This window comes from Mchenga conophoros, linkage group LG7 (assembly GCF_057382185.1).
Source record: "Mchenga conophoros isolate Kocher_MC1m ecotype Shallow Benthic linkage group LG7, M_conophoros_male_GT1.1, whole genome shotgun sequence".
Taxonomy (NCBI): domain Eukaryota; kingdom Metazoa; phylum Chordata; class Actinopteri; order Cichliformes; family Cichlidae; genus Mchenga; species Mchenga conophoros.
The window spans coordinates 2,754,286-2,806,678 of record NC_140532.1 but is presented as its reverse complement, the minus strand read 5'-3'; the positions used below and the strand labels follow the sequence as shown (position 1 = coordinate 2,806,678).

The window sequence follows — 52,393 nt, the reverse complement described above, 5'->3', positions numbered from 1 at the left end:
GACAACAACAGGCTGTGAGGTCAGTTTCTTGATCATTATTGTCATGACTATTGATCAGCGACCACTGTTCGATGACTATTGATCAATGGCCATGAGCACCATTCACAGAGAGCTGGGGAGTGGCTGCAGTCAAAGCATTGTAAGATGGTGAAAGATGAACCCTTTGCAGCTCTAATCACTGCATCCAAAACACTTTGGATTTGTTGATAAGGTGAGAGATGTCATTATGGAGGCAGATGAAACAATGGTCTTGTATGATGTTACATCTCTCTTCACTTGTGTTCCAGTCACTGTGCTATAAATAACTTGTTGCTCTAAAACAGTGGCTCCCAAACTTTTTTTGCTGGGCCCCCCTTTGTTTTACAAGAAAAATATTGCCCCCCCCCCCCCCCCCCCCCCAGTGCGCGCACGCACACGGACACGCACAAACACATCCTCCAGCCACACTTTTGCTCCATTGCGGTTTATTTCACACCTCAAACATTTAGTAAACAATTAAACAAATACAAGTAACCTGCAATAAATTACAGGTAGTAAGAGATTAAACTGCTAACTCTCTTACGCTACGTCCGCACGTACACCGGTGTTTTTGAAAACGCAGCTAGGTCCAAGGTTCAAGGTTCTTTATTTGTCACATGCATATACAAGTATAACATACAGTGAAATGTAGCCTGACACGCTCCTCGACATGTGCAAAAAAAATTTTTTTTTTGGGGGGGGGGGGGGGTAGAGGAAGAACATTATATATATATATATATATATAGTATATACATTGGGTGAATGTGCAGTAGTAGCAGCAAGCAGGTGAATTCTGTACATTAATATGAATAGACATCTGACTATTTTACAGGATAGACAATATAAACATATTTAAAATTAGAGGAATTTGAAATGTACATTGTGCCTTGGTTTAGTGTCTGGAAGAGTCCTGTCTCAGTCAATTATAGATGATGTGAGAGGGCGGGTGTGTGTGTTTAGGGCACGGGTGGCTTGGGGATAGAAGCTCCTCTTGAGTCTCTCTGTCCTTGCCCGGAAGATGCTGAACCTTCTACCAGATTGCAGAAGTTGGAACAGTTTGTTGCCTGGATGGGACGGGTCCTTCAGCTACACGTAAACGACGTTTAGAATCACTGAAAATGGAGATCTTTTAAAACTCCTTTTTTGTGTTTACGTGTGGACGAGGAATACAGAGTTCATCAGGCAAGTCAAAGGTATGTGCCTTTTTTCACGTCACGCTGTGCGCACGTTATTGTTTACATGAGATGAATTGCAAATAGAGACAAAATACTGTTACTGTTAATCTGACTATCTTCAGGTTTTACACGCTTACATACACACAGTTACTCTCCCTCCATTAGAAAGGCAGAGGCGTCACGGTGTGATTATTGTACGTGTAGTTGTTTTTTTTCCTGTGTAATAATATTCAACATTGCTGTCAATACATTTTTCAAAAAATGTCTCTCTGTGCAAAATGGGTTTAAAAACAAAAACAGCTGTGGGATCCTGTTTGTCCGTGATTTGAACCGAGGGAACAAATCATGGCAGGATCAGCCTGATGTTATTTGTATCTCACTGTAACTTTACTGTATAAAGAGCTAATATCTCCACCCCCTAGGGGGCGGGCCCCACACTTTGGGAAGCTCTGCTCTAAAATATGTGAAACATATGTCAGATGTATCCCTCATGATATCAAGTCATCTTGAGTCACAAACAACATTCCTGTAAGAAGGTACAAGCCGCAATCAGTTTTTGGTAGTGACTTTTATATAGCCTTTATTTACGCAGTTAAAAAAAAAATCTCGTTGACATTAAAAATGTCTTTTTAAAGAATAATCTGGGCAAGAGGACAGCAGACATTGCAACAAATATAATAATAGTTCTGTAAACATATTTAAAGTGGACAAAAAGGACCGGATTGGTTATAATGTAAGTACAATAACATAGAGTTACAAAGGTACTTGAAAAACAGGTAATTTATATATTTTATATATAACCCATTTGTAAACCCTGATTACCGAAGTCCACCGAATACCAACATAAGTAAAGATATTACACATATAACAAACACACGGAAACATATGACATCAGTTTTTGGCAGGCGTCACTATAGGCAGAACTTTGTGCCATCAGAAACTGAACTTCTGTCCATAGGATCACTTTTTGGCACAACACCGGGTTAGTGCGTTTTATTTGTTGTACTGTCTCTTTAAGAGACCCGGAAATGATTTCCTGTGTGTGGTAACTGGTCGTGGGTTCCAGACAGCTTAACCTCCCCCCGGTAATGACATCCCATCCCGTGATTTTGGCTTTCCGGAGCAGTGTAAGGTGCTGGCGACACCGGGCTCTTCTCAGAGTGGCTCTGGAGGCCTCAGACGTCCGCTGCAGGCGCCGGTACTCTACACATAGTCGCGGCGGTGTCTCCGGTATGGAGGAGATACTATCGAGGGTCGTTGCACCTTTACCTTCCTACGAAACGAGGGACAAATCCCCGCCCCCACCCGAAACTAACAGCCTGGAGTTCATGTACTTCTACAAAAGTCTCGATAAGGAAGATAAACTTTGTTTCCTAACGAAGCTATCACAAGACTTCGGGGTGGACCACAAAAGTGTTTCGGAGCTCGCACTGAAGCTACTGGACACTCAATTACGGGACTTGGCGACCATTTTGCTAGCTGAAGACAGACTCCGGTACACCTTGACTCCCCGTTATAAACAGCTGTTCAGTCATATAAGCAGAGTCGAGGGGGGAGTGAAGTTTCTTGTGGATCTGCGAGCGGATGTGCTCGAAATAATCTCGTCCAAAGCTAGCGACAGCCCGCACATCAGGGTAATATTCGTTCACATTTCTACGGGTGCTCGCTTGACTCGAGCTCAAGAAATACCTTTCGCGTTTATGTGTTTGACATTGCCAATATAGAGACACTGCATGTGACATAACCTGACAGCATCCAACGGTAGCTACAGTATAGCCGCCTGCACACTGCAGCCTGTGCGCTGCCCCCCCGGTTCATATTTCATCACGGGTTCAGTGCACCTTTGCCCCAGTTAACTCCCCCTTACTAACCATGTGATTAACGAGTCCTTTTTGATTCCTTCTTAGTGTATGATTGTTTAACATATTGATTAGACGGGGGCTTGTTTGGGACAAAAACACTGTCAAGCTCAATTTCAGAGCTTTCTTCAGACTTCCTGCGTGTTCTGGATGGACAGCTCAGCTGATCAGAGCTGTCTTCCACTGTTGTTGGAAATCTCTCGTGTTTAAAAAAGACTTTCAAATGTTTAATTCTATAGCTGAATAAGAACTTCTCTGCCGTAGCTACAAAGGGAAAGAACTGAATATTAATCAGGCATGTAATGAATATTTTGAATGCATCCTTTGAAGACAGTTAAAACGGACTTTAAAGAAAAGGCGGCGGAAAGAAACCCTTAAAGATCCCATTACACCGATCCCATGTTCTTTGCCCACTTATAATGGTACATTTCTGGCAGCACATTTAACCATAAAGGCAGTCTCACAGGCCTCATCATTCAGGCGTCAATATAATCACACCTTTCAGTTCACACTAGGGTGTAACAGTGCTTATGCAAGTGGTAACAGTGGAATATTTTTAAGTGGGTTTGTCAGCGTGTAGTTCGTGCACTTAGTTTGAGAGTACAGATATAAACACTGTAGAGGTATTCACATCTAAAGCCCCATATTTGATACTAATAGCAATAATAAAATTACCACAAGTGGTTTGATTCTGATATCTGTTCTGTCATTCAGTGTAATGTGCTAGAAAGTCTATCAACTGAACCTTAGTGCCATGTAAACAAATAAAGCAGTTGTGATTTTTTTAACTTACATTTTTTAGAATATTTACATTGTCAGAGTAACATATTCTTCATGATTTTTCCACAGTTACAACATCGGCTTTATCTTTTTCTTATTGTCTGGTCAGGTGTGGAAAAAGTAAAGATGGAAATTCTGATTACCAAGAAACTGAAACTAGAGAATGTTTGACATTTGTGATGACATTTTTATTTCAAACTACAACAATAATCGTATTTAAACATAGAAAATATCAACTTGATCAAAGAGCTTACACATGCTGCTGAACTAAACATAACAGAAACATAAAAAATGATTTTGTTAGTTACAAGTACTGGTAATTGCATACATGCATTGTTTATGTGGCAGTTCCTGCAACTGCAGTATGTTTACAGGATGACTTTTCTGTTGGTTTCATGTCAGCCTCTGACTTGCGTTCCCTTATGCCTGCTGGATCTCAATGTTGGACCCAGACTGATTAGATGTGAAAGTGGAGTTATAAATAACCCACTGGTGTTGTGTAAGCATGCTATCATGCTCAAACTGCGTAAACCATGGATTTCATTTACAGGATTCCAAAGACAGAATGTCACATAAGTTTGTGCTCATTTTAAACTTGATGCCAGCAGCAGATTCCAAAACGTTGGGTCAGGCATACGTCTTCAATGAAGAAAGATATTGTCTTGAAGTAAACCTGCATATATCATTCAGCAGTAATGGTATAGATGTAGACCAGTGCCTGCCTATACAATCAGATAAAATTTCAGACCACAGGCATGCATTTAACTTTAGTCTGTGTTAAACAAGCTCAGGCACAGCGTTTTTCTTTCCTGAGTTTGAACTGGTTTTTGTAGTCAGCCATCACAATTAATTGATAGTTTGCAACCCTATTTTTATTTGTTATATTCAGGTTTTGTACCAAACATGATGAAATCCGCAAATTCTTTGCAATTTTATGTTGAGAAAGGTTATTCTAAAATAGCTGAATTGTTTGCCTGTGCAGTCATTCGCAAAGTGGTAAACCTCTCCACATTTTCACTTATGAAATCTCCGGGACGCCTTTTTAATCCAATCATGTTCCAACAGGTGCTTTTCTTCCTTTAAGATACAGCGTAGCAGTGCTCTCAACTCCAAGTCTTTGAAGGCGCACAAGGTGCTATTTTAAAGAAATCTAGATGGGAATGAAAGTACTGGCACTTTGTGAGTGTACTTCACTATATTTATTAAAGGGCTAAAAGACGGATGCCTTTCAGTAATAAGCCATCACGCTGAGGTACTTTCTTTCACTTCTACTTTTTCTTTATTGAGCATTGCACGTCTTTCCAGCCTTTATATAAATTCCACTTTTTCTTTTATAAGTTTGGCTTGCTGGCATCAAGCTCAGAATGAGCAAATCTTTCTCAGTCTCAACATTTGATAAAACCTCATTAACATCTCTGTTTAGTTTTGTGTTAAAAACCCACATTTTTCTTTATGTAGCTCATGAAAATGATTTCCCCCCCGATTCTCCAACATACTACATAAAAAGGAAGCTGCTGATCTGTAAAATTCTTGTGCTCAAATATGTGAATCAAAATTAGAAAACCACAATCAAAAGCTATTATAGTTCAACTAAAATGTCTTTTTCTGGTATCATAAGCAGCTATTTTATGAAAGCCTACTTTAGTCATCTTCAGCTTCTACGTTTTGCTTTGGAAAGCACTGAAAGTGCATATGCCTTTGACCTTGCAATCATGTGTTTTCATGTGTTAAGTGCTACTGGCTGATATGTTTTTTAAAGACCCCGATTGCACCGTTCCTGCTCTAACGTGGTTCAGATGTGCTTAATCTCAATAACCCAGGACCACTGAGAGCCTGTGTAGCTTAAAAAGGTCTAAGTTGCCAACAGAGTACCGACTTCTTCTCAGCACTGTATCTGGTCTTGTTGGTGCCTCGTAATCTTTGCTTGTTGTTACCGCCTGCATTGATTGAGCTAAAAAATGAGAAAAGGTCACAGCCTACGTGAAGCTTTTTGTACCTGCGTTGAAGGTATGTGCATACCAAGGGAGACCTTGCAATCAGAATATGGTAATGACTGTAGAACTACAGTACAGCATACAAGGCTTGGGTACATTCACTTTTTAAATGTACCCAAGACCGAGTCGCTGTGTTTCTCTTTCATTTAGATTAGTTGGATTTGCATATTGATTTTTGATGTTCCCTCTCACCTTTTTGCTTCAGGCCCTTTCATTTGTGTTGCCCCAAACTGCAACTGGAAGATGTTAGGACCAGTCATGGGAACAACGGCGTTACAAGTAATGGCGTTACTTTTTGCAGTAACGAGTAATCTAACTAATTACTGTTCCTATCGTTACAACGCCATTACCGTTACTAACGAGAAAATGCGGTCGTGTTACTATTTTTCAACAAGCAGACGGGTGAAGCTGTGTTCAGCTTACTGCATCTTATATCAGCTGCAGGAAGTAGCTGTAAGTAATCTGGGCGCTGCAGCTTTAAGCAGCTTCGCGCTCCCGCGGACGGTCATCACTTTCTGCCCGACGATCACTTTTTGGCACAACACCTGGAGCTCAGGGGGCAAAACAATTGCATGAGTGCTGCTGTTTGACTGAGGAAGAATAAAGTAGTCGTGGTAAGCCAATCACATGGCCACTTAAAGACAAGGCAACAAGGTGCCTCTCGAGACCTCTCTGCTTATGAGCAACAAATAAAAAAACAAAACAAAAAACAGCCCTTTGGTGTTGGTGGAAAAATGCACCATGTCGACCAATCAAGAAATGATATGGAAACATGACGTTTGGTTGTTTAGGAAGAGGCGGAAGTTTTAGGAGTGACAGTGAGAGAGAGAGAGAGAGAGAGAGTTTTGAGATGTGAGAGATTTGTGACGTTTAGCGTGTTTGGAGTGTGTAGTTCATGTGTTGTCTTGTGTAGTTAGTGTGTAGTGTTGTGGATAGTTTTGTGTTGTGTGTCAGAACAATGAGGCGACTGCTGTCTCCAGGAAGAAACAGGAGTGACACACCTGCTGCTGTCAGACCTGCAGGTATCAGGCTGTGATGTTTCCTTTATAGTGGACAGAAATTATGTTTTTGGAGTGGCACAAACAATTTGTGGCATCTTATTGAAAAAGGAATAAAAGGTAAATGGCTGCAAATAACATTGTTATTTGCAAAACTTGTACATAGGTTGTACATAGATTTTAAAATTGACAATTTATATTTGCATTTAAAGTTATGAAATATGATTCATTAAACATGTTTGTGGTTGTTACAGTAAAAAATCCACCTTTTCTACTCGGATTTTATGTTTTTTGTCTGATTTTTAGATCAATACAGTCTGTCAAAATGAAAACATGACTGTAAATTCAGACACGTGAGGTTGTGCTGAAAACAATGATAAACAAGGCAAAGGAAATAGTTTTTAAAGGTGAAATGTGGAGGGAAAATCAAACGTAGTGAAAAATGGCCAATTATACCCTGGAGCCCAGGGGGTTAAACGTTTTTTTTAAAGTAACGTAATAGTTAATTTTCAAGTAATTAATGACTTTTTCAAAGTAACTTGCCCAACACTGGTTAGGACATGTCAAGGATATCGTGTTAGTTGGCTCCCTGGGGGTGCACGTGTCAGCGGGACTATTTTTTCCCCTTCAACGCACAAGCTTACAAATGGCACGCGCCCTGCTGGAGCAAAGGTACTGGCAGGCTCTGACTGACCTTTGAAACACTTGGACAGTCAGTGGTCATCTGGCCTTGTGCAGGCAGCTCATGCTGGCTCACTGTATAGTCACAAAATAACTCCAGCTCGAGGTAGAGAGGCTGCTTGTAGCAGAGGCTGTATCACCTTACAGCATCCGCGCTCGGCTGCACTGATACGGCTCCGGTGTCAAAAGTGTCGCTTCATTTTCTTTTTAATGGGTTGCAGGATTTTCTTTTTTACCCCTTCCCTTTCTTTCTGCCATCCCTCTCTCCTAACTCGAGGCCTTGAGTGATGCACTCTTCCATTTCTAAAGACTCCATCTTCTGCTGGGTCAATGGAATACACATCCCAGTTTGACCTCTCTTTTGTGTGGGTGAAAATTGGCCGCCCAAGCCAGCGGCTGCTATTCCCTCACGGTGTTGTTGATGTGCGTATCAGCTATCATAGATTATTTCCCTTCTGGCAGCTTGTGAAGTCTGAGGAACACATATATACTATGAAATAAGTCGAAATTGAAGTTTTGCTAAAATTGTATTTCAGGGTTACTTTTGATTTGCTCTTTGCTCAACAGAATCTTCTAGTCTGAAACTTCTCAACCGTACAGCTGAATAATGCGGGGCATGATGCTTATATGTGGGGATGAATTTCAAATGCTGTTAGCTTTGGATTCGATCGCTGCTCGTGGAGAATTTCAGCCACTGGCTTTTACACCGTGACTGTAGTTGTGCTTGTTTGTATTAGCTTTTATTATGATTGACAAGCTGGCATTAAAGTAAGCCTGAAGAGAAGCCATCCTATGAAACAGCCAATATAAGCTCTATTTATGTGCCTGAGTGTGTGCACCTTGTGAGCTTGTTTGTGTGTTTGCAAGAGATTTGCTTTAAATGAAGTCTGACCTTTGTTGGAGGACAGGCCTGCTTTCAAATGGCAAGTTGCTTATTGAAGTGCCCCTTCTACGCTTATTGCAAGCTCGAACAAATCACTATTCATAATGTGAAAACATTCAAACTGTATACCGACGCCCAAAGGAGCACACATCCAGGCACAGTGTCCAAGATGTGGCCATGAATTGTTCATCGCCACAGACAAACTTCAGCTGCTGCGCTGCTCTACTTTGTGAGTTTCTAATAAAACAGGTCACAGGGTTGTATTTATCCAGTTCTTAATAGGACTAGAAAAGACAGTATTTTATTTTCCACTTCCAGCTTTTCACTGCAACAGTGAAATGACATTTAGTTAGTGCTTGCATTACTCAATATTGTGGATGACCTTCTTTTTCTTGTACTATATTTACTTGACAGAGCAGCTGCTGAGCTGCTCTCTGAAACAGAAAGAATGTGGCGAATGTTTCAATTATCAGCTGGATGTGGCTGTTACAGCTAAACGCTCCCCTTTTTCTCCCACAGGACCTGAATGGTGCGCTGAAGAGCTTGCTGTCTGAGTGGTTCTCTGTAGGTCTGCTGCGACTCGAGAGAATCACCTGGCAGTCCCCCTGCGAGATCCTGCAGAAGATCAGCCAGTAAGGGCATCACTGCGACCCAGTGTTGTTCCTCATCTTTAACTGTAGAATCGCATCGCAGGCTGTTTTTTCTTCTTCCCTGAAGCACATTAGACAGCACAGTTTTAAAAATGACTGTTTACTTAACCCCTCCTCTGTAACCATAGGGACAGCGGGCTTGTCCACGTGTTTAAATGAACTTCATGAGCATTTAAACACGTGGACAGGGCTGCTGTAGCATGACAGAGGGAGGTAAAAACACACACATGCACCTGCTTGCACACACAAGTTTGAAGTACTTGTTGGGAGAAGGTGCTACAGCTGATTAATGTATTTAAAGCAGCCCAACTAGCTGTGCATTTCTCTCTTTTATCTTTACCTAAAGATTCAGCTACAGGTTTTGGAAATGATTAGTATTAGAATATAACTGTAGCTTTACTCCAGGCTCTAGGGGGAGTCATTTCACTTCCTATTCCCACTGTACAGAAATCAGGTGCACTTTAGAAGGCGGGTAAACAAGGTAGCAGGTGAGACAGTCCTCAAAATATTGCAGTGAAATTAGCTAAATGGTAAATGGCCTGTATTTATATAGCGCTTTACTAGTCCCTAAGGACCCCAAAGCGCTTTACACAACCAGTCATCCACCCATTCACACACTGGTGATGGCAGCTACATTGTAGCCACAGCCACACTGGGGCGCACTGACAGAGGCGAGGCTGCCTGACACTGGCGCCACCGGGCCCTCTGACCACCACCAGGCAACAGGTGAAGTGTCTTGCCCAAGGACACAACGACCGAGACTGTCCAAGCCGGGGCTCGAACCAGCAACCTTCTGACTACAAGGCGAACTCCCAACTCTTGAGCCACGATCGCAACATAGTTTATATAGAATAGAATAGAATAGAATAGAATAGAATAGAATTCAACTTTATTGTCATTGCACATGCACAGGTACAGGGCAACGAAATGCAGTTTGCATCCATCCAGAAGTGCTTAGTGATATAGATATATTACAATATATATTAGCAATAATATAGATATGTGAGTATATTACAGAAATGGGTCTATTATGTTATAATGTACACGGTATGAGGTATGTTGTGAATATTCTATAACTATAAGTTATAGAATATAACTTATAGTTATATTCTATGTGGGCTGTAGTGAGTACAAGCTATGTACAGGATATGAACAGGATATAAATATGAAAAACTATACAGAATATGAAATAAATAACTTTACAGAATCTGAGATATACAGTTATACAGAAATGGGAACTATGCAAGTTGTAAACAGTTGTAGGGTTAAAAATTATCGAATGTACAGAATGATTATTTACACAGAGCTATACAGTAGTGCAGTTAAGATAAGTGAGGGTGTAGATAGTTTCTACAGAGGCTATATAAAGTGCTAGTGGTTGTGAGTGGTGGTTCAGTCCATGTTATTATTGTGTGTTTGAGGGTACAGTTGTCCATTGTGTGTGGGTGTGTGTATGTTCAGTCCATGAGTTTAACGTGGGTCAGATGTCAGGAGGCAGAGTTCAGGAGTCTGACAGCTGTGGGGAAGAAGCTGTTCCGGTACCTGGTGGTCTTAGTCCGGAGGCTCCTGTGGCGCCTCCCAGAGGGCAGGAGGGTGAAGAGTCCATGTGATGGGTGACTGGGGTCTTTGATGATTTTCCCAGCCCTTTTCAGACACCGCTTCCTGTAGATGTCTTTTATGGCAGGAAGTGGTGCTCCGGTGATGCGCTGGGCAGTTTTCACGACCCTCTGCAACGCCTTCCGGTCCGAGGCAGAGCAGTTCCCGTACCAGACTGTTATACAGTTGGTCAGGATGCTCTCGATGGTGCAACGATGGAAGTTCGATATAATCAACGATATACTCTAATATAATATAAATAGGAGCCCTATTAAGCGCCCCATGTGAAGCTATTGCTATAAAGATCTTTCACAGCAGCCAGTTTGATGTAAAAGTTTGCAAACACAAATGTTAGTAATCACTTTAATTAAAACTTTGTAACGCCTGTATTTAGCTTTATATTAATTTGGCTATTTTATGTTAGAATAGCAGAAAAAGAAGGTCTTTTGCAAACCGTTGCAATTAAAAACGTAATATTTGAAATTGAGTAACACAACACTTTTATCTTTGAATGAAAAATGAGGAAAATGTCATTCAAAGCTAACTGGCTCGACGCAGCTAATCAGACCCACTTGTGGTGGTTCTTTGAGCCGCCCGAATGAGACGCCGCTTTTGTCGACCTCCGTCTGAGCTGAAGGATCCTGTGCTGCAAAAAGGACACTGAGTTTTTTTTAAGCTGCTGTGATTATTTAAGCTGGAGGCGTGTAACTAATAACATTTCATATCGGTAACCAAGGACTTTGGAGCTAACCATGAGCCTGCCTTCTCCCAGGTATGAGGCAGTGCACCCTGTAAGAAACTGGACCGACCTGAAGCGCAGAGTGGGACCGTACCGACGCTGCTATGCCTTCACCCATGCTGCCATGCCGGGAGAGCCCTTGGTTGTACTCCACGTGGCTCTGACTGAAGACATCTCTGATAACATACAGGTTAGACTCAGTAGCCGGAGGCTGCTGTAACGGTTTGTGTCCCTTTATTAAAGCGTAGAAGACAGTTACACGTCTGGGATTTACTGTGTCGGTCCTCCTGTCACGTGACCAGTATGAAGAAACATCACGGCCAAGGCCTTGTAACTGCACATTCCTGTTTAAACAAAGCTTTATGCTCAGCAATCGCTTCTTTTTGTTTTTGTGCGAGCTAAAGGCGGTTTTCACAACACTGAAATCCAAGAATATTTCACAGTGTAAAATTGTGCAATGATTTCCACAGTTCTGCCCCAGCGGCTCTCAAATAGTTGTAGTGAAACTTGCCCTGACAGCAGCTCAGCAGCTAAGAACACTGAAAATGGGTTTACAGCTGCATGAGTAGTGCAGGATTTGTCTTCCTTACTCCAGCCTAAAGAAAAAATGATCTTCTCTCTTTCTTTTTTCTCAGAGTATTGTTCGTGAGTTTGCCACCCTGGACTCAGACGAAGACGTGAATAAGATCAATTCAGCTATCTTCTACTCGATCTCTTCAACACAAGCTGGCCTGCAAGGGGTGGAACTGGGCAATGTCCTCATCAAGAGGGTGGTGCGTGAATTGCAGGTAAGCGAATGTGGGCTGCAGGTGCTTATTAGGGGTGCAACGATACTCGTATCGATATTGAACCGTTCGATACAGTGCTTTCGGTTCGGTACCCATAAGTATCGAACAATACAACATTTGTAATTTATTTTTATCAACTTTCCTTCTGACGATGCTGTCTGTGTGGAGCGCTCAGTGGATCTGCGCTCGACAGTGCAGCCTAGGCAGAGTAGTCGAACGCAGATTCACTGAGCGCAGCGCAAGCTAGCGAGACAGAAGCTAAGCTCGTTGCAACATAGCAAACTGAACCTCCCCCACCCTCATTCAGATCTGGCCTTTGGAACTATTTTGGTTTTCATGTGACGTATGACCCTGAAGGTAAGCGCGTCATGGACTAAAGTAAAACAGTATGTTGGATGTGCCACGCAATGCTCAATTACATGGGTGGGAGCTAGTGTGTTAGCGCAGTTAGCTCGTTAACGTGTTGGCCGTCCAGCCCCACGCGCGGGGTGATCCGCGGTAGCTCGTTAACGGAGATTTTCCGTGTTGTGGCGTTAACGTCATTTCAGATTAACGCTGACAGCACTAGTGGGAACACAACAAATATGACTGCACGTTTACTCCGACATCATCCTAGTGCAAAGACAAGTGGAAGCAGACAAAAACAACAAGCAGCATGCTACAAACTTTACCCGAGTCATTTAGACAGCTGTTAGCACAGGATTCTCCTTATGGGGACCTGATATGTTTAATATGCTGCTGAGAATATAGCCCAGAAGAAGCGTATAGTATAGCTTTTATTTTGGAAAGAGACGTTTCTCTGTAATAAACTCTCTTTTCCAAAGATGAGGGATTTCTCCATCAGATTAATTTTTTTATTACTTTGTTGTTTCAGCAACATTAAATTTAAAAACTGTACTTTTGAGTTAAAATATATATTTATAATTTTAATAAATGACAAATTAAAAAGGCATGAACATTTTTTTTGTATCGAAAAAAATATCGAACCGTGACACCAAAGTATCGAACCGAACCGTGAATTTTGTGTATCGTTGCACCCCTAGTGCTTATATACAACAAACAATCACATTTTCACATTTTTAGCCTGACAGAGTTTACCTTGGCTCAGTTGCAGCTACTAGAACTTGAATTGTCTTTGAGGATATGATCGAATTATTTGGAAATGCCTCAGTGTTCCTGTTGATGGGATGAGAGCAAAACATTTTTGGTTAATTCTGCTAATTAAATTGCCGGTACCTGTTTAAAATACCGATGACATTCCAGATAAGTGTCAATGAAAGAGATGCAGCAAGGTTAAGTAAACATGTGTTATCTAAATATAACCAGGATGTAGCGAGGCACATCAGTGACGCTTCTCAACCTTTCCATTACAGCTAGATAATAACGCCTTATCGTGAACGCACACATGGCACAGAGCTCCTCCCTTTCTTCAGGTGTTGTCCAGCTGACCTACTTTCTTACATTTAGCATCCTTTTTTTTATTCTTAAATCTCCCACTTGCAATAGCGCCTGAATGCATGTATACATAAAGAGAGAAGTACTCAGCTGACAGGCAGTACTAACATCTCATCCATCCCTCTCAATAAGCACAGAAGAGCTCTTTGTGTTGGACCACTCTAGCTCGCACTTGTTAAACGATTGGAACACTGAATGGAAGATCAAAAGCTTCTCTCATCAACAGCTGGGAAATAGCTTTTCATAGCGTATCCTCATAAAAAAAGAAAATCAGGTTTAAAGTGTTTTCATTTTATTTATCCATACAAAGTGACTGTTTTGATGTCTGTAAGTGGTTTGCTTATTGTCATTGTTATTAATGGAAGCATACGGTTGAGTGAGCAGCGCAGATATGGTTTTGTGTTTTCTGCGTCGGCAGTAAGGCTTTGGGTGTCGCACGTCACTGATGTTATATTGCATTGTTTTGTAGAAGCCTTAAAGATGCGGATTCTGCATTCGTGAAGGCGTGTAAGAGAAATGAGACTTTAATAAAGTAAAGAAACAAAAGAAACGAAAGAAACAGGAACTGGAACAAAATAAATAACGGTACATCACAGACTCTTTCACTTCCTCTGACTTGTGCTGTTATAGCTCTTCCAGCCTCCTAATGCAGATTTCTGTCTCCTTTCTATCTGCAAAGAGAAAGTAGCTTAACAGTTGTGAGACACCTGTCTCTGTCCTTTCATCTCCTCTTGACCACTTTTCCTGCTGCTATTAGTTATAAATGTCTACCTGGAAGTGCTGGTCTGACTATTTGCACGCATGCATACGAGCAGATATGCAGGCCTTCAGGTCAGGAGGTGGTTTTTTGGTCTTCACAGGGTTGTGCACACGAAAGTTGATTAGCAAAATGATACTGCTTATTGACCTTCTACTGTAAATACGGGAGCTGAGATGGTGGCTGTGTGGTCTGTGTGGGGGCTTTTTTGACTCAGCACCCACCCTGGCAGTCGGATACAGTCCCTCCTCCTGGAGGAAAAATCTAAACTTGACACGCTGAAGGATGTCCAGCCACTGTGGCAGAAGTGTAAGTGAAAGTGGTCTGAACGGGACTCACACTAAGCAATCTTAAAGATCTTGAGCTTTGGAATCGTTCCAGAGCAACGAAGCAACGTTGAAGAAGAGAGCTGGCAGTTTAAATGAGGAAATAACTGCTTGTATGTTTATAGCAGTGAACTACTATAGATGTATACATCTTTGCCTGCCTGTATACTCTATTAAACATACTGAACAATAACAGATCAAGCATTATTAGAAAGAACAGGTGGAAGTTAGCAGGTGGGTGTGAACTGTAACAGACAACAGATCAGACAGAGCGAAAAAAGTTCCAAATTATTTCTAAATCCATTTTCATGCAGACAGATAGGGGTTACAGTGACACTAGTTACAGTGTCACTGTAACTAGTTATCTCATAACTGTTCGATATAACGATATATATAAAAACGTCTATCGTTTGTTTCGTGGTGTCACAAAATAAACTGTTTATGGTAATATTTTTCATGGTTTTGATGGTGACTGTAGTGGCTATATTCATTTATTAAAGTTCTCTCTTTCTCTTATATTTAATAGAACCACATTGCGGACAGACAAGCGCCTGATTTTATGCGTTGTCGTTAGCAACAACGACGGTAACACCATCGCGTATCCACTTGTTTATTTTCCACATAAACCTTTCACAATAAAGCTCAAGATCCTGTTGAGACTTTTCAAAATAAACTGAATCCCATGAACGAGTATGCAGAGTGTTTACGGATGAGAAGCAAAAAAAGGGCCTCAGGTGCTAAAAAATAAACCTTAGACTCAAACGTTAGAACAGGCTTTTCCCCCAGCAGGCCGTGTAATAAATACTCACAAAGAAAACGGCGGCTGTTACAACTTATGTCTAAAAATATATCGTTTCATCCATCCATCCTTCCGCTTATCCTTGTCAGGGTCGTGGGTGGCACAATTGGCTAATTATGCTATTTATCTTGCTGTTTAATAATGTATACAGCAAGAATTATAATTAACTAAGTAAAATTTAATATCAGTACATACATACTGCCCTCCTGAGCTAATTTAAGCTTTTAGCTCTAGCTGTCTTTAGCTTTAGGGATTTTATTTATCATCATGATAATATCAACTGCTTCATATACCAAATACTTTATAAACTAAGTCTCTACAAAATGTATTTAAAAGTGATTTAAAAGAAGGCACAGATTCAGCACTCCTTATCTCCTCAGGCAGGTCATGAAAAAGCTGAGTAGCCCTGGTGGCAAAAGCACGGTTGGATTTAAGCCGCTGCCTTAAAACAGCCAGAAAAGCTCTAACTGAGGAGTTGAAAGCTGCAGACGGGCTCTTATGGGGTTAATATTTCTGCCACGTAGCTCGGGGCCAGACCTAGATGTGTTTTAGAAGTGCAAAGCAAAATCTCAAAATGAATTCTGAAAACTTACGGAGGGCCGGCGGAGAGAAGCCCGAGTGAGGGTTTGTCAGGTCGTCTCTGGTGTATTGAAATTTTTGCTTCATGGCAGAAAAGAGGGAGAAAAACCACAAACGTGTGTTTGCCTGTTCAGGGCAGAGCGTGAAAGCACTGGTTTCATCTGCACGTGGTTCCTCGACCAGAGTCGGTGTTTCCAACATGCTATAAAAGGCTTTAACATAGAATGATATTTCAGGGAGGCAGAATGTATTCTTCTGTTTGGTTCAAGAAGTCTTCTGGACAGTTTTCCATGAATGGGAATCGTACCCGTGACCCTGACGAGTGACTGCAGTGCTTTACTTCAAAGCCAGCTGTGGCAGAGGTTTCTCAGCTTGGCTTCTTTAGCGTTTGTAAAGGTGAAGAGAGGAGCGGCGTAGCACAGAGGGAGCACTCTGATGACTGATAGATGACAGAGGGGAAAAGAAAAGGTCACCGTGGTGATTTAAGGTAAAGAGGACGCCCTGCTTGTCTTTGTAGATTGGACCCTGGAGCGTAGTTCTGGCACCGCTCCATCCTTTCTTCTATATTCTATCCTCCCAGTTTCTTTTTCCTCCTTTCTTACTGTTTCTGTCCTGATTCGGGTACCTTCCTGTTCTGTAAACACTGCCCACTCCTAACAGGCAGTAGTTAAAAGTAGAGGTTAGAATAAGGAAGTGCAAAGAAGTACAAAGGCAGCAGGACGCTGAGAGTGAGAAGGTTGGCTTTTAGTGTAAAAGGGGCCGAGGGGGTCGAGATCAAGGGAGGAATAGAAACAATGTTGCAGAACAAGGCACACAGACAGCGACGTGTCCCTCCAGGGTTTGTCTGACACTTTCATCGGCAGCCTTTCACTTCTCTGCCTGCCACATTTGCTCCGTCACTTATCAACCTAGACGCCGAAGCGCGAAGATGGGCCGGGGAGGGGAGGGGGAGCGTTTTTGTGAAAGTAGAGAGGTAGTGGGGTGGAAGAGGACTTGTGAGATGGGTGAGTGGGTGGGTGACTGGTTCGTGTGTGGGCAGACAACAGGAGGCAGAGACACGCGGGGGCGGCTGTTGAAAGAAAAGGACAGGTATTAAAGGTGCAAGGGACAGAGGATAAGAGGGAGGTAAGGACAGAGAGGGTCATCCATCTCCATCAGGAGGGCAGGATCATGAAGCAGAGGAGCTGATTTGCAGTGCTGTCCCTCTCTGAGGAGCTAAAGGCCCGAGCAGCTGCCTGGGAACAAACATTTCTTTTGGTGGGTGTTTTGATGCTGAGGTGAGTGTTCATCACTCCTTTTTCCACTGCTGTAAAACTGGTGACCTTTACATTGTAGTAAAGATAAGATCTGTGCTGCCTCGTACGTGGTCTCTCTGTTTCCTCTTTGCATCCCCAGTTTGGATTTTCAAATGATCTTTTTTCTTCTTTCCGCCTGTTTGGAAAAGTTGAGGCTATTTTACGGCTTTTACTGCATTAATGCACATGATTGTACATACTGTAAAAACAGTGCTGCAGCCTGAAATGCACAGGCCTTTTTGAATGAATGAAATTCGACTGGATGTAAATAGGTCATGGGTATAACTCTGTGCCTCTCTTCTGCCTTCCAGAGCGAGTTCCCTGTCATGGCCCAGTTCTCCAGCCTGTCACCCATTCCAGGCTTCTCCGCTTGGCTTCAAGGCCTGCTCAGCCAGTGCAGGAAGGAGGGCCGTGCATTTGATCTGCTCTCTGAGGAAGAGTGGAAGGAGATACAACATGCCACCGATTCGACCCCGGGGACCCCGACCGTGGATTCCCTTCGCAAGCTCCTCAGCTCTAACGAGTGGATGCGTTCAGAGAGACTGTGCGGCGTCCTGGAGCCTGTTCTGATGCGTCTGTGCGCCTGGTACCTGTACGGGGAGAAGCGGCGCGGCTATGCTCTCAATCCAGTGGCTAACTTCCACCTGCAAAATGGCGCTACAATGTGGCGGCTCAACTGGCGTGCCGACACCAGCCCCAGGGGTGTGGCCAACTCCTGCGGCATCATGGTGAACTATCGTTACTTCCTGAACGAGACGTCTAAAAACAGCGCGCGTTACCTTCAGAATAAGGTCATCGCAGCGTCAGATCAGGTGCTCGGCTTCGTGTCCCAGTTTCAGAAGGCCAGCAAACTGTGATTAAGCGATGGGGACACGCCCACCCGTTCTGTTGTTCTGCTGTTTCGGTCGATTATATATTTGTGAGAATTTCATTTAAATCCGTCCTTGATACTTGGCGTGTTTAATAAATGTTCAAAGACCAGCAGCTCCAGAAGAACCGCTGAGCGGATGTTAGTCGATATTATGTTTTGAATTGAAATGAGAGCATTTCTCACGTGACGTAACTCTCGCCATCTGCTGTTTGCCTCATTAGATTTCTGGCCTGTTTGATATTGTGTAAGTGATTCCCAGGACAGACTGCAGCTAATGAAGCACGAGGCATCCATCACTGCTGTAACATGTTCTTGGATAAGACTCTGTGTAAAGTGCGAGCAACGAGGGAGCGCAGCTACTGGAATAAATGATGTTTGGATTCTTTCATTTGGCTGAACTGTCGTGTTGCAAATATGTCAAAGGATGGGGTAGAAATAGATTTTGTCTCTTATTCTTCTTGCGCTTGGGTTTATCTACACCTGCTGCTTATTCCCACTAAAGCTCAACACACAACGACATGAAATCACAGACTGGAAATATTATTTCACATTAAATAACACTAAAAAAAATTAGATTTGTTTTGCGCGTTTGTTACAACTGCTTATATTTTCCAGTTGACTGTGCTCGCTTTAACCCAGTGGGCTGGACCCTCCTGGTAGCTCCATTCAGGTGATTTTTGGGGATAATTTAGCCCACGCCTACACACACACACACACAATTACATATAACCAGCGTCTCCGGAGAACCATCGCTGATGTTCTAAGTGCTCTGTACAGGTGCCAAGCAGGGCTCATATCAGCCCACACCCCATTGTTGTGAAATAATATATCACAGTAAGTTGACTGTGAAATTACATTTTATCTCTCCAAGGAGCCAAACTTTCTTTTCATTTTTTTCACACTCTTCCTCCTCCAGCCCCCACCCCACCCTATTCTCTCTTTGTGCCGCTCTGTGTCCTAGAAACTAATGGAGTGAGAAATAAAGTTAAAGTAAATGGCTAGATTGATGGTGTTCGGTTGTGGGGGGGGGCTGGGGGGGATAAGGAAGCATAAAAAGGACAGTTGTTTAAGGGATGCCCTTGAGACACAGTGTCTCTGGAGGTATTTGTGGCAGTAGCAGACGCATACGTCTCTGTGTACAGATGTGCGTGGGGACCATCCCTCTGTCTCCCAATAGAGGAAATAGTGGTTGTTGCCACGGAAACAACAGCAACATACTCCACACCTGACACTGGAAGCTAAGGGGTTTTTTGAGTCACCTTTGCCCAGGAGTGGCCAATGGCACTGTGCACGCAGCAGTCCAAGTCCACTAGCTTTTAATTACGAACTTTATAAATGATGTCTTACAGTAATGACTTTTTAAAAGTAGTCAGTCAGGTATTTCCCCTTGGAGTAAGAGGACAAATTGCTCATGTGGCGAGCAGCTACAGCTCTGAAACCTGATTTGCGCACACGCCGGGTTGCCTCTAAATGAAATGATACAAACCTCGTCAGTGGAGGATGTTTCGAGGACGAGTCGGTTCACGCTGCGAGTCTATCTGAAGGCTTCTAATTGTTTGAAGAGGAGACGAGACGGTGGGGTTAAAACAACAGCTAATAGATATCACAGTAAAGCCCTAAAAGCGTATTACTTGCATTAAGATAATTATTTTTGTTTGACACATTTTCTGACAGCGTATGTTTAATTATTACAACTGTAAGTGTGGACTAATCTGCATGCATGCTTTACCCCAACAGATCCTGGGAGAGAACTGCATCAAAATGAATGAAAACTCTGGTTTCAGATTGTTGATATTAGAGTTTTACACAAAGGATTCTGGGTAGACTTTCTTTTAAGGTTAACGGGTTGTGCTTGCACTGGGATTATGAGGCTTTCACCATACTTTTCAACCACTCAAAGCGCATTTACCCATTCCCACAGACGTCTTTTGGTGTCTTTACGTGCAGGCTGGAGGATCCCAGGATCAAACGAGTGACCTTCTGATAAGCGGAGACTCTTGCTCCTGGGTAAAGCTACAGCCTTACTCCAAAAACCCCAAACTGCAGGTAACAACCAGCCAAAAAAATCAATGTTTTGCAAAAGTGCCAGGTTCTTGGGAATAAAATGTTCTATGAATGAAGCTATGAACAACATAAGCACACTCAGTCTGTAAAAACAGAATAAAACATTTTAAAAATTGGTTGATGTAACTCCACTGAAGTGAAGATTCCTGGCTCAAACAAAGCGTCTGTTTAGACAAAGTGCTGGAACAAAATGTCCAGCAAAGTGTTTATTTTGAAAAATTTCTTTCTGCTCCTGTTCCATGTTGTGGAGGCGACGTTCCAAAATCCCCACAAAAAACATTTTGTCTCTTAGTGTTTGACCTCAAAGTTAAGTAAACTGCAAAAAGGAAGCAAAGATTCGACTTTTCTTGTGCTCGCTTGTTTAGTTCTTGTGCGGCAGTCAAAATAAGTCAAATTAAACGCGATTTACTAAACATGTCATTGCAACAAAGTCAGAGAACGATGATGATGATGGGGTGAAGATCTGGCAGTAAAATTCCAGGTTAGAACTTTTTGAAGCCAAATGTAGCTCCGAGTATTCAGGTCACTGATGCGCTGTGTGCTCAGACCAGTCTTGATATTTGTCTAATCAGATTGCAGTTTTGTCACATTTCCAGCCCCTGCGCATGTTGATAATGGATTCACAGCCCAGTTCAATATTGCGCTGCTCCGTTGTCTGACACATCTTAGAGCCAATACCCCCCCCCCCTCCAAAAAAAAAGCAGCAGAGAACCTAATTACGATTGATTACAAAACTGTCTGCTGTGGAAAGTCATGCCTCATCTAAAAATAATTCAGTAATTCAGAAGCTCCTTTTATTTTTTCATCCCTAGATGTGAAGTGTGCGTGTGCGCGCGCACGGCAGTGGGGCATTTCATTTCTTGTTCCTCGTTCAGAGGAAATTGCCTTACAAATGAAGCTAATCCATTTTTTACACATCACAGTGACCAGGAAAGTCCGAGAGTGGCGGCTGTGGTATTTTCACGTTTTAATTCATTCTGATAAGGCCTGAGATTTAAAAGCCTTTTGTCCTTCTCTGTACAGGGAGTTAAAAGGGACAGCAGAGGAAATAAGTGCTGGGGCGTAGCACTTTTAAACTCTGATATGTTGCACTTTATTATAAATACATCAGAAAGCGTAAAACTAAATAGCAGCTTATGATTTTGAAAGGGTGCTAATCAGCATCTCCAGAACATCATCAAAACACTGCGTTGCGTCTCTCTCCTTTTCACTGAAGTGCTCGATTAATTAAATGTTATGGACTATAGAGTATAAACATTGGCGCACAGCACGAACGAATCCATTCCAACTTGGTGCGGCCCAATATTTGTTGTGCTTTCTGTGCCACAGTGGAAAACACACAAAGATGCCAAGTAAGATTCAATCCACCAGTGACTCCCTCAAAGGTAATTACAGCAGAGAAAATGCTATGAAAGAGAAGAAAATGCAAAAGTCATTATTTTTTGAAAAACAAACACGATGAAATTCGTTTAACCTTCCGCTCGGCAGCCATTACGTTCCCGGGAACCACTGAAATTTTGGTCCAAACGGATGAACTCGAGTGCTGATAAACAGCTGTAACCAGTAAAACCTACTACACCCGAACCTTTGCTGTGACACATTACAGGCTGACTTTATCAAGCATTAAACACTCAAAAACTCATCCAAGCTGCTGCCTCGTGCCTGCGTGATGTGTTTACACCTGCTTTGATTGACAGTGACACAGCAGCAGCTTTCCTAATGTCATCGGATTTCACTCAGTTTTGATCACCTTTTTCAAAATGGGATGTTTAAAACCTGCAATAAGAACACTGTTTAAAGAGCACCGGCTTTGTGCTCATGCAGCACTTCATTGTTCGTAGCATCACCCCGCTGAGACTGTTGGCACAGACAGCTGTTTATTTACCCTAAAAAAGGATTTTTTCCGTGCTTTTGAAGTTTATCTGCTCACTTTGAAAGATGTATCCTCTGGAATTTTGTACCGTTTTATTGCAACACTCACTCGTGACATTTGAGAGAAATCAATGCATCTCGCTTTTTGGGCTCGAGTCGCTTTTTATGATGAAGGCTTTTGCACACATGCTGTAAATGTCATTGTGCGGTCCATTCGCTGCTGCGTTTTCAGGTATGTGATGATGTGAGGGAAAGTGGGATTTTCAGTTGACACTGAACTGGCTTCACCTGCAGGCCACTGACTTTCCCGTGTATGTGTTGAAGTGTGTGTGGATGGGAGTGAGGGTTCATCCAAGTGTGTTAATCCATTCTTCCTGGTTGCTGTCCCTGGCCCTCCTTCATGCTTCTCACCTCACATCATCACCATTCTCTTCCTTCCCCACCCCCTGGTAACCCGACCCTGCACCCACAGCCCATCCAATCCCTTGGTCCGTCTTCAAAGGACTTCACGGTTTTACGAGCAATCGGGACACACGCGTGCACGCACCGCCATCGTGTGCGTGGCCACACACTCCTGCGGCACACACGGTGCCTTTCGAATCTGCCAGTATTTTGCAAGCTGGAGCCTTTAGAGGGCAGCAGAGTTTCACTTGGAGTGAATTTGCTTCTGGTTTGAACCGTGCTGCTCTGATGTGTTGGCCAAACGCCTTCATTCCCTCCTTTTAGAATTTACCGTAGCCTCTCTCTTTCATATCAAGTTCTTCCTTTCCTCTCTTTCTCTCACTTCTTCTCCTTTTGCTTTAAATTCAAACCAACCACTGCTTCTCTGCTCCGGTTGTGGAGTGAATTGGAGATTGACAGATATGCTATATCTGGTTATAAGCTGTAATTAAAACTCATTTGCCTTGCTGATGGCATTTTCCACCACCCTTCATTCAAACCAATTAGTTAGCATTAGTTGACCTGACGTCTTGTATCAGATTGAGTTATTGAATGAAAAGGAGGTAAACACGCAGAGGTAGCGGTGGCATCCCCCGAGGGTGAAGCCACTTTATGCCCTGATCCTGATGCCAGACAGATTGAAATGTGACGCACTCACATGCACGTGCAACCCTCAAAGAGACATCAGCAAGGTGCCTCGTTGACTCAAAGATATAACGAAGCAGACTCGATAAACAATACGTTAATACGCATGCATATAGCACACATGTACACACGAGGCTCTGTTACCGAGTTCGTTGATCGTTCACTGTCTGAAGGCTCGCTCACCTCGAGCTCATCTCCCGCTTTCCTTTTCCCCTCAGTGCTGGGGCCACCTGGAAAAACCTGGAAACACCTTTCTGTCTCTCACGCTGCTAATTTAAATTGCCTCTCACTGTGCATGAGTGAAATTCCCCAAACTTTTGACAGTTGTGACGCAAACCAGATGTTAAGAAATTTAATGAAACCAGATGTCCTGAATATTTTATCTGCCCTCACCAGTCTTTCAGCAATGTTTAAGTACTGACAAAGCAAAATCTGAGCAACTGAGGAAGACGTAACTGTCAGTAGCAACAACTGCACTGTTCATAATTCTTCTATTTTTGGACTCTGACACTGTGTCCAACACTATTTTCAATCTAACTACATGATGGATGTGAACGCTTGACCAAAGTGCAAACTTTCAGCTTTAATCTGAGAGGTTGAACTGAAAATTTTCATTAAAGGAATTAACAGGAAATCTTACTTCCCAGTTTTAAGAGCCTAAAATACAACTGAACAGTCCAGTCGAACGCTGCTGTGTGGACACGTGTGGCCTTTTGCTCTTTGTTTCTACATATTAGAAACGTGTAAAAACCTGGACTATTTTAAATGGACCTCTTTGTTTTTGTGAAAACACAAAAAGCAGTGGAGGAACCTCTCAATGCAAGGCCATTCTTTCACTTAAGAAACTAATCAAATCCATCAGAAAGACAGCGAGAACATCACACTCTCATCAAAATCATTGAAAAATATTTTAGCACATTTTTAGGTGAGCTCAGCAAAGTTAGAAGGAAGGATGGCCACCAACAGTGCTGGACAATCACAGCATCCCCAAGGTTAGAAAAAGAAGAAGCATGGACTGGAATAGCTCGTGATCCAAACCATAAAACAAAAAAGAGACAGAGGCAGAGCAGTGTGATCTACGAGCACGCACGGTTCCCAGTGGCACTGGGTCACTGGTGTTTATTATTGATGGTGTTGCAGAAGAGAGGAGCCAGATGTATTTGTGTACAGACCTACATGTGTCATTTCTGCTCAGATTAAGGATAACGGGTCTTCGGTGTACTGTTAAGGGTTCAGTATTGAGGAGGAGAGTAAAAACAACCATGGTCCAGAAGAGCTTGGTCAAACAATTGATTTTAATGACCACACGCAGCGTGGGGAGATGTACACGCAAAACATCAGCTGTAGATCTCCACCCAAAAACACTCTTCAGATTGCTCTTGATTCATCAGGGTTAACGCCCCCTCATGCGTCATCAGATACAATACATGCATGCGTCAAATCAAAACCACAGTGACTTTTAACACAGGTTGAAAAGAACATTGTCTCCGTCTCCACGGCAGGTGCTTCCTGTCCATCTCTGACTCTCGCCTCTCCAAAACCTCGGGCCATGCTCTGCAACAAACTAGCAATTCTGCACGCACAAAAATGCAGTTGCAAGAAAATATATCTGAACTCTCACCTAACATAAGCCTACCTACAGTGTGTGCAGGTGTGTGTGTGTGTGTGGCTCGACCTCACACGAACTTTGTCTTATGAGAAGAGAGGCCAATTCTCATGTGCATAATAACCTAACTGAAACTATATCTGTAATATGTTGAATAAATGTTTTAATCAGGAACCTCTACTAAAAGCTTAATCAAAGAATATCAATGAATAAAAGACAATAATGAATAAGCTGGTTATTCAAATAGCATCCTCCCAACAGCTCCTCAAAGTAACTTTCACAAACACGCTCAAAAGCCTGCAGTTTCCTGTCTACTTTGCACAGAGTGTACTCAGAGTTAGGCCTTTCTTTTACGACCCAACAGAATCAGCACATGCACGTTTAAGATTATAGATTCAACTCAACAGTTTAAAGTGGTTATCACTGTACCTGTAATAAAGGCTAATTGGGTGCCAATATGTTTAAACATCTGAACACAATATCAATACTGCAGATTGTATTATTAATGCAACGGTAATGAGGATGATTATTAACAATAGCAGCAAAATATTTCCACAGTACATTTACAATTACAAAAATCAGAGTTTTTGAAAATAAAGAAGTGGAATATTTTGAACTTGCTCAGTTCATTTGTCCGGTTACATTTGACTGTAACTGCACTTCTGAAATGGTTAATGCAATAATTTCATTCAGCATTTGGAGTTAAATCCAAGGATCAATGTTTTTTGCCACCAGTATTGAGTAAAAACTTCAAATGGCACCTTTATTATGAAAAGGTTGGAACTGGGGATCGATTTCACTGAGCGCGGTTATGGTTGAAACATCCTTGTCTTAATTCCCAACTGGTCATAAATACTAAAGTGACACGACTCAAAGGCTAACATAGGTGATGTTGCTGTGGAAACTAAACAGGCGTATGAAATAATAGCATGCATGTACAGTGTTTTTTTTAGCTTTTAATTCAAACGATTATAATCATCATCTTGCAGAGGCTTGAATATTTCGTGAGACAGGCAGTGCATCATAGTGAACGTGTGATTGCCTTCATTGTTTTGTCCAAGTTATGCTGTCATTTGCAAGAATGCAAATCCCTTCAACCTTCTGATGGTGTGCAGCATGAGAGTATGACCTCTGAGGGAGTAACTGAAAGGGTGTTACTATCTGAATGAAAGGGGAAAGTTTCTCCTGGATTCTTAAAGGAGAAGGTTCAGGCATTCAGCAGGACGAATGTCCCCCCCATCCACCCACTGCCATCATCAAAATCCACCCTTCCAAAGACACAGCAAGGCCAATTAACCTCCCTCGTTCCCACCGCTACAGGCCTCCCTCTCCAAAGGAAATAACGACACGGGAAACCGGATGGAGGAGTGGCTGAGCTGCAGAGAGGGGTGTTGATGCGTGGCAATGCAATATGGGAAGGAATAAATTAGCAGAATGAAAAATAAGAAAACGCAATTTGTCACACCATTGTCGACTTCCTCTCTCCTATTGCAAGTAGATGTGAATTCACAAGGCGAGGCTTGTGTGTCAGCCCAGCTGCTGCATCTGTGTAAATGAGAGTCACAGCTTCATGAAGTGAGACTGCGTATCCTTTCAATATGCAGCTCTGCAACCACTGTGTAGGTCTTGATGAGGGGAGGCAGACGCAGAGGCAAGTCAAGATGGAGAGGGTGCAGTGTGAGCTGATGTGTGGGAGAAAAAAAGAGTAAACCAATTTTTGAAGTGCGGAGGAGGCCTGTAGTCTTAATGGGTCGCAGGGATGCACGCAGCGACTAGAAAGACAAACCGCGTTGACAGGAAAAGCCAGACTCGTTATTCAATTTGTCTGTGAGAAAAGGTACGAAGAAAAGTCTCTCGGTCGCTGCATATGTTTTCCATTTTACCAGATAAAGGATGATTTTGAAGATGCACACAGCGGTTCATCAGGAACGCTCGTATCTCACGCTATTATAGATTTTTAAAACTTTGCACTGAGCATGAATGATGCACCTGACGGCTTTTCATAAAATATTAATTACTTTATGCTTTATAAATGAGAACAAAATTGACTCTTATGAATATGGGATAATAAATAAATATTCAAGCAGCTTTTCTCATATCGTTTAATGGGATTCCAGTGGTTTTACATGTAAAGATCTCTGGGAGTAATTATGTAAAAGCAGTTGTATAATATCTTTTGAGGAAATAACTGTGATCAAATCATCCGAGTTATCCGGGCTTGAAGCTTCAGAGCAGGCTCACCAGAAAAATGCAAATATTAATGAAGGAATGTATTAACTGTAGGATTAAATAGTAACGTGTGATTACTGCCCCTGTTGGGGCATCTTTGTCAGAAGAAATATGGCAGCAGTTGTTTGGCTGATGTTCACTGTTCACAGTTTCTCTTGAGTTGAACCTCTGTGACCGCATACTTTTCCACTCGTGCTTCAACTGGTCAAAATTTCCAAAACTTTATTCTTGCAGAATTAATAATCTATTATTGCCTTCCACTTTTCATTGTTTTAGTGCCAATTAGCACGTTGTAGTGTTAGTGGACTTTACCACTGTGCTACTAAGTTGGCTTAAAGTTTTGTAGAAAAATGTTGAGACGATGGGTTAAAGGTTTGACTTCACTCAGCCAATGAGGAAGCTCTCTCTCTCTTCTGTTCCCCCATCGCGGAAACAAACTTCCTCAGAATCCAGGATTCATGATGAAAAGTCAGAAAGGTGAGGAAGCAACACAGCCGACACAACAAAGGACAAAAAGAAATATTGCATTGTGTACACACATGGAGAAACAAAGTTTTACACAATTAACAACAGGTGAAACCAATCATGGAGACATGAAGACAGACAGGAACCAAACTAATGAAAGACGGGAAAGTTTTAAGTTTGAAAGTCAAAAAGAGACAAAAGGGAGCAGACGGTGTAAACATGGAGCTAAAACACAGAGAAGCAGAGGCAGAAACACCAGGCAGACCTCTACTTCAATGAACAGTGATCTACACAAGAGCCCAAATGCAACATATCACAAAACTACATTTATCAATAGGATAAATAAAATAATGAATATCAGATCTATAACTTGAAATACACTAAAACTAACAAAGGTAACAAAACAGAAATCAGCAAGATACATCAACCACACAAATCTAAACTTTAAACACCAGATATCAGGACCTCAAACTAAGAATTTAAAACACTAATCAAGGAAAAACATTGGGACCGTAACAAATAAAGGTCCTTTAGTTGCATTTTTGTTTGGGGGATTTTCTGATTGGCTTTAGATCAAGTTACTATCTATCTTTGTTTTTGCTGCAAAATAATCAGGTTATTTCAAGCCTGTTTTCCTCTTGTCCTTCTGGTTGAGGTTAGCTTCATCTATCCAAAGAATGCTGTTCCAGGAGGGTCTGGCGTTTTTAGGTGTATTATTTTAACAAACTCTGCCCCGACCCTTCTGTTTTCAAGACTCATCAAAAGTTTGCACCTTCAGGTAAACCTCTGGATTTGCTCTCTCTGTACACTTGGATAATGGCTGGATTTGTGTTTGTCTTGTCTTGTAATCGTCCATCAGCCTGGTCTTCTGTCCGGGCTTTTTTATGAATGTACTCGGCTGTTGGTTTGTCCGCTCGTAATGTTCCTCTGCCTCTCTCATGGACCTGGTTTGTTTTGCAGCCTGCTTCACTTGCACTGAGAGCAGCTCCAAACGCAAATGCTAGAACCTGAGTCTGTGAAGGTTCTCAGTCATCCAGGTCATCGTAGTCAAGAAGCTTCTCGGATGAGAGGTGAAACGTCTTCAAGCAACTTAAAGAAGTCCAGACGCTTTTCTTTGCAAGCTCCTTTGACTAGAACCTGAGTCATTTTTTTACTTGCTCGAGACTTATGAAGAAATAATAAGTAATAGTGTTTAATTTTAAAGATCCATCATTTGAGTAACGCTGTGCATAAAAAATGGCTGCAGTGCCTTAATGGTTAATGCAGCCATTAAGTTCAACTTGAATGTTTAAGTCGTGCACTAATATTTATCATAAAACTGTAAAGTGAACATGTTTTGTTAACCAGCTGAAACTGTGTTGTGTCCATGACAATCACTAAGCTAACTTTAGTTTTCATGGATCCATTTTTTGTGAATGTGTCAGTGTGACATCACCATGTTTCTGGGGATCATGATGTCATTTTTGTAGTTGTTATATTCAGCCTCAGTCGGCTTGTGATGTTTTAGCTATGCTGATCAATTTTACCCACTGAGGTTATGCTTTATGGAAGAATATGCAAGATTGCATATGGCTGAACACCAGGTACACTGCAAGGGAAAAGTTGAATAGCAAAAGTCTCCTTGGTGATGCTCACTGCCACTTTGTTAGGTGCCAGTAAAAGGCTGGACTTCTTTTGCCTTCAGAACTGCTGTAATTTGTTATTGCATAAATTCAACAAAGTAATGGAAACATCACACTTTGGATACATTTTGGTCCATATTGACATGAGAGAGTTACAAAGTCCTAAAGATTTGTCGACTGCACATCCATTATGTGAGTTTCTATTTCTTCACCTCTCAAAGGTGCTCTGCTGCACAGAGAGCTGGTGACTCACTGTCATGTTCAAAAACAGCTTAAGAAGATTTGAGCTGTGTGTTTAACTCATTTGGTACTAAGGTGCCCAAAGTGCACCAAGAAACAATTCCTCACGTCATCACAGACTAGAAGCCCGAACTGTTGATAGAAGCTTGATCCAGCTGTCATGTTGTTCATGGCAAATTCTGACTTCAGCAGAGATTTAGACTCATCAGTCAAAGCCATGTTTCTACAATCGTCTGTCGTCCAGTTTGTAGCCTCGATGAGGAATGGCACCTGCTAACACAAACCTTCAGGTTTCAATGTGCTGCATGGTGCTCGTCTGCATGCCTTTGTAGCTGAGATATAATGTACGAATTGTGAACATTCTCAAAACTGTATTGTACATAGGTTATACTTTTTTATTGTGTGAACTTTATTTTTGTGGAACTAAGGTTCCGTGTGTTATTGTTGAAGTGGGACATTAATCAGTGTAACGCCACCTGCGGCCACATTGCGGGTGTGGGGTTTCCTAGCCAGAGCTGTACGGACTCCACACTGGTGAGGCACGCTTTCTGTAGCTCTTCTCCCTGTACTAAATTATCCATATAAATTCGGTGTATTTGTCTTTGTTAAGTATTGGCTCCTAGGGTTAAAAGCTCTCAAAGTGTTTTCAATCGCTTTGAGTGAGAAAAATGATATTTGGAACTGCGCTTTATCTGTTGTATCATCCGTTTGTGTGGAACTGACTTGTGTTAAACAGGGTGAGGAGAAGCCTGCTGCCGCTGTGTGACACTGATTTTGCTGCTGCACTCTGTTTTATAGGTATGTGTAAATGTGTAGTTTTTGTTTTATGTGTATAATGAGCTCATGTCCCGAGGCTGTGCTCTGAGCAGTATCTTCAGCCATGTTGGGAAGAGTTAAAAAGTTGTTTGAATATGTATTATGCAATTGACCTATTTTAATGGGAATTTGAATGTTATACGTTATTGTTAGTGATTCCATAATTGTCTCTGTTTTACCCCACTGTAATATTTGATTTTGAAGTGGCGGTTGTGAAAATTATTATTTTGATAAGTTGTATTTTCTTTTATATGATGCAAGCAGAGCTGTACGGACTCCACACTGGGTGAGGAGAAGCCTGCTGCCGCTGTGTGACACTGATTTTGCTGCTGCACTCTGTTTTATAGGAATAAACCCTGTTTCCAGCCAGTCCGTGTCTGTTGTCACAACGCAGTCGACCATTTCACATCTGCTACACCTTGGTTGTAACAAGTAATCATTTGAGTTACTGTTGCCCTCCTATCAGCCTGAAGCAGTCACCTTTGACCTCTGGCAAATAAGACATTTTAGCCCAGAGAACTGGTGCTCACTGGATGTTTTTAGACCATTCACTGTAAACCCTGGAGATGGTTGCATGTGAAAGCAGTCGATAATAAAATACAATGCAGCACCAACAGCCGTGCCACGTTCAAAGACACTTAAATAATCGTTATTCCTCGCTCTGATGCTCTGATTGAACGTCAGTATTGTCTCAAACATGTCCGTTTGCCTAAATCCACAACGTGAGATGGATGTGAATGATGGAGATAGACTTTTGTAACATTATGGCTTATGTGACCAAGTGGTCGGCGGGGTTATGAATAAAATAAATAAACTTGACAACGCCACCTAGGGGAATTACACCCCCAGGAAATATATTTAAAAAAAATAAATAAAAGGAATAAAAGAAGACCGCACAGATTCAAGGATGCACACTGAGGCAGGTTGGCTTCCAATATTAAAACAGTTTTATTTATAGAAATAAATAAAATATTATAAATAATATTTTATAAATAAAATATTAAAAGTCAAGATGTAGCGTCATTATTGACAGTGTCCTACAGTAAAAATAAACAATCGTGGAACTTGGACTTACCAGCAGCCGTGGAACCAAAAGAAAATCACACCAAAAGAATCACTGCAGACCACCCAGTGCTGTACAAAAGAAAGTGTGAAAACGACCCACCACCTGAGGTCCCAGGGCCACTGGCTCGTCCTCCTTCACTGAAATAAAACACAGAAAAGTATGTTAAAAGAATAAAAGGACACTGAGCGTCAGGCTCGCTACAAATCATAAAAAGACTAAAACACACGTTAATAACTTTAATAAAAGAAATCACACACACACACACACACACACACACACACACGGGAAAGGCTTATTCCCCACGGGTCAAACTACCACTCGTGCTGGTAATAATTATTCTCAGGCGTAGGCCGGTCTGGCTCCCCACCGGCTGAGACCGGCCACCCAGGCGATTTAGAGTCCCAGCACGACACTCGGGCAGAGAATCACTTCAGCCCGATCACAGAAGTGTGGGTACGAGCAACAGTCCAGGGTAAAATAGAACACCAGGCGAACCCAAAAAAAGGTAAGCCTACTTAATAAAAACAAGATAAGACAAAACGAGACAAGACAGCAGACTCCACCAAGGAGGAGTTCACAACAGCAACTGAGAAGGCAGTCCACTCTTCCAATTTAGGTTGGACAATTTACCATGGAGAGGTGAGTACAGCAGTGAACCCTGAAACAGATAAGTGTAACCTTAAACTCTTATAGCTATGAATGCTAATAAAAGTAGTTCTAACAGCTTACCCCAGGACCGGAGGCACTATACTCTCATTGGTGGAGATACCACGAACACCTCTCTCCGCAATGGCAGAATTAAACAGACTGCTGCGCTACAACAGGCCGGAAAAGGATATTAACACCAATTCCAGTATTCGGAGGGAATCCAAGGTTAAGCGAGAGCATACCTGTAGCTGTCGTATAATCGGCTCTTGCTGATCAATCCGTCGCAGTACGCCAGCATTTACTGCTGTATCGTACCAGAAGCTCGGGAGGAATTAATCCAACAAGACATCGGCTTAGCTTTATACAGGCTAGCGCCACCCTGCAATCAATGTGCAGGTGGGTTCCCAATTAACCCGATCACCTGATACAAGGAGCGAGTGCAGTGGAAAGAGAGCGAGGGTGGTAGAGCGAGCGAGAGAGAGAGAGAATGAGAGAAGAAAAACAACGGAAGGCGAGTAGCCCATCTGGCTACATCTACCCCCCTTTTTTGTATTGGCGCCCCGACAATAACTCAAGGAACCTAACACCATGGCCTGAATATGGCAAGCTGAGCATTAGCAACTGACGCAGATTCAACAGGACGTGGCAAGTGATAAACATTTGAGTGATGACCAGCTGTTGAACGTGCTGTTCTCCGCAAATGTGGCCCACTCACCTCAGACTGTTCAACAGAGCCTGAGGAAGAACCTGGGGGAGCAGAGGTCGAGGGTGCTACAATCACACTGGGAGTAGACCTGAGCTCCACCGATGGAACTCTAGAGGCATCGGGAAGTGACACCACAGGTGCGACAGGGTGTGAGGGTACCTCAGGGACAAGGAGCCACAACTCGTCGTCACTCAGAGAGGTCTGCTCTGAGTCAGCGGGTACAGGTGGGGGTGGAACCGGTGGACCAGGTGTAGGTGGTCCTAGGCGGACCTGTGCCTTTAACATGTCACGATGGACATGTCGAACCTTCTCCAAGTCTCCCACGGGGGCAATGGTATAAACAGCCCCGTTCTCTTGGGGTGCCCTCAACACCTGATAGACCACAGAGCTCCAAAGGTCCTGGATCTTGTGCCGGCCCCGGGTGCTATGATCTCGAAGATACACCAGCTGTCCGACCTTTAAAGGAACAGGGTGGACTCTCTGGTCATGCCGTTCCTTACGGCGGTCAGCGGCCAGCGACAACCGTGCCCGAGCTCCCTCAAAAGCCACCATTAACCTGGCTTGGTGCTCGGCCACCCAGTCCTGTACCTCTCCAGGCACTGGGTCCTGAACGCGGCCTAGAAGGAAATCAATAGGCAGCCTAGGATCCCTGCCAAACATCAAGAGAAACGGTGACTCTCCGGTGCCCTGATGTGGCGTGCTATTATAGCAAAAGAGCACATGCGGTAAGCATGCAGCCCAGTCGCGTTTCTGAGATGATGGCAGAGTCCGGAGGAGGTTATGGAGGGTTCGGTTAAACCGTTCGCACTGCCCATTACCCGCTGGGTGGTAAGGGGTTGTACGGGACTTGGCTACCCGATACAATTCGCATAACTGTTGCATCACCAAACTCTCAAAATTTCTACCCTGGTCAGAGTGGAGGCGGCTTGGAACGCCAAACTTAAAAAACCACTCTGTTAACAGGGCCTGGGCCACAGTAGAGGCCCGCTGGTCCCGAGTAGGGACTGCAACAGTGTATTTGCTAAAAACGTCAGTCATAACCAAAACGTTTTCAACTCCACTACGGGAAGGTTCCAACACCGTGAAGTCTATGGCCAGGATTTCATTTGGCCTAGACGCCAACAGGTGACCCATATAACTATGAGGCCCCAACCCTGAGTCCTTTGCGACCTGACAGCGTTCACAACGCTGAACCCATTGCTTGATGTCAGAGGACATCCCAGGCCAATAGCAACGCTGCCTGACCAGTTCAGTGGTGCGCTCAATACCTTGGTGCCCATGGTCCTGGTGCAGCTGCCTCAAGGTCTCAGGCTTCAGAGCCTCTGGGAGAACAAGTTGGAGGGCTTCCTCACCTCCACCTGGACGCAAAATACGGCGATAAAGGATGCCATCCTTCTCCACCAGACGATCCCACTGACGCAGCAGAACCATGACTGGTTTGGGGAGCTGATTCCTTTCCTCCGAAGAGGGCAGGGTGTGCCTCCTCCAGTGTACCAAGAAATCCTTGAGGAGGGGGTCAGCCTCCTGCAAAGCACGAATATCCTCCAGGGAGTGAGATGGAAAGGCCCCAATCTCCAACTGAGTAACGGAGGGCAAAACGGCTGGACACTGAGCCTGCCGAAGTGAAGTCGGGACACAAGTCCCAGGCAACACACCCTCGGCCAAGCTGGAGCTCGTCTCATACTGTCGAGAGAGAGCATCAGCATTCCTGTTACTGCGGCCTGAGCGATACTTGATCTCAAAATCGAATGCCGCCAGCTGGGAGGCCCACCTCTGCTCGGTGGCACCCAGCTTAGCTGAAGAGAGGTAACTGAGTGGATTGTTATCGGTGTAAACCACACACTTCTGCCCCAGCAGGTACTCCCGGAACTTCTCGGCCATGGCCCACTTGAGTGCAAGAAACTCCAGCTTCATGGAGCTGTAATTGTCCATATTGCGCTCATGTGGCCGAAGACCTCGACTAGCATAAGCCACTGGCCTAACGACACCTTCTACATCTTGGGAGAGAACTGCACCTAAACCACTGTGGCTGGCGTCAATCTCCAAGATAAATGGGCGCGTAAAGTCAGCATATGCTAGCACAGGTGCAGACACAAGCTTTGCTTTCAGGGCCTCAAAGCTCTCCTCACACTGAGGGGTCCAAATAGCACTCAAACTCTGTCCCGAGCCCTTCTTTGTCTTTGTGCCAGCCGATTTAGCCACCACTTGATGCAGGGGAGCCGCCAATGCGGCAAACCCCTCCACAAAGCGCCGGTAATAGCTGGCGAAACCCAAAAAGGATCGCAACTCTGACACGGAACGAGGACACTGCCATTTGGCTACTGCGTCAACCTTGGCTGGATCGGTCGAGACACCCTCACAGGAGATTACATGGCCCAAGTAGTTAACCTTCTGCTGGAAAAAGGCACACTTTTCTAACTTAGCCTTGAGCCCCTGTTGCTGCAGCCTTGCCATCACCATCTCTAGCCGTTGCAGGTGCTGAGAGACAGACGAGGAGAACACAATGATGTCGTCTAGGTACAGCAGTAATGACTGGCACTGCTGATCCCCGAACATCCTCTGCATTAGGCGCTGAAAGGTACCAGGAGCATTGCACAGCCCAAATGGCATACGATTCCACTCGAACAGGCCAAACGGCGTGCAAAAAGCGGTCTTGGGCTTATCCTGCTCAGAAACTGGCACCTGGTTGTACCCGCTGGCCAGGTCGATGGTAGAAAACCAGCGTGCGCCAGCTAGGGCATCCAGACTTTCCTCGATGCGAGGTAAGGGGAAGGCGTCCTTCCTTGTTTTGCTATTCAGCAAACGATAGTCAACGCACAGCCGGAGGCTTCCATCCTTCTTGCGGACCAACACGATGGGAGAGGCATAAGGGCTGCTACTTTCCCTAATTACCTGGGCCTCCAGTAGCTGGTTGATATGAGCCCTGACAGCCTCATAATCAGAAGGAGGAATTCGCCTGTACCTCTGCCGGACAGGTGCGTCATCGAGTAGCGGTATGTCGTGCGAAATGAGGTTTGTGCAGCCCAAGTCTCCCTCATAAGTGGAGAAAACAGAGCGGTACTTCCGCAAAAGTAACCGTACCTCGTGTTGCTCTGACTCAGCGAGAGCAGACAGGTCAATCGTATCCACCATCTCTTGAGCAGGGCTGCTGGTTGTATGGGAGGAAACGGTAACGGGAAAAGAGTGTTCCTCGCTAACACCGGCAGGGAGGCTAACAACAGTAGCTTTGCTTATCACTCCCAAACGGGTCCGCGGGTGGAGAACAGCTTCCGCTGTCCCTACATTGGTGACTGGGATGTAGGCAACGCCCTTATCCACCTGAACCAAACATGGAGAGGCCAGCAACCCAACTGGCAACCCGGACTCCGAAGGTTCAAAAAGCACAGCCTGACCTGACAACTGCTGAGAACAAGTAGCGGCCACCAGCTGCATAACACCACCAGGTATCCGCACGGCCCGCGGGCCCTGTACCTTAACGGTACCGACAGGGTCCTCTGGGGCTTGGGCTGCAGACTGGTGACACTGATGTAAGGCCTCCAAAACTGGTCTCGGTGCCTGTGACACAGAAGGAGAATTAAACAAGGAGCCACCGAAAGCCCCAAACAGTTCTTGATAACAGCGGCGGATTACGTTCATTCCTAAGATGCCAGGGACAGAGGGCGTAGCCCCAGGAGGGTCCTTCACTATAAGGATTCCACAAGAGGGCATTTCCTTGCCACACAGGAGTACACTGAGCTCCAAATAGCCAATGTAAGGGATGGCAAGCCCATTGGCAGCCCGAAGCTGTAGCCAATGACATGACTGAAGGCGTTCTTGTCCCCAAGGGGCAAAATGTGCCAAAAAGAAACTTTCTGTGATGGTGGAAACCATGGACCCAGTATCCACCAAACAAGGGACAGTTACCCCACTAATAAGCACATCCATCTTTGGACACGATGAAATTAGCCTGCCAATCCTATCTTTCTGTGAGCCAGTGAACTCCCCACCTGAACTGTGACTCTGCAGCACAGATGGCGTTAGTTTTCCGACTGGGTAGCGGGAAGATGATTGCCAACTGCGGCGTAAGGAGGGCCTGAATCAGAACCTGCTCTAGGGCGGCGTGAAGCCCGCTCCCCAGTGCACTCCCTAGCAAAGTGTCCTGGCTGCTGACACCGGCGACAAATCACCGAGCCAGCCCGTGAAGGCCGAACACTTCTTCGGGGGTTCTGTAAAGAAGCCACTGTCTCAGTGAGCTGATTTAACTGCTCTTGTTGGCGCTTTAGGAGTTCCTTTAGCTCACGCCACTCTGACTCGGGTGTACCAACAGGAGCGAACCTAGGGCTAGTGTGCACTCCACACTGAAAACCATATGCCGATGGTTGAGAATAGCCACGGTCGCGAACACCGCCTGAAAACCCTTCTCTTTCCCATCTAATTGCTTCCCCGCGCACCTCTAACAAGGTGGCAGTGGGCACACGGCGAACGTATTGTTTAAGCTCTCTGCGGAGACCACTATCAACAACATGTTCTACAAATTGGTCTCGGAGCAGCACCTCTGCGTTACGCATACCATCAGGTGCACTTTGTTTTACTTGCGCCATCAGAGCCATTAGCGCTAAGGAAAACTCCTGCAAAGTCTCTTCCTCCCGTTGTCTCCTCGAAAAGAAAGCCTGCTGCAGAGTGACATAGGACTGCGCATTGCCATACAGTTCCTTTAAAATGGTCAACACCCGAGCAGGATCCCCTCGCTCTAAATTAGGGCGAAATTTAATCTCCTCCCTTGCTTCTCCCTCTAAATGGTCAAAAATAAAGAAAGCTTGATCAGCAACAGACAGGTGCCGGGCACGCATGCATGCTTGAACCTCTTCGACCCATTCAGCTATATTGATGCCTGTTCTACCATTGAACATGGGACATTTACGGTCCCTAGGCACCACCACCAGACGCTCTGTAACGGCGGCCTGGCTACCAACATTTGGTATGCAACCAGCTGGTACGAAAGAGGACGACGCGGCCCCGCCACCAGACTCGAGCACAGCGCCCCCATCCCGGCGCAATTGCTCATTATCTGCCCTTAACTGCGCTACCAAGTCTCTAAGTTGCTGCAATTCTTCCTCCATAATAAATTTTGACCCCAAAAAAAGAGAAAATTAAATCAGCAAGGTGCTAAAATCCTATTACTCTTCCTTCTACCTGGATACTGCTGTCTTGTCTATAATCACACTCTAAAACAAATAGAGCCTTCAAACAGGTGAACTAGACTCGTTGCAAAAAAATAAAACAATTTACAAAACCAAACATCTACCTCAAACGTGCATCCTGTCGACAACGCCAAGTATGTGACCAAGTGGTCGGCGGGGTTATGAATAAAATAAATAAACTTGACAACGCCACCTAGGGGAATTACACCCCCAGGAAATATATTTAAAAAAAATAAATAAAAGGAATAAAAGAAGACCGCACAGATTCAAGGATGCACACTGAGGCAGGTTGGCTTCCAATATTAAAACAGTTTTATTTATAGAAATAAATAAAATATTATAAATAATATTTTATAAATAAAATATTAAAAGTCAAGATGTAGCGTCATTATTGACAGTGTCCTACAGTAAAAATAAACAATCGTGGAACTTGGACTTACCAGCAGCCGTGGAACCAAAAGAAAATCACACCAAAAGAATCACTGCAGACCACCCAGTGCTGTACAAAAGAAAGTGTGAAAACGACCCACCACCTGAGGTCCCAGGGCCACTGGCTCGTCCTCCTTCACTGAAATAAAACACAGAAAAGTATGTTAAAAGAATAAAAGGACACTGAGCGTCAGGCTCGCTACAAATCATAAAAAGACTAAAACACACGTTAATAACTTTAATAAAAGAAATCACACACACACACACACACACACACACACACACGGGAAAGGCTTATTCCCCACGGGTCAAACTACCACTCGTGCTGGTAATAATTATTCTCAGGCGTAGGCCGGTCTGGCTCCCCACCGGCTGAGACCGGCCACCCAGGCGATTTAGAGTCCCAGCACGACACTCGGGCAGAGAATCACTTCAGCCCGATCACAGAAGTGTGGGTACGAGCAACAGTCCAGGGTAAAATAGAACACCAGGCGAACCCAAAAAAAGGTAAGCCTACTTAATAAAAACAAGATAAGACAAAACGAGACAAGACAGCAGACTCCACCAAGGAGGAGTTCACAACAGCAACTGAGAAGGCAGTCCACTCTTCCAATTTAGGTTGGACAATTTACCATGGAGAGGTGAGTACAGCAGTGAACCCTGAAACAGATAAGTGTAACCTTAAACTCTTATAGCTATGAATGCTAATAAAAGTAGTTCTAACAGCTTACCCCAGGACCGGAGGCACTATACTCTCATTGGTGGAGATACCACGAACACCTCTCTCCGCAATGGCAGAATTAAACAGACTGCTGCGCTACAACAGGCCGGAAAAGGATATTAACACCAATTCCAGTATTCGGAGGGAATCCAAGGTTAAGCGAGAGCATACCTGTAGCTGTCGTATAATCGGCTCTTGCTGATCAATCCGTCGCAGTACGCCAGCATTTACTGCTGTATCGTACCAGAAGCTCGGGAGGAATTAATCCAACAAGACATCGGCTTAGCTTTATACAGGCTAGCGCCACCCTGCAATCAATGTGCAGGTGGGTTCCCAATTAACCCGATCACCTGATACAAGGAGCGAGTGCAGTGGAAAGAGAGCGAGGGTGGTAGAGCGAGCGAGAGAGAGAGAGAATGAGAGAAGAAAAACAACGGAAGGCGAGTAGCCCATCTGGCTACACTTACAACCATAAGTATCTATGTATGTGAGTATTTCTGATGGAATCCAGCATATTGTATATAAGAAGCAGTCAAATAGGGAACATCCGACCCAAAAGGCATATTAATAGATTTAAAAATCCAACGGCACAATCGGAATTAATATTTGATAACATGCACACAAAGTCCCAGTGAAAGCTTTGTGTACCACATCGCCATGAAGTCAGACTTTGCATTTTATGAAATCCCTCTTTGTCCTTCTCCACACATGTGTACAAATTAGCTGTATCACACAAACATACACAAACACAGGCACGTAACGATGATGAATATTGGTGGGAACTTTGGATTCAGCAGACTGTATTCATGTGCTGTGCTCCACCACGATCATCATCAAGCATCTGTTACTTTTTCTTCTTGACTTTTTGCCCCCCAGCTGTCTCACTGTGCCTCGCTGCCTGTTTTTGTATGTAGCACTTATCAGTGATTTAAAGAAACCTTTGACTGTAGGGTGTTCAAATACTCAGGTACATCTTGAATAACTGATACAGTGACAAGATTCATTCATACAAAAGCCAGTAGCTCTGTACAAGCTATTGATGAGAGGCCGAGGCTCACAATCTCAACTATAATTTTGCTTTTACCTGTGTGGTGAAGAAAAGGACTGGAAACACACTTGACTATATTTTTATAATCTTAAAATAATTTTCTAAAGAGACTATCCTTGCTGAAGATGAATCTGCTGAAGAGCTCATCTTCCTCCATGAATAATCCACCTGTAGCTACCATCCTGCCAGCCTACAATAACTGAAAATCTCAATGTAAAATTTAAGGCAAATGTTGGCACTAATTAAATGGATTTCGAGTCTCTGCTAGTGGAGGATTTCAAAAACAAGAGCTGGAGGCTTGAGCGTCTAGTAGGGGTCCCCTGCTGAGTCCTAATATGCAGCTAAGGCAAAGACTGCAACACGTTTAGGCTTCTCCAGACCTTTATGGGCAAAAGGAAAAATCCAAGTCCTCTTCTTAATAAAACTGTTGGCCAACATAATTACACATTTTCAGTATTTAGAGTATGATTAAAAAATGATGCACTCCATCCTAAAAGTAGCAAAGTGCTCAAATATTAGCTGGAAAATGCACAGTGTTTAGTTAGCAGTTTATATACAAAGAGTGTGGGCAGTGCTTCCTATCCCAATCGTAGCCTTAAGCTCTAAGGTTTTCTAGCTCATCAACAAATTAAAAAATGTGCAATCATGTAATCAGTAAAGTAACGAGTTAATATGTATTAAATAGGAGGCAGAGCCTTCAGTTTTCAGGCCCCTCTTTGTGGAACCAGCTTCCAGCTTGGATTCAGGAGACAGACACTATCTCTACTTTCAAGATTCAAACTTTCCTTTTTGCTAAAGCATATAGTTAGGGCTGGACCAGGTGACCCTGAATCCTCCCTTAGTTATGCTGCAATAGATGTAGGCTGCTGGGGGATTCTCATGATGCACTGGGTGTTTCTTCTTCACTCACTATGTGTTAACAGACCTCTCTGCATTGAATCATATCTGTTATTAACCTCTGTCTCTCTTCCACAGCATGTCTTTATCCTGTCTTCCTTATCTCACCCCAACCAATCACAGCAGATGGCCCCGCCCCTCCCTGAGCCTGGTTCTGCTGGAGGTTTCTTCCTGTTAAAAGGGAGTTTTTCCTTCCCACTGTCACCAAAGTGCTGCTCATAGGGGGTCATATGATTGTTGGGTTTTCTCTGTATGTATTATTGTAGGATCTACTGTACAATATAAAGCGCATTGAGGCGACTGTTGTTGTGATTTGGCGCTGTGTAAATGAATAAAACTGAATTGAAAATAAAGGTAGAAAAGTAGAACATTTTTTAGTTGATTGATATTAAATGTAGAAACATACTTCAAATTTAAACTGATGATCTTTTGGGAAACAGCTTTTAGCCATGAATGTGTTCAAGATGGCGCCGAGTATGGCAGCCTCGTCGTGAGCTCCCCCAAGCAACGGCTTTCTTCTGTGTTTAATTTTACTTTTCCTTTATTTTTTCACGAGCAGCACTTGTCTCCTTGTGTACGACCGACAAACCTTACTGGACATAAAAGACGGTCTTTCTTATAACTTTCCGGAGTTCAAGTTTTGCAACACGGACGCTCCGTTTGCAGACCCCCCATTCATCTCACCTGAGACGCCTTTGTTCTCTGGCCCTGGAGGCCGCAAACGCCGACGCAGAGGGAGAAGATCTGGCGTTCTGGTTCGACTGAGACGGCGCACTTACAGACCACCGTTACCCAGTTTATTACTGGCTAATATGCAGTCTCTGGAGAACAAGCTGTGCGAGCTTCGGGCACGGATCTCATTCCAGCGAGAGATGCGGGACTGCTGCGTGATCTGCCTCACAGAAACCTGGCTATCGGACAAAGTACCGGACTCCGCAATACAACTGCCGGGGTTCTCTGTGCACCGCGCGGACAGGTCACAGGATCTTACTGGGAAAAGCAGAGGCGGTGGTGTGTGTTTCATGATCAACAACAGCTGGTGTGATTATGCGAACGTGCACCCGGTCAAATCCTTCTGCTCACCGGACCTGGAGTACCTGATGATTAAGTGCCGGCCATTCTGGCTACCGAGGGAATTTACAGCAGTGATTATTACGGCTGTTTACATTCCCCCACAAGCCGACACTGACCGAGCACTCAGGGAACTGTACAGCGCGATCAGCAGCGAGGAAACCGCACACCCAGAGGCAGCGTTTATCACAGCCGGAGACTTTAATAAGGGAAACCTGAAGAAAGTCTCACCCAAACTCCACCAACACATCCATTTTAACACACGTGGAAACCGGCTACTCGACCACTGTTACACCTCTTTCCGGGATGCGTACAAAGCCCTCCCCCGCGCCCCATTCGGCCAATCAGATCACTGCTCCATCCTGCTCCTGCCCGCCTACAGGCAGAAGCTGAAACAGGAAGCTCCAACCCAGAGGGCGGTGCACTGTTGGACGGACCAATCGGAGTCTGCGCTGCGGGACTGTTTTGATCACGCGGACTGGGAAATGTTTCACGTGGCCGCCAGAGACATTGATGAATACACAGACTCAGTCTGTGGATTTATCAGGAAATGCGTGGAAGATGTCGTCCCATCCAGAACAGTCAAATCCTTCCCAAATCAAAAACCCTGGATTAACGGAGATGTTCGCGCGGCACTGGCGGCACGGAGAACCGCCTTTGCCTCCGCGAACACATCGGACTACAAACACGCACATTACCAACTCCGGAAGACGATCAAAGCAGCCAAACGTGAGTACAGGGACAGGGTGGAGCAACAGTTTGACAACCCTCGGAGTATGTGGCAGGGACTAAACACGATCACAGACTTTAGAGGGAAAACCAGCACACCGCAGACCACGGCCTCTCTGTGTGAGGATCTAAACGTATTCTACGCTAGATTCGACACAGCGAACACCATGAGACCAGACAGTGTGCGCACCGCGGATGACGTCAGTGCGCACACTGTGTCTGAGGAGGATGTGCGAGGTGCTTCAGGAAGGTGAACGCACGCAAAGCTACTGGTCCGGACGGGATTCCCGGCCGCGTCCTCAAGTCATGCGCGGCTCAGCTGGCTGGAGTGTTCACGCACATCTTCAACCTTTCCCTCTCTCTGTCTGTAGTCCCAGCCTGCTTCAAAATGGCCACCATCGTCCCTGTACCCAAATCCTCCACCATCTCCTCATTGAACGACTGGCGACCTGTAGCCCTGACCCCCATCGTAAGCAAATGCTTCGAGAAGCTGGTCAGGGACTTCATCTGCTCTGCACTACCCGACTCACTGGACCCTCTACAGTTTGCATACCGCCACAACAGGTCCACTGATGATGCCATAGCCCTGACACTACACACTGCCCTGTCACACCTGGAGAAGAGAGACACGTATGTGAGGATGCTGTTTGTAGATTACAGCTCAGCATTCAACACCATCGTTCCCTCGAAGCTGGACAGGAAACTGCAGGATCTAGGACTGAGCAGCTCCCTCTGCAGCTGGATCCTTAGCTTCCTGTCTGACAGACGCCAGGTGGTCAGACTGGGCAGCATCACCTCATCCCCCGTCACACTGAACACTGGTGCTCCACAGGGGTGTGTACTGAGCCCTCTCCTGTACTCACTCTACACCTACGACTGCACAGCCACTAACAGCTCCAACATCATTGTGAAGTTTGCGGACGACACTACAGTGGTGGGTCTTATCACCAATGGTGATGAGACGGCTTACAGGGAGGAGGTCAGCGCCCTGACCCACTGGTGTCAAGACAACCATCTCACCCTCAACGTCGCAAAGACAAAGGAGTTGATAGTGGACTTCCGGAGGTGCAGAGAAGTACACACCCCCATCACCATCAACGGCGCTGCTGTGGAGAGAGTGAGCAGCTTCCGGTTCCTTGGAGTACATCTGGCTGAGGATCTTACGTGGTCAGTACACACAAACAAAACAGTGAAGAAGGCGCAGCAGCGCCTCTTCTTTCTCAGGAGACTGAAAAGATTCGGCATGAGCCCCCGCATCCTCAGGACCTTCTATCGCTGTGCCATTGAGAGCATCCTCACTGGATGCATCACCACCTGGTATGGCAACAGCACCGCCTACAACCGCAAAGCTCTCCAGCGAGTAGTGCGGTGCTCTGAACGGATAATTGGAGGTGAGCTTCCCTCCCTCCAAGACATCTACAGGAAGCGGTGCCTGAGGAAAGCGGGGAGGATCATCAAGGACTCCAGTCACCCCAGCCATAAACTGTTCAGACTGCTTCCATCAGGAAGGAGGTTCTGCAGCATCCGGTCCCGTACCAGCAGACTGAGAGACAGCTTCTTCCACCAGGCCATCAGACTGCTGAACACGTCATAGACACCTCAGCTTCACTACTGGAACTTCAACATTATGCACTCCACACTGTATATAAATGCCACTTGTTTTGCACATATTCAACTCTGTATATTTATTTTATATATTTTATTATTATTATTATTATTTTTTTAATTTATTTATTTATTTTTATTTATTTATTTATTTTTTACTATTTAATTTGTAAAAATGTGTATACACACACACACACACACACACACACACACACACACACGTAGGAAAATATTTAGTATACACATCCAGAAATGCATACACTATTATATATTGTACATATATTTATTAGTTTCAGGTTGGCCATTCTTGTATTTTGCTCGTTTGTGTTGTTGTGTTTGCACATCTCTGTTGCTTGTGGGGCTCGCACACAAGAATTTCACTCGCATGTGCTGTACCAGTGTGCCTGCACATACTTACTGTATGCTAACGTCAAGGATGCATACAGCTCCTCCTCCCTCCCCCCACTTGGTAGGTCAGATCATAACCTGATTCACCTCACCCCCCGCTATGTGCCAATTGTGAGGAGGGAACCTGTGACCACCAGGACTGTTAGGAGGTGGTCAGAGGAGGCAATAGCGGAACTACAGGGCTGTTTCGAGGTGACCGACTGGGAAACACTCTGTGAGCCTCACGCCGAGGACATCAATGGGCTTACTGAGTGTATCACAGACTACATAACTTTCTGCACCGACTCCATTGTTCCAGCTCAGACTGTTCATTGTTACCCAAATAACAAGCCGTGGGTGACTAAGGACATCAAAGCCCTCCTCAACAACAAGAAGAGGGCTTTCAGAGGGGGCAACAAAGAGGAGGTGAGGAAGGTCCAGGTGTTACTAAAGGACAAGATCAGAGAGGCTAAGGACAATTACAGGAGGAAGCTGGAGTGGAAACTCCAGCAGAACAGCATGAGAGAGGTGTGGAGGGGCATGAAGACCATCACTGGATTCAGGCCAACCAACAGCAGGGGAGCTGAGGGAGGTGAGAATAGAGCCGACGAGTTGAATCTGTTTTTCAATAGATTCGACACCACAGTGTCTGCTCCCACCCCCACAACCTCACCTGCAGTCAGCCTGGAATCCAGAGCCACACCACTGTGCCAGCCTCTCTCTTCACATGTTGCCTCCTGTGAGATTCCTGACACCCCTCCCCCACCCATCACCTTCACTCAATACCAGGTTGAGATGCAAATGAGGAGACTTCACTCAGGCAAGTCTGCTGGACCAGACGGAGTGAGTCCCCTTGTCCTCAAGACCTGTGCCCCCCAGCTGTGTGGAGTCTTTCATAAACTGTTTATGCTGAGTCTGAGTCTGCAGAGGGTCCCGGTGATGTGGAAGACATCATGCCTCGTCCCTGTACCAAAGACGCCTCGTCCCAGTGGCCCCCGGGATTACAGGCCCGTGGCATTGACCTCCCACATCATGAAGACCCTGGAAAGGCTCATCCTGGACCAGCTGCGACCCATAGTAAGACCACATCTGGATCCCCTTCAGTTCGCTTATCAGCCTCGTCTCGGAACTGAGAACGCCATCATCTACCTGCTCAATCGTGTCTACACCCATCTGGACCAGCCGGCGAGCACTGTGAGGGTCATGTTTTTTGACTTTTCCAGTGCTTTCAACACCATCAGGCCGACCCTCCTGGGTGATAAGTTAGCAGCGATGCAGGTGGATGCTTCTCTGGTGTCCTGGATTGTTGATTACCTGACAGGAAGACCACAATATGTACGTCTCCCACAGTGTGTGTCTGACAAGGTGATTAGCAACACAGGGGCACCACAGGGGACTGTCCTCTCCCCCTTCCTCTTCACCCTCTACACCACAGACTTCAGCCACTGCACAGAGACCTCCATCTTCAGAAGTTTTCTGATGACTCTGTGGTGGTTGGATGCATCAGCAGGGATGATGAGACAGAGTACCGGGCTGTGGTCGACTCCTTTGTCACGTGGTGTGAGCAGAATCATCTGCAGCTCAACGTGGCAAAGACCAAGGAACTGATCGTGGACTTCAGGAAGACCAGGAAACACTTGACCCCTGTTTCAATCCAGGGGGTCAGTGTTGACATTGTGGAGGACTATAAATACCTTGGAGTACACATTGACAATAAACTGGACTGGGCTAAAAACACCACAGCACTTTACAGGAAGGGCCAGAGTCGTCTCTATTTTTTGAGGCGACTGAGGTCCTTCAACATCTGCCAGAAAATGCTGAGGATTTTCTATGAGTCTGTTGTGGCCAGTGCGATCCTCTATGCTGTTGCATGCTGGGGGAGCAGGCTGAGGGTCGCAGATGCCAACAGACTTAATAAACTAATCCGTAAGGCCAGCAATGTTGTGGGGATGGAGCTGGACTCCCTCAAGGTGGTGTCGGAGAGGCGGATGCTGTCCAAGATAAAGACAATGTTGGATAACACCTCCCACCCACTCCATGACATGTTGGTCAGTCACAGGAGCTCGTTCAGTGAGAGACTGAGATTACCGAAAAGCACCACTGAACGACACAGGAAATCATTCCTGCCTGTGGCCATCTCCCTGTACAACGCATCCACTTAACACACTGTTTGCTGCTACAACTACACATGTTTCTTTTCCAACTATTTATTTATGAGTGACTTATGTATGTATGTATGTATGTATATATATGTATATATTGTACTATTCTTAGTTAGCGTATTGTCTGTCTTGTTAATGTTGGTTTAAAATGGAGCACTGTAACAAAAAATAATTTCCCCCAGGGATCAATAAAGTATTCTGATTCTGATTCTGATTCTGATGTGACAATAAAAGTGATTTGATTTGATTTGAATAAAACATGCACTGAGGACAGTTAGTACAAAAAACTTTTATGCTTCATTAAACAATACTTCAACTTGAGAGACTTTGCCAGTGAGAAATCGAGCCAGGCCGGAGCAGCTCCTGACTTAATGCTCTGCAGGAGTCGTCACAGTCAGCCCCAGTGGTGAGTGCCGTAGTCTTGTGGCAGGTGGAGCTGGGTGGTGGTGGGTATTTGTGAAATAAGTGCCAGAGAGAATAAGGTATTTAGGGACGGGAATAGTATATGAGTGAGCCAAGAAATAAGGATGTTGAGCTTCATAAAACATAAAATATAAATAAAATTATAAATAAAATGGACTCAGGTTCAGTGCTGGGGTTCAGTAAACACTTTTCATTCAGTAATTTGGTTCTTTAGTTATTTTTAGAATTGTGAAGAAATCATGAGTAAAATCTTAAAACTCTCACAGTTCTGGGTCAATTTTGACCCAGCTTTTTCTGTTTCTGTTTTGGTTTGCTAAATATATGAATTATTTGGGTTTTTTGAGTTGTGCTTGTTTGGTTTTGTATTAAGGGTTATTTTTGGTTTTGTTCTCCTTATCTCATTTGGCCTTTAGTTTAGGTCACTGTCTTCTGTTTTTTGTGCCATATTCTTTCTGTCTTTCTCTCTGTGTCAAGTTTGCAGTTTTGTGATTTGTTTCTTATTTCCTGTTTTACTTTGAAAGTTCATGTCTCATGTCAGTGTGTTCAGTTTTACCTCTCCCCTGTCTCGTTAGCCTAATTTCTCCCAGCTGTGTCTCCCTCCTGTTGCCCATTCCCTAATTACTCCCCTGTGTATTTAAGCCCTGTGTTTTCCTGTGCTCCCTGTTGTGTTGTACTGTCAACTTGCTGTGTGTTTGTAATGTCCAGTCCTCCAGCACCTTGGTTTAGAGTTTTGTTTTTGTAAGTTTTATGTTGTGAATCATTCTTCCAGCAATAAAGCTGCGTTTTCAGTTTATTCCCGTCTCCAAGAGTCCTGCATTTTTGGGTCCACCGCTTCTGCTCGCCTGCCACACAGCCAACCATGACAAAAACATAGTCGGTTTGACTGGTAAGAGTTACAGTGTCACTTGTAACTGCAACCCTTAGCCAAAGACTGAGACGGGCACATGCTAAGGTGAGGACTAGTTCTTTTTCTCAGGCTAGATTAGTAAATAATGTTTACACAGATGGTCAGACAGCAGTGTGACACTGTGGCTAATACAGCTTTGGTTTACCGTTTGGTGTCCTGGATACAAACCATGGTAATGATGAAGGCGACCCTGCAGTCAGTCATGTTAAAAACTTTGTTTTTTAACATCAGTGCAGCCCACTGGAGAGCCAAGCAGCCCAGCTCCAAAAAAATATTTCGTCATGTTGTGAAGAATGTGCACAGCTTTGGCTTTCTGTTGGTCAGTGCAGTTTGAGGGAGTAAGTAACTGCTCAAGCTTTGGAAGTGTATAAAAATTAAAGCTGTGCATTGACATGAGACAGTTAGTGGCTTTTCTCGTTCTACTCCAGGTGCTATGCGGGTTTGAGAACTTGGACAAATATACTTACTACTGATGGTGAACAGTGCTGATTGCAGTTTGTTTTTTGGCACGATTTTAGTCATTTTATTTTGCTTTTGAGCTTTCTGCCTCCTTAAGAATTCAGATGGGTGGATAAGTCTAAAACTCTAAAGTCCAATTACAAAGTAATGTCTTCTTTGTTGTGTGTTTCTTGAGTTGGCCTTTACGCATACTGTAGTTTAGTCGTGAGCTAACAGTAAGTTAGAGTGCAGATTATCTGCTTTTTAACAAGTAGAACGTTCTGGATTTGGTCGTGGGATGATGCACAAATCCCATCAGCATAAAAAAATCTGCTTCATCAAACATGTGGAACTATTGTGAACAAGGAAGCTACTGAAAGTAATGAACATCACAACCACAGTTGCCGCAATCGTTTTATATTGTAAGGTAAAGAATAAAGAGAAAAACCCCTATGAGCAGCACTTTGGCGACAGTGAGAAGAAAAACTCCCTTTTAACAGGAAGAAACCTCCAATAGAACCAGGCTCAGGGATCTGCGACCAGTTAGGGGTGAGGGGAGGGAGATTAGACAAGAGAGCCAGAGATGAATAATAACTCACGATTAAATGCAAAGTGGTGTAAATGATGAATGGAATAGTTCTGATGTAGCAGTTTTCTACTCTACTCGAGCACACAGAGCCATATACCAGCACTTCTTTCTATATCCAAGTACTTTGTATGTGGCATTTACCTGATCCAGCTCTAATTATAAGCTTTATCAAAGCGGAAAGTTTTAAGCTTTAAATTAAAGTTTTAATCAAAAGTAGAGAAAGCTGAAGGCTCTACCTCCCATTCTACTTTTAAATAATCCAGGAAGCACAAGTAGGCAGCAGTCTGAGAGTGAAGTGCTCTATTGCGACGATATGAGTAGCTTGTGTGTAATGCAGCTTTGCCCAGCTGTTGAAGTCAGTGTTCATGCCCCTGAATTCAGACGAAAAGTTTGGATGAGCGCTAAGTAAACGTTACTGACCAACCCCCCGCACTCTTCAGCTACCCAAATGCAGTTCTGTAAAGTGCACAAACTGACTGATTAGTGGAAAAAAACTTGTTAAAGTCAGTAAGCTGGTATTTTTTTCACTGACGACATTCACCGCCACTGTGGGAGGTAGTGGGAGCTACTCTGCTAGATTCAGACGATACTAAAATCTAAAAGTTCATGTACTCTTATTCTTTATTTAGTTTAGTTTAGCTTTGACAACCAAACTCCAGGTTACTGCAAAACAGTCCAGACCTCCCAAAAGTCTGCCGCAGATGTCTCTCTGACTCTAAGTTGAACAGACAGAAACTTCAGGTAGCCCGATAGTCCACTGCTGTCAGAGCTGTCGAATTATTTATAAGACACCTGCCACACACTCGCTCAAGTACTTAAAAAAAGTTTGGAAACATTCCTGCCACGACTCTTGTCTCAGCAACACCATTAGAGATATACTGTACATTTATTCCCTTAACCCTTATGATGTAAACCTAAAGGTTTTTATCACAAAACATGACTCTGTAAACAGATTTACGTCCCCACAATGTGAGTAATACAGATCAACAGTGTCTTTTTACCCGTGATTCTGTTTTCTGAAAAGAAAACACACACACACACACGTGGGCATTAGAGCACTTGTGCAGCCTTGAAATGGAAGACCAAAGGAACATTAATGGAGGTATCAAGCCTCTCACTATCATCCTTCCGACCATACAGACATCACAAACATCCCTGTTGCTACTCTGCCATGGAGAGCTGAAGCAAAGCAGAGGAGTAAACAAGTCTGTGGAGGAGATGAGAGCAGAGCCGCGCTGAGAGCAAAAGACCCGAGGAAGAAATAAGATACACAAATATGGAGACTGTTGAGGTTTTTGGGCAGCTTTGCTGTGTGTATGCAGTGTAATATTAGTTTTTCTATTTATCCTTAAAAAGACCCAGAACACTTGTTCCCTGCTTATCCCCCGTCTCACAGGACTGCACAGCAAGTCAGCTTGACCAAAACATAATTTGTATTTAATAAAGTTTTCACTAAACCGCTTTCCCCAAACAATCGCGCCCTTTCAAGTTCACTGTGGAGATCATAGACACACGGAGGCTTGGATTGTCCTCACAAAAGTGGCACTCATGGGTCACCGGTAACAGTTTCAAGAAAAGCAGTGTCTGTTTTTAAAAAGTGTAAGCGGTGGTTTCAAGTTTGCCCGAGTGTAGTCGCTCACCTATACGGTCATTTCAATAAAATGTCAAAAACCCAACATAGACAAATGACATCATAAAACATATATTTGTTTGTTTTTATTTCCTTGCAGACAGAAGTAACGAGGGTGTTTTCTAGAGAAGAACAGGAGCAGTCTGTCGTTGACTCCTGTGGATGGGTAATGCAGGGGGAGGCAGGTTCATCTACACAGCACTCTTCTCTTTCTTCATGTTTCTTGCATTTCTCCCCTCTGAGACTCCTAACAGCAGCTGGCGTCTGAGCAAAGGAAGCAAAGCTAAGTCCAAGCACAAACAAGAACCAGCTAATCACCAACGCTTTGGTACCACGTGCAGGGCAAAGATCTAGCATCAACGAGGGAGAACTGCATAGCTGGGGAGTAACCAGCTCAACTCTGCACAGGTGAGTAATCAACAATGAACTTCAGGTGTAGGCAGCCAGGGCGGAGACCCGGGAAACACTTCACCTCTGGAACACACAAGCAACAACACTCAACCGGCCACAATCACACCAGCAGAGGAAGAGCAAAAAGGGAAGAGACTAATAAAAAAGGCAAGTCACTCCAGGGGGGGCCAGGGGGGGTGGTATCATGCCCCTAATAACAGCTTATGGAAGCATCCTGTCATTTTCATTTCAGAAGTACAATATTTCATTTATATCTATGGAAACTAAATTATACATCATATATTATAATGCTGACATGTTGCCTAGCAGCTACCGAGCCATAGGCTGAAATAACTCATGTTTTTGCATCTATGCAGCTACAACACTACATAAAAGCTTTGTGTCATTTTCATTTCAGGGTGCTGTGTGTATATGAAGGTGTTGATGCTTTCAAGAGCAAAATGAATTCAAAGCAAATACAATACGAGGAGGACTTTAGGAAGACAAACTAGAAGATGGTGAGAACAGCAGCGAGCCCTTAAACGAGTAGTAACGACTCTATTTCCAAATGTAAGCAGGCAGAGCGTCGTGTCAGTCAGAGCCCTGCCTGTGCTTGCCTCAGTCAGACATCCATGACATGAGGCAATGAGCTCACCTGTGATCCGGAGACGAGGATCCTCAGTGTGTGTGGATGCTCTGAATCTTAACTCACCTTCTTTGACTCTTGTTTCGTTGTCCCTGTCATTTTTCTGCCTGTTTCACCTGCTTTACATCACACAGCCACATACAGTACTGCCTTCTGTCTTTATCTCCGCTTCTCATGCTGAGTGTACCCCAGTGGCTTTGCATCTGATTGAAGCAGAAATGTCAGTTCTATTAGACGTAGATTGCGTCTGGCATTACATGAATATTGTTTGGAAAACAAAAAGGGTCTGAAGAAATCCCCTGTTAGCTGAAATGCTCCCTCCCTGTGTGTTTCTCACTTTCACATCAGCGTGCTGACACTGTGCTGCTAGATGCTAATGAAACAGATAGTTGTGGTTTATTTCCGATTATCGATCACTAGTTTCTTCTTTGAAAGCCTCACAGCAGAGCTGGACTGGGACAAAAAATCAGCCCGGGCA

The 52,393-nt window shown here is 44.2% G+C and overlaps 1 protein-coding gene and 2 long non-coding RNA genes across 5 annotated transcripts; 2 read left to right on the top strand and 1 right to left on the bottom strand.

Annotated features, from left to right (window-relative positions):
- Nucleotides 1-2,223: 2,223 nt before the first annotated feature.
- On the top strand, nt 2,224-18,628 carry mlycd (malonyl-CoA decarboxylase). Its single transcript, XM_085281499.1, has 5 exons — nt 2,224-2,827; nt 8,908-9,020; nt 11,407-11,563; nt 12,009-12,161; nt 17,684-18,628. The coding sequence occupies exons 1-5, from the start codon at nt 2,282-2,284 to the stop codon at nt 18,227-18,229; spliced, it is 1,515 nt and encodes a 504-aa protein (XP_085137625.1). The 5' UTR covers nt 2,224-2,281; the 3' UTR covers nt 18,230-18,628.
- A 10,168-nt stretch (nt 18,629-28,796) lies between these two features.
- Nucleotides 28,797-30,612, top strand: LOC146569317 (uncharacterized). Its single transcript, XR_014893169.1, has 2 exons — nt 28,797-30,225; nt 30,508-30,612. It is a non-coding gene; the product is annotated as an uncharacterized LOC146569317 (long non-coding RNA).
- A 308-nt stretch (nt 30,613-30,920) lies between these two features.
- LOC146569316 (uncharacterized) lies at nt 30,921-39,501 on the bottom strand. 3 transcript variants are annotated; one of them, XR_014893271.1, is made up of 4 exons: nt 39,165-39,501; nt 38,590-39,089; nt 38,284-38,411; nt 30,921-31,446 (listed from the first exon to the last, which is right to left on the bottom strand). It is a non-coding gene; the product is annotated as an uncharacterized LOC146569316 (long non-coding RNA). The 3 variants fall into 3 exon arrangements; XR_014893270.1 differs by having other exon boundaries at nt 39,004-39,089; nt 39,165-39,489; XR_014893269.1 differs by having other exon boundaries at nt 39,004-39,481.
- Nucleotides 39,502-52,393: the final 12,892 nt, after the last annotated feature.

Excerpts from the sequence above, each read along its gene's own strand:
- mlycd (XM_085281499.1), top strand. The coding sequence starts at position 2,282 with ATGACATCCCATCCCGTGATTTTGGCTTTCCGGAGCAGTGTAAGGTGC. Across the intron at positions 9,021-11,406 it reads ATCCTGCAGAAGATCAGCCA|GTATGAGGCAGTGCACCCTG; the intron begins GTAAGGGCATCA and ends GCCTTCTCCCAG. Across the intron at positions 12,162-17,683 it reads GGGTGGTGCGTGAATTGCAG|AGCGAGTTCCCTGTCATGGC; the intron begins GTAAGCGAATGT and ends TCTGCCTTCCAG.